At 38.8% G+C, this 72,089-nt stretch overlaps 1 protein-coding gene across 1 annotated transcript; it reads right to left on the bottom strand.

Moving 5' to 3' along the window:
* Positions 1-18,086: 18,086 nt before the first annotated feature.
* TRPC6 (transient receptor potential cation channel, subfamily C, member 6) lies at positions 18,087-58,230 on the bottom strand. The gene is made up of 11 exons (XM_010578199.1): positions 57,463-58,230; positions 49,386-49,571; positions 47,100-47,264; positions 41,772-41,985; positions 39,692-39,919; positions 36,153-36,417; positions 33,055-33,250; positions 31,220-31,423; positions 21,682-21,765; positions 19,720-19,795; positions 18,087-18,238 (listed from the first exon to the last, which is right to left on the bottom strand). The coding sequence occupies exons 1-11, from the start codon at positions 58,147-58,149 to the stop codon at positions 18,087-18,089; spliced, it is 2,457 nt and encodes an 818-aa protein (XP_010576501.1). The 5' UTR covers positions 58,150-58,230.
* Between the last annotated feature and the right edge of the window lie 13,859 nt (positions 58,231-72,089).

The raw sequence follows: 72,089 nt of genomic DNA, 5'->3' as shown, positions 1-72,089 counted from the left end.
CCATGCTGTTATATCAAGGAATAGCTTTGCCCGGACTCAGGAAGGTCCTCAGGCATCAACTCTGCAAAAAAGCAGAACATACAATTCAAGACAGTCCTTTCCCAGAGTTGGCAGGGACTGCAGAGCCACTGGAAGGCAGGCTAAATTCAAAATCATGGGGACAAATTAGAGAACTGATCTGGGGAAAAGCCCAGATGATAGAATATAATTCAATTAAAATGTGAGCAGAAATCTACATTTATCTGCAGATTCATTCTGGAAAGCAACAGACTAGGTAGAAATGCTACCAAAAAAAGGGATCCAGGGGGTATAGTAGACCAGGAATGAAATGAAAGTCACCTGTGACACGCTCTCAAGAAAAAAACAGCATAAGCTGAAGGTGAGCTTGTAAGAGAAAGTCATACTACAGTTGTTTTGTGTTGGCAGGGCCTCAGCTGGACAGCTACATTTAGTATGGGACATAAAAAATTTCAGAAGAAAAAAATCTTAAATGAGAAGAGTCTAAAACCCATGATTTTTGAGGAAAAGAATTGAAAGAATTGGTGTTTAGTCTGAAAGAAATGACTGAAATGGCAACAGTCCTGAAATGCATAGGAGGCTGTAGCAAAGAGGAAGAGAATAATCTGTTCTAATTCTCTGTGCTGGGACAGCGTGGCCTGAAAATATAGCAAGAAAAATTCAGATCACAAAAAAAAGAAAGAAAAATCCTTTAGGGACAATAAAGCATGTGTATGGGTTATGGTTGCCGTGGAGTCACCAGCATCTGAGGCTTTAAAAGCAGACTGAGACAAGATCTCTATAAAGCTGATCCCATCTCAGGATGAGGGGTGGACTTCTGAGTCTACGGGTTTTTAAAAGATGAGCCTGACTCCTGGCTGCTTTTGTTGACCCATCAACACAGATAATATTTTAAAATACTTGCAAGTCTTTTTCTGCCAGAATGCACTATTTTAAGGCAAAGCTGATTGGCAACACAATACATAATAAATGGGCGGGAGCCTGACCCCCTGGAACCAGGTTTTTTAGTAGATTTCAAAGTTTTTTACCAGTCATGTTCCCACTGAACTCTGCAGCAACTTGTGTGTGTCCTTACAGATTTCACAAACAAGGTAATGTTATTAATCTGAACTGGTAAAGATCCTAGAGGAGGTCCGGAACACTGGAAAACAATATTTCACTTTAAACACTCACATTCACATCTTCTCCTGCAAAGCCAAAAGGAAATACATGAACAGAAAACAAATTATAGACAGAGAAAACAAACCTCCCTCTTCCTGGCTTATGACTTCTTTCACCAGGTCTTGACAGAGATTGCTGGTGCAGCTGCCAGCGATTCCCTCATCCTAGCCCCAGCAAATAACTTGAAGCACCAAAATGACAAGAACGGAAGAAACATTGAAGAAGCCTTTTTGGCCAGATGGTTGACTTGTAACAGTGTTGCACTTTATTATTTATTCCTATTTTCGTGGTTGTTGCTTGCGTTTTTCCAGCCCTATGGACTTCCATTTGTGAGACATAAGAAAGCACAAAATAGAACTGTTACTGGAGAATTTATAAGAGACAAGATGGGAGTGAAAAAGAAGCTATTGTTTCTCTCATACCAACAAGAAACAGGCACAGAAACATGAAGCCTCTGCAATTTTCCATGTGAAACCCTGCTAGTGCTTTCCAGCGAGTAGGCAAACTCCTGCAGCACACGGCAAGTCCACCGCGGCAACTTCAGGTTGAGCTGACTGTGGCATCAAGGTGTTTGCAGCTGGTGTGAGATACATCAGTACCTACACCTGCAGAGGCACTAAGTTTAGTTTTACCCTCTCTAGTTTGGAGACTATGATTAACACAGCTTCAGTAGCCGGCATGGCCTGTAACGCTCACCCACGAACATGCTCAGGGCACTAGTCCATGCTGGTGTCTGGGGCAACCCGTCTGCCTTGAAATGTATGTTTATTTTAGCTGGATTAGCACAAAACCTTAAACCTGAGCTGCACCAACAACAGTGTGCAATGTAGACACAGTCTAACGTGAGGTGGGAGGTCTGTGCCAGAGCTGGAATCAAACTCAGCTTTCTTTCCTCTCCGTCTTGCTGTGTAATCACGAGAGCATCTCTGCCTTTTTTATTTTTGCCTTTGCTGTCCTATTAATTTCTGTGTACTTGAAAGGCATACTGAATACAATATATGTTTGCCAGGCAATCTGAAACACCCTCAAACAGCTTAAGAACTGAAATATCTTTCCTGCTCAATCTATTTTCATAGCAAGTATTAGTAGATCAGCCATCTCTGCTTTTTTCTGTTTTGAAAATGAAGTTTTGAAACCGTTTCCATACAAATCACCACAGGTAGTTTATTCCATAAATACATTTTTTACCCTGTGCTGGGGAGGGTTAACTCCCTGCATGTTTTTCCCTAAACACTGATAACTTTGAGGGTCACTTATAGAATTTCTTTGAGCATGGCAAAGTGATGCTATGGATGTCACTGGGAGATGACTGGGGAAAACTTTTTAAGACATTTTCAGAAATTACAGGATTTGAGCTTCAGACCAGAAGAAACCTGCTCCCACTTGATTTTTCAGTTGCAATATGTCTAGCAGTTCTTTTAGAGTAAGCTCAACGTGTAACCTATTTAGTAACCAAAATACAGAAGCTGTGGCTGGTTTTGAAAAGTTAATGACAATTTTTCTGACAGCTTCAACCACTTCATATCCTGTGGGTCTCAGTCAGTTTTAATAACAACTCCAACCAGGAAAAAAAGAGAGACTTATCTTGACTGGAGATTTATTTTGCTTTTGGAATTTGGCCCTTCATTTGTGATTTATAGTGATGGATTGGGGGGGGAGGAGTTAGAATTCTGTTTTGTAACCTATTTAACCTATATTAATAGCACATGACCATGGATGAAGTCTGTACAGCAGTGACAGCCCAGGTTTAGGAGTGCCAGAATCCTGTGAGCCAAATGTCTTGGTGACATTTTAGCTCTAGAAGACAGATATATTTTGCCAAACCCTTTACTCACAGAAGACTGAATTCATAGTTCATTTAGTTCATAGTAAAAATAGAAAATGCCTTCTTTTCCTGGGTCTGGATTAACCATGAAGCGAAAATTCTGCTAGCTTGGCATCAACAACCATTGAGGCAAATCCAGTGGGTTTTAATCAGACTGTTATGCCCTAATATTTTAAGTGTTGTGGACGTTTGATTAAATTCAAAGTGTATGTTTGTATGTGCATGTGTGCAACTATGTATATTTATAGAGAATTTTATGTATTTTATAAATTGTCTTTATATACATACAGATGCACATATACATAAATTACATTGTATAGATACATATGTACAGAGACTATATATAGGATATGTTACATATTCACAATATATTGTACATTTATTGCATATGCAAGTTTCTAAATATACAAACAATGTAAGAATATGAGAAAGTTAAGAAGGAGGTTTGGAAAAAAGTGGATTTTTCCCAGTAAGGAATTTGATCTAGTGGAGCTATAAATTTATTTATAAGAAAGTAAAGTGTCTGACCTTTCCTATACAGAAGCAATAGGAAATGGTGCTAGTCAAGAGGAGAAAAAAAAAAGTTTTCTTCTGATGAAAAAGAGAGATAAGAAACCTTCACTCTCCCATTTCAGCCTACTTTATCCATTTTCAGGGAATGGGTGCTTCTAGAGCACTGGCAGGTTGTCACGCCAGTCCCTTGCTTGTCATTTTGATAGTTTCTGAGGTCAAACTCCAGGAACTTTATGCAAAAGTGCAGTGAGTAATAATGTGAATTAAAGTAATACTATTTTTCATTAAAATAGACTATCTTTCTGCCCTGCTATCCAATAAATAGGTCCAGAGCGAGGGAGTTGGGTGTGGATCTCTAGACCTCTTGGGAGCAGCCCATGGAGGGGCAGCTGGAGCTCGGGGGGGGGCGGACAGTGCTGGGAGGGTTCCCACAGGCACAGACTTCTCTGCTGGGGATCCTCTTTGGAGGTAAGGAGACACAGACCTCTTCCCAATGCATTCCTAATCCAAAAGGTGCTCTCTGATGCTAGAAATCAGGCAGCCATATAAGCACTAATGACAGTAGAAGCTGGTGGCAGCACCATACCCAGGGCTCAATTCCAAGTAGAGTTTATGGTTTCCTTTAAAAGTAGGATACCTTTTCTGCCCCAGCAATGAAAGTCTTCTAACACCCTTTATTTTGCTGATCACAAAGCGCTAGCACCAAATACACACAAGTCAGCTCTATCTCTGGGTTAAGAGAGGCTACAGCCTTGCTGTTTATAGCTGCGGGGAGCGGGGCAGGGGGGATTTAGTGTTTTCTTACGGAGCATGGGTGTTGTGCAGAACATACAGTGATGAGACATTCATGCTGTGATCCACCTGATGTAGATTAAAGAAGGTTTTTGTGCCAAGACTCAATCAGGCAAACTGGTTTGGTCATTTTTTCAGTGGGAGGACATGTCCTTTATCACATATTTGTTCCACACAACCCCCCTTCCCTTAGGACTTGGAGAGCAGCTGTGCAGACCTTTCAGACAACATTATTGCCTACCTGTTCTCCACAAAAACCCAGTAAAAACAACATTTCCCAACCATCAATAGGGAAATGTATTTACTCTGTTCTTCCGAGTCCTCCTTAGATCCCATATAATTTCACAAACCTTCTTGTCTGCAGTTAGATACAAAACTTCTGGGGAATGACAACTCACAAAGTTTGCCAAAAGTCCACCTGCTTGGTCAAAGAATTATCACTAAAACTCTGAAAAGTCCCTGTTCCTTTCGGAGCCACAGTGTGCAAATTGCAGCACTGGCTTTAGTGAAAATTACTTATGAAAAAAAAAAGTGTCATAATGTAATACAGCAATAAATAGCTGTCATTTTTCCAGGTAACTAGCAGTTTCAGCTTACCTTGTAGCAGGCATAGAAAACTTGTGGACAATTTACCCACATTACTCCTCAGCCTGTCAAGGCACAAAAGCAAGGGAAGGAAGCAAATAGGCACAAGGCAATGTCCCCTAATCACTTTTCTGCAGAATAAACCTCAGCGACTGAGGTAATTCAACCCTCATGACCCTGCCAGGACTGGAGTCATGCCAGCCCCAAAAGGAGAAGTTAGACATCAGACCAATAAATGTAAGTCACAAGCACAGTGGACATTAAACCAAGATTTTGTATTTATAAATGAGGCAACAGGCAGTCAATTAGCAGATGTTGAAATGCATGGATGAGAAATATAAAAATACAGCCTGACAGCGCTGCAGTTTTCAGGGTCCACTATTGCAGCATGACCCAAGGAAATATATCCAGCCCAAAATCATGCAGCCTGTTCGAGGTGTGCCACCGCTGTGGCTTTCTGTGATGCTTCAAGATGGTGGGACCGGTGGCTGGAATGTTTTATTTTTTATGGGTAAAAACAAGACAGCCTTTAGACCGTTCTGAAATGAGAGCCAGTGAACAGGTCTAACATGGGAGAGCCAAAAAAATGGAGCTGAAGGTTATATTCTCACCGTCTCTGCAGGCTCAGCCACTGTAACGCCAGAGCAGCTGAGAAGGGGTGAGGAGCACCAGCCGCCGTGTATGTGCAGAGCTGGAAGGAGCGACGGCCCTGGGCTCGTGCTTTCTCCCTGGGCTGCTGGGTCAAACTCCCTGCTCTATTTTCAAAGCTTATACCTGACCAAAGAGGCCATTTATGCAGGGGCATCTATCAGAAACCACTGGCTCCATCTTTTTTGAGTGAGGAAAATACAGCACAAGCCCTGTGCAAAGCTACAATACTGGCTGGCTGTCAGATTGGGACATATTTGCATTAATGAAGAAATAATGAATGAAAATAGAGATCACAGTAAATCATCTTTTTACAAAATCTGAATAAATCTAGTACAACTGCAGGAACAAAGGAAAGAAGGAATCAAAACATATCTCATACTTAGCTGTAACCTATTAAAGTTGATCCATGGCAATTAAAATACAAAAAAATCCAGCTCATTTGACCACCTTCTATAAATCCAGAGCAGGTTTTCCACTTCTCTCTCTCTTGGCTTTTTCCACCCTGAACAAGCTCCGTCAGACTCCCACCTCCACCCAGCTATTCCAAAATCGACATCAAACATTGATGACCAAAGGTTTATTGCAAAAAAATTGGTGCAAGATAGGAAACAAGAAAAAAGAATTTGGAGTCATGTTTCTAGAAACAGGATAATATGAAAATAGGTGAAGTAGATTGAGCACAACCCATTTCATGCTTGGAGTGTTAGCCTTAGGAGTGACAGCAGATGTATTTTAAGACTTAAAAGTTTCCATGCTCAGGGATTTAAAACATTTATATCGAGTTTTATCTGAGGTGTGACTTCTTTTATAGAGCTTCATTTTGGTGATACTATAAAGAATTGATATAATATCTTTCAAAAGAACTTTTAAGACAATTTTCTAGGCAACTTTTTAACTCTGCTGCATCAGATTAGAATAATAATTTTTTCTGCTACATAAAAATGTTACATTCTGCAGTCTCCAGCCTTCCCAAGTCGGGATGGGCCCTTGTGTATTTGCCTGTATTAGTTTGTCTGCTTGGGGCTTTTTCTTGGCTGCTTGTTCCTTGCTTATTTTCTTTGGCTGGATAAATAAAATAAACAAATACTGGAAAATGGCTGTGTTTAGATGAAAGGGAAGTGATTAATCATAGATCTAGAAGCCATGCATATAAATGAATAAATTTCCCAAACTCACCAAGGGAAAAATGAAATGTTGAAATCTCAGAAGATTTCTTGCATCCCATCAATTATTGGAACACAAACCAGAGGCTTTACAAACGTGGCTGGTCCAGGATCCCAAATAGTTGCTTTGGATAAATACAGATAACACTTTCAATCACTGAGGCCTGTAAATGCATATAAAGTTATCCATAATATAATCAGAGAGTTATAGAATTATATAATAATTTAGTTTTGAAGGAAGCTCAATAGATCATCTGGACCAGCCTCCTGGTCAAAGTAGATCCAAACCCTGTTAAGGTGGCTCAAGGCTTCATCCAGTCAATATTTTAAAATCTCCAAAGATTGAGACTACACAAACTCTGTGAGCAGCCTGTGCCAGTGTTTGAGCATGTCTGGTGGGAAAATATTTTTCCTAATATCTAACCTGGATTTCCCTCTTGCAGCTTGTGTCCGTTGCCCCTTATTCTCCTCTTGTGATTGAGATGCATAATCACAAGTCTGAAATATTTTCCACAGCATTTGCTGTGGCCTTTGCGTGGTTTCACTGCAGACGTAGTTTCACCTGACAGTCTGCTTTATAGGAAACATTGTATGGAAATGCCCAAGGCACCGTAAAAATCAAATAAGAAATTCTGGTGTGCGTATGTATAATATACACATATATATAGTACATACATGCGTATATATGAGTATGTATGTAATGTGTGTAAAGGTGTATGTACATACGTGTATACGTATAAAACAAAGTCAGTGTGTTTGTGTCAGTGTGAGCGTGTTTTCCCAGCACTGCTCAGTGAGATGAGGTGACAGGGTTTGGAAGGACTGTGCACAGTCAGTGCATCACCTGCTTTTTAAGCAAAACCAGGGAATTACTGCCCCAGTGTGGTGGATTGTGCTCTTGCATGTGCTTTAAAATTTCAGGTCTTGGATTCACGGAACTTTTTCTCACTTTCGTCCTTGGAGCTTTGCCACATTGATACAGATTCACACAGAGTTTTGGTTTACTTTGTACTTCAGTTTGCCTGAATCTCAAGTAATAGGTTTGCTTTTTAATTAGGCAGCTCCAACAATGCCATACTTTGCTTTTTATTTAAGAAATCATATACAAACTAATATACTGCAAATGAATATAAACAGTTCAACACAGATTGTTTAGAACACTTGTTGGAAGTGATGTCTGTGCTTGTGATTTCCTGTGGTTTGGTCAGCCAGTCACCTTGTGCCCGAGAGACCTGATGGAGGCACTAGCTGTAGTCACGCTGCATTTTCCCTTTTTTTTTTTTTTTTTATTCCTGGGTAGAAAAGTGCTGCCATAGGCCCATATCACCCAAAGCACATGCACTGATATACTCTGTGCATCATTGCTGCCCTTAGATGGCTGTAATTCTTGCACCTGCATAGCTGGTAAGGCCTTACTGTACCTGATTTATAGGATTTTAGGCCAATTTATCTGTCCTGAGTGAGCCATATGGAGTCAAATGATGGCATTGTGGGCATGACAACAGTGACCTCAGGCCAGGCAAACATCATATTCCTATGTCAGGTCCATACACTCTTTAGCTAGGCATACTCTTGAACTTACTTTGAAGGTACATGTGGGTTGAGTCTCCATGCCTGGCTTTTTCTTAACACCTTCATCCAAATAATCTAAATGCAAGACAGGTTTTAGCTTGCATTAAGGCTTGTGTTCATGCTTGGCAGGCAGGTTACATGCACACTCCCAGGAAAATAGAGCTCACAGATGTAGGAATAGAGGGAGAGCCACCAGACTATCAGGGGCTGGTGTGTTTTATTTACACTGATGCCCAGCCAGGACATCCATTGCATTCACTGCTGCTACAGCCTGAGGGTGCAGGTAAAATAGGAACCAGGCTATAAGGTTTGGATTTTATAGGGGTGCAACCTGCTGAAGGGGATTATCTATATTACAGTTGTTTACAGCCACTTGTAGTGCTAACAGTAACTTCTCCCAGTAGAAACTGGGCTTTTAAGGGCCTGTTTGTAATACTCAAATCCTATTACACTGTAAACAAGAAGAAATAATAATGAGGACAGTGGTTCTGATTTCCAGAATTGAGTTTGCTCAGACAAGTCATTTTTTTTGTTTTTTTTCCCCATTTTTATAGCAACATTTCTGGAAAGCTGATGTACTTAATGCAATTAGCCATGACCTTGATAAATGTACTGCACAAAGATAAGTAGGTTATATTATAATCGTTACTGAATCAATACATCTATTTCCTAACTGTACTTGTTAATTCAAACCTCTGGCCAGGGTATAATTATGTTGGCAGGGCCAAGACATGGCTGTGGGAAATTATTGTTTTCAAGCTCATTGTTACTTAGGAAAAGAGTAGATGAAGGAACATGGAAATACAGTTAGGAAATAAAATTGTTAAAATATTTGCTTTATTGGAAAGAGAATGACACTTCATGTATTTACATACCCAGTTAAGACATTTACAGGGATGGACTTAGCAGAAGATAGGCTTTAGTGGAACTCATGCAGATGGTGTTAGTGCAACAAGAGGGAATGTAATTCTCGTAAACTGGAGAAAATGTGATATGCTTCTAGGCTACGTCAAATCCTCTCTTTGACGCAGACAGTAATTATATTTATTTTGGATAGCACTACAAAAAAAGTGTTGCTGTGACTCAGCTAAATTGATGACCAGTTGTCAATGGTTCTTTGCCTGTTGTCCACATGTGGACACCCATTAACTCTATGGTTTTTGGCAGAGAAGGAATTACACGTCTAACTCCCCCGAGATGTCTGGTGTTGTTAGATGTCAGAAGTTGTTAGAAGCTGTCTTTCAGACAGTCACTACTACTTCAGTTACACTGCAACTATCCTTAGTTTTTGCTTTGCAATTTTTGGGACCAGAAATTTACAATTGTTACTGAACTTTGTCATTAGAGATTCCAGAATGGTTCTTGCTGGGCCCTGGGAGCCTACCCACAGCCCTGCAGGGACTTCATTGGAACTCAACCCACCAAGTCAACTGAACTGAGAAACACCTGAGATGACTGCATTTGAAGACTAGTTTCTCCAGGTTGTTTTCACCTTTGCTATTAGACTGAATTTACTTTGGACAAACAACCACAGATTTGAATTGCACAGAACAGCATGCATGTAGATAATTTTCAGTCCCATTATAAAGTTAATTTAAATTGGGTACACAGGAAGGCATAAAGTCTCTTTGCATAATGCCACTGAAGTCACTGGGATGGATTAATTTGACTTAGGGCCTGCAAAGTCCAGAGTAGCAGCTCTGCTACAATGATGTGCCCCGTGAATCCAAACATAATTTACTTGCCACAAAGTCCAGGCTGTCTTTGCTATAGCCTGTTAAATAAGATGGATATCTACCACCTTCTGGTGGTCTTCTGGTACGCATCCTGTGGTCTGCAGGTACACAGAGGGCTTTACCTACCATTGCATGAACTGATGCTATTTATTGTCCATGGAAGAAGCTAGCTGTTGGCTAGCAGCTGCTCACTATGCTACAACAACACTGTAAAATTTATAGACATTGAAAATGATGACTTGAAATACTTTTATTTCAATCACAGTTGAATTCCTGCCTAAAGGAAGTATGTAAACCAATAAACCTAAAAATAATTGGGTAACCTTAATAATCTACTTTTCAAAAGAAGTGTTAGAATAACTGAAGGGGTAAGTTTAACAGAAACAGTTTACTGGAGAGGCATGTATATGTCAACTTTGCAGTGACCAAGACTGCTTCCAAATTTTTCAAGTCTTTTGTTTGATAAAGTAAGGGAAGAGCTGGAATTGTTTGTTCCAGAGCTACTGAAGTACACTGACTGCAGTCCCGTGGCTTGGGTACTGTTCTCTGTATTAAAAAAAAAAGAAAAACATGTATTTGAAGTAATTTCAAGCAAGCCTGACAACAGAAGCATCTGTTGAAAACAGTTCTCATTCTTTTAAATTATGTGTAACTCTATTCTCTCCTATCAAGCTCCTGAGGACTATGACATGCCTTCATCCTATGAGATACTCTTGGGGCAGGGAGGTGGGGATACCTCACCGGGATCAACACACATCCTATTCCCAACACAGTCTCCTCCATACTAAGTTTTGGCTGGTGACTAGAAAATTTACCTGCATGAAATAAAAGCACCTTGGTGCTTGCTTAATGCAACAATTGAATAATTTGAGGTTGAGTGATCAGCTTCTAGATCAATTGGAACTGCTGGATTTTATGGTGTAAAGCCAAGTGTAATGGGGATTAATTTGTAACAGACACAAATAAATTACCTAAAATCTGAGTCTTACTAAAGTACATTGTCTGAAGCTGTGAAACCATCTGAACAGAAGAGCACACAGCATATTTTTATGTGCAACTGCCAGTTAGCTTACTACTTCCATGCAGACCTCATTGTTGACCCAGTAAGGGATTCCCATGTTCTTAAGACCTTGAACTACAAATGGATTGGGCCAAGGCTGTGGGGGTGGGGTACTATAAGCCAAGATTTACCTCTGAAGCACCATTCAGGCAATAAAAGTCTGTGTTGAGTGAAGGTCCTGAAGCAGAAGGTGCTGGTGACCTGCACTTTTTTTCACACAGACATTCACAACTAGAGTTTTGCGACAGTAGATGGGACTTACCTAAGCAGTGGAGAGAAACAGGTATTTTGAAAGCATGTTTTGCTGGCATATTTTAGACATCTAAAATTGTGCCCTAGAATTTTCTATGTGTTTTCTAACTACAAGAGGAGCCTAGATGGCTTGCTGAGTTATCTGTATCGTGGGTATCTAAACCAGAAGAGACAAAATCACCAGACGTGGAATATTCATGGGTGGTTACAGGCAAACTTCAGACAGTGAAAGAACCGTAGGCTCTTTGGGAGTGATTTTCCCTTTATTTCCTCCCACTCTGATGCTAAGAAATCTTTCTTTGTCCAGCCAGGGCTTGGCTTTAACAGTCTTGATGGCACTACAGTCAATGGCCCCCTCTAGGGTCAGAGAGAAGGCTCTGCTGAAGGGATGTGGCTCTATCAGGCAGATCAGTTTTCTCAAATAAAGTGCAAAGCAAAGTGTAAGGTCTGCTTCAGCGGGAAGAAACTCACAGCATTCTTAAATGATGCTGACAAATGCGAGCACAAGGTTATTTCTAGGAGAAACATTTTCTTTTGAAAAACAGAACCGCCATCTCAGGAGAGATCATACGTGCTCTAGCACAGCTACCCAAACTAGTCTTGAATCCTTTACTACCAACATGATTTAATAGCAACCTGATACTGTACCTTCTTTTCTGTTCGCCAGAAAGACTTACTCATGATGTATGGGTTTTTTTAAACAATTTACTCTGTCAGTGATTTTTTCTCCATTCAAAAGTGATTATGTTATAAGCCAGCTGCAGAGCCTCAGTTTACCATGATGAGATGGGGACTGAGTAATTGGGCTACAGACAGGACAGGCTTAGTGAGTGTCATAACTGGAATATTTAGAACTGCAGTTCTCAAGAAAAATCCAATAGCAATGCCTTTTGCTGTGAAGACATTAAACTCATGAAGTCCTGTATTTTTTCTCTATTGAAGTGGATTACACCATTGGAGTTCTGGTATAGTCAATCAAAATCTTTTCTGGAAGCAAGGAAATACTCTCTTTGAGAAAGAATTGAGCTTTTCTCTTGTATAAATTCCTCAAACTACTTATTCGAGCAAGTTTACATCAGTTAGTATCATCCTCCCCTGGAATAAATGAAGAAGTTGAGGAACGGAGTGTTGAACTGGCTTGACAAAGGTCGTGGGAAAGTAAATTTATTTGTAGAAATCCATTCACTAGCTGTGAGTGAGTAGGTTTTGCCTACAATCAAAAGGTTTTTTGACTGGTTGTCATATTATTTATGCCCTTTTTGACACACCATGCAAACCTACCAGCATATACTCCCTGTTGTTTATAAAGCACAATGAAATATCAAAGTGATATAAAAGTGTTCATACATAAAAGTGCATTAAAAATATTGCTATTAATATTGATAATCATTTATCTGCTGAACTGTACTTTGCATACTACATGATCTGATCTTTTTCAATTACTTTGATTGGAGGTCCATCGAATAAAGGAGCAAAGAGTAAACATCAAGAGCTGAATCACAGAATATTGAAAAGGTTAAAACAAAATTAGATGCTACTAAAATACAGTTGCTTGGACACAGAAAGAAAGGACTGAAAGATTGTACCTTGTGATCCCTACTGCACTGTCACATTAAGGATGGTGACAAGAACAGAAAGAGGAACAGGAGACTTGGGTTTTGCAACAATAGAAGCAAGAGAACAAATTAACTATTTTGAGCTACTCAAGGTCATATACACCAGGGAAGAGCGGTGTATCATATGGGATTCCCTGGCCTTCTCAGTGCATGGAGTTTAAGGTACACTCCACAGCTTCACTTAACTTCTTTTTTGATGAGCTCCTAAAGTACAAGTGTTTTTCCAAACATAAAATTTTTAATTTATGACTTCTATTTTCCACAGGCCAAATTAAAATTTAAGCAGGAACATAAGCGCTTAGAAATATTATTCACACCAGGCATTTTCTAACGAATTAAAAAAAGTGTTAAATATTTACATGAAAAATGAGCAATTTTCAACATAGGGACAATTTCTGCTGTTCTGTAAATGAGTACAGTTGCACATTATGTGGTCTATAATGTATTAATTATAATGTTCAGCTACAGATTTCAAGCTTGAGGGAAATCCCTAAGAGGCAAATGCAAGATTTCATTGGACTAAACTGCATTTTGGGACACTGCAGTCATGAGAACATGTTCTTAGTAAATTACATGATATGGCTGCTATAGCTGAAGTACTGCCAAGATCTTGATACTTGTATTTGTATATTGTAAACTTTGAAGACATAATGCTGAAAATATATGCTCACCACAATGTACTAAAACATGGGATATGAACTTCTCTTTATCATAAAGCTCCTGGTTTATAAACAAGAATTTAATTGCCATGTGCATCATAAGATACAGTTTTTCTCATGTCTGGGGTAGATGCACTTAATGAGTATTTTCATTTATGCCTACCCACAGTTACACTAACGAAGAAGGAAAAAACGTAATATTGCCGCAGAATAAAGAAGAACCATATTCATCATCCCTGGGGGACAAGCTGGATTCTTCTGGAGGTAGGTTAGATCCTGCCCCTCTCAATGACTGGCCTCATCGGTTGAAACACGTCCAAGCAGATGAGCATTTGTGATGGTTCATGGCTCTGCAGTGTACTGCAGTGCTCATTTCTGCCAAGCTGGGACTTCTCACACTTCATTATAAACATTGCTAACAGCTACAGTGGCTTCTTTAGAGTAACTGGAGAGAAATGGTCGCTTCTACTATATGACTCACCTGAGATACTTGTCTACCTTAAGATGAAACAAAATCATGCCTTTGACCATTTCTATCCACTGAATATAAAGTCTAGATGAGCTCAGAGGCAGAAGTCTTCATGGCAGGCATCTAAAATCAAATGCACCTGTAGATCCCACTTCTAAAACCAGTAGGATTCATTGGCTTGGCCTGGCACTGCTCTAAAATAGGGTGAAATACAGCAGATTTTAACCTGGAATATCTGAATCTATATGTGAAACCCTGTAGCTCTTACTCAGGACCTGTTACTGTAAATCCTGAGTACCTTAAGCTTGCATTGCAGTATTACTCTCTAATATCTGCAGTCCTCCATGATGTGTAAGGCTTCTTCCCAATAGTCAGGCATGATTCGGTTTCATCCAGAATAGTGGGAGAAACCCTTGGGCAAAGCTTTGTTGATTTGGTGATTTTCTTACTGCATTTTCTTCTGCTCAGAATTTCTTAAGCCCTCCTATATTTTTTAGTGAAATATGTTTGCATGAACAGAAAGGAGAATGTCTAATTAAGAAATATTCAGGGAAAAATATTCTAAAGACAATACTTCTTCATAGTAGGTCTGGTTTAGATGTGGAAGCTGCTGCTACAGAAACTGAATTGCTGAGCTCAAAAAATTAACAAGATTTAAAGAAACAATTAAGTAGGTAGCAAGACTATCTTGTAACCCTAATAATTCACAAAAAAGATCTGGAAACTCTTCCTCATCAAAGCTATGTCAGTCTTGCCTTATTAGAAATCAGGAGAACTATGTAGGATGCAAATTATCTGTTACCTACTACAGATGTTCTGAAACATCTAGCATCAGTCACAGTTAGTCACAGCTGACAAAATACTTGACCTTGAGTCTAATCAAGTATGAAAAGACATTTGTCCCTTCTGCAAAATTTTGTTTGTACTAGGGTTGCTAGTAAATAAAAGTATTTTACCATATTTGTCTTGGTGTTATCTTCTAAGCAAGAGCAGCCAAAGGTTCCCAACGAAGGACCAATGTGTTCATACAATGCATCACAAAGGCATTTTGAGTCTGGTACATTTAATTTTTCTATCAGAATAATATATTTGGTATTGTGCTCATTTTAAATACAGCATTGCTTGTCACACTACATTTGGCAATAGACCTCTTCAAATATATTTAACAAATTGTTCCATGAGTAATAACTACATATAAAATATCTTCATTGAATTAAAAAAATCCATATGTATTTTCTTCATGAAATACAATATATACATTACGATCTTATAGTTTTAAGGTAAGTCAAAATTTGGGCTTAAACAAATTCACAGTGTCCATTTTACCTCTGTAATAAAAATCTTCACTTTAAAAGTGCCTGGATCTTGAACCATGTTTACGTATTTCCTTACTTGGGTTTATGGAGATTGAAGGTTTTACCACCATCTAGCACTAGACTGCAGATCCATATTGCACATTACAATGACCTAAAATAAAGACTTTTGATTACTGAAAGCGAACTTTGACTGTCCTTGTTACCTCAAGTTCTGACCAACGGATTTCGCGAAGAGCTTGCCAAAGGTGGAAGATCTGCTTTGAGCAATATGGCCTCTAATGCGGTCATTGGACCTGTAGTAAGTGCTCACTGCTTCAGGAAACCAGGCCCAAAAATACTCAAGCGGGAACTCAAAATCAGTGGCCAGTCCTGGCCAAGGGAGATGGGCAGGAACCATCCAGGAGCTGAAAGGCAGTGAAGTTAGCGTCACGCTGCCTTCCAGCCCGAGATCACCCCAACTGCCTTCGTTTTCCACACAACGGCTGAGACAGAAACCGGAGTGTTTCTGGCAAAGACCAGCCAGTCGGGTCATCTCAGAGTCCGCAGTACGCCCTGTTGATTACCGCAGGAAATACTGCAGGTTATGAGGTAATGCTTTTTTGTGATCAAAGGCAAGTTAGGAAATTGGCTATTCTGTAGCTCATAGTTTTTCAGGCCAGCACACTGTGGTTTTGAATACAAACTGCTCTACTATCTCTGACAGTCTCACTTTCCTTCTCCTCCCTCAAGGGAAGAAGCCTTAAAAGTTTCTAAACCCTGAGTTCATTACGCCTGAGGCCCACAGGACATGGATTGTCCCACAAGCTCCGTTTGTGGACAAACTAATGGGCCAAGCAGAAGGCTGAGCAGTTCCCCCAAACCATGACAAACACCCTTGGGACAGGCCAACCTCCACACCGGCTTCCACTGCTCTCCGGGCAGGACACAGCCCCTTGCCTTCACCTGTCTCCACATGATTTCAAAACACATTCTAATACACTCTTTTTTTTCCCTGAAAATACACAGTGATTCCACCAATAGTTTTTTAAAAAAGGACTATCAGTAGATTCAGCTAGAAACTAATCTAAACCCATTAAAAAATAACTTCCAGCCTAAAAGCGAGAGGTCGAAACATTCTGATACATTCCACAATAAGTTTCACAAAGCTAATTTAAAAGCAAATACTGACAAGCCATTTTCAGCCTTGTTTCCTAAACAGACAAGGCTTCTATAAGTGGGTTATACATCTTGATGTTCCTGTTACAATTTTTCACAGCCCTTTCACTAATTTCAACCAATCTTAAAGAGGAGCAGGGATCCCCAATGTAATATATGCTTCTAACAGTCCCAGAATTGGTGATTGTCAGAAGAGTGAAATCCAAATTACTGTATTAACTGAAGGAAAAATTAGATGGAATTTAGCCTGTATCTATCTGGAGAGACAGAAACCAGCTGACTGTCCTGCAGAGACATATTAGCTACCAGTCACACAACTATCAGCCAGACATAGCACAGGCTACCTCTTCTCCAGTTTAACAGAAGGAGACATAGAAGAATTATTGCAGTGAGCAGGGAGGAAGTGTTGGAGGCTTGTGCTGATGACATGGAGGGAAGATTCTTCACTGAAGGAGTCCTAGGGAATACAGCACAAGAGCTGAGCTTTCTCCAGTGGAAAAAAGGACAAGGGATGTAAATCCACAGAAGATGAGACTTCATGAATTTTTGGAACAACATGGTTTTGTTTGCTAAGGATAGATCTGAACAAAATTCAATGATTTAAACAAGTTTAGCTGTGGGGAAACACAGTCTCCAATGCATGATGTTCCCAGAATTCAGACAGGGTTTGCACCCAACATTTTAGTATCTTCCACCTTAAATAAACATGTTACCAGCTTTACATTCAACCCCCTACCCTGCAGTTTGCAAGTTTTAATTCAAGATATAAAAGCTGGCGAACTTGGTAATTCTGGAACAGATTAGAACTTCAAGGATTAATTATTTTGGGTTAAAGAAGTTTTCTTCAGGCCTCAGCAATAGCTTTTCAATAAACTTGGTGAAAAATATTTCTTTCTTAATGCATTAACTCCCATTGCAAACTAGGCATCTTTCAGGATAGTCCAGTGGTGACAGGGATAAGTAGGGAAAAGTATAATACAGTGCACTGAGTATTCTGATATCTACCTCTTCAAGGAAATGTTCAAATAAATTTAATATCCTGCACATTTTTAAGAAAGGCAGTTAGCTTTTTTTTTTTTTTGCTAGTTGGGAAAGCTTGAAAAATTAAATATCTTTTGATATAAATATGTAAAAGCCTGGAATTTTCCTCTTTTGCTTCACTAAAATATATGTAAGAATGTCTACAAAAGTAAATTTGCAAAAATAACCACTTTATGTAGGAAAAGTTTAGATTTATGCTTTTAATCTTTCATGACTGGGCTTATCAAGATTCCACTGGAATTCTAAAAGACACAAACTGAATATTAAAATGATCTCAAATTAACTCTTCTTCAGCAGGTAAAGAATAAATAAGTATCTTTACTCAAGTGGTATCTCCTCCCTACCGTAGACCCAGAGGATTTGCCACTGTGGTTTTTCAATAAAGAATTGGAATGATTTAATTTCTGAATATCTTGTAGAAATGTGAGCTAGACTTGAGAAAAACAGAAATATGGCTTTAAGTGAATTGTTAATGTTCTGTTGCATTTCTTAAACATTTAGGTTATCTCTTGCTTTCTTCTTCCTTAGAGTCAATTGACAGTTTTTCCCCAAGTTTCCTTATAAGTTCTGCCAGATCTTCAGAATTTTGAGATTTTTCCTCAAGGAGTTCATACCGGAGACTTGAGATGTCCTGTTTAATTTCCTTCAGTTCACCTGTAACAGACATTAGAAGATGACACTATTAAAAAACAAAGGAAAAAACCCAGCATATCCAAATATCTCACAGTTATTATGGGTGTTCTCTGGATTTCTTTGTTGAAACAGAAAAAGTGGATGTTCTGCTGCCCATTGGTGAATGGTGGCTTAGGGACAGGAATATGAAGATGCAGTTCAGGAATCAAACATATCTGAAGACAAAAGTGTGAGAGATCACATCAGTTCACAAAACTCAAATGATCCATTAGATGGAAGCTGCTGTTCTGCTGTAAGAGAGATCATAGAATCATTTAGGTTGGAAAGGACCTTTAAGATCATTGAGTCCAACCATTAACCTGACACTGCCAAGTCCACCACTAAACCATGTCCCTAAGTGCCACATCTACACATCTTTTAAATCCCTCCAGGGATGGTGACTCAACCACTTCCCTGGGCAGCCTGTTCCAATGCTTCACAACCCTTTTGGTGAAGAATTTTTTTCTAATATCCAACCTAAGCCTCCCCTGGTGCAATTTGAGGCCATTTCCTCTCGTCCTATTGCTTGTTACTTGGGAGAAGAGACCTACCCCCACCTCGCTACAACCCCCTTTCAGGTAGTTGTAGAGAGTGATAATGTCTCCCTCAGCCTCCTTTTCTCCAGGCTAAACAACCCCAGTTCCCTCAGCCGCTCCTCATAAGACTTGTGCTCTAGACCCTTCACCAGCTTCATTGCTCTTCTCTGGACACACTCCAGCACCTCAATGTCTTTCTTGTAGCGAGGGGCCCAAAACTGAACACAGTATTCGAGGTGCGGCCTCACCAGTGCCAAGTACAGGGGTATGATCACCTCCCTGCTCCTGCTGGCCACGCTATTTCTGATACAAGCCAGGATGCCGTTGGCCTTCTTGGCCACCTGGGCACACTGCCGGCTCATATTCAGCCAGATGTCGACCAGCACCCCCAGGTCCTTTTCTGTAGAACATGCAGATTGGGGATGCCTGAGTCCTGGCCAGCAACAAGGCCTCTCACTGTCCAAAAGAGAGCAGTCCTCTCCTTTTCCTGCTACACTAAGTGTCTTTCCAGCACCAGAGGGGTGCAAACAGACGAGAACATTACTGTGAAGTGCATTCACTAGTGTCCCCATATATGAATCCCCAGTAAGAATACATATCCACACAAGGAAGTATTCATAGAGGAGTGCTCCAAACCAGCTGCTGCACTAAATGCAGTCTCACCATGGGAAATGCATGGGCATGACTAGAAGTAGCAACACTTTTCACAAGAAGTCATCAGATCAGTGATAGTTTCTGATGGGAGAGCAGAAACAGAAAGCCACATCTCTTCCTTAACTTCAACTTCATGGTAATTTTACATCTTGCACTTGTAAACATGTCAAGTGTTTTGGAAACATTTTTTTCAAGTGGCATATGTAACCAGTTTAATTAGTTTGTTTTGATTCTCTGATTAGAGATAAACATACAATTCATCAACATACTCACCTTCATTGACTTCATCACTTTCCTTATCTATCTGAGCTTTCAGTACGTATCTTTTAATGAGACGCTTCATTATTTTCTGCAGAGAAGAAAGAAAAGAAGGAGTTTTCTTAGTTGGATTTTCTAGTATTGCTATGATTTTTCAAAATATGAGTTCTGTTACCTTCTGTTGCAGTCAGACATTTCAGTGTAGGACTTGCCAGGTTAAAAGAATATAATGTAAAAATCTCTGCTTTCATCTACAGTAGATATTTAAACTTTATGATTCTGCACATATATGTACATGAAAGTTAGAAAACCAAACACATCTTACAAATGTTATCATTCACGAAGCTCAACCTGCTACTGGAGTCTATGTGATTAATACAGTTGCAGCTTTGGTCTCCATGTAGGTGAAACCATGTAGCCTTTATTGCCACCAGAAGATGATAATGACCCTGATTAGCAGTACTAATTGCTAAACCCTTTTGCCATCAGTTTATCTTAATCTATTTTTATATTATTTTTGATAAGTTATCTTTTCCCAAGGAGAGGCTTAGAGAAGATGGGACCCACAATTCTAGGAGTCATTTAAGCATCTCAGCTGGGACTCATCTAACCAAATACAGGTATTTTCTAATGTAAATATACATATCTGTGGCAGTCACCTTTAATTCCCTCTATGGATAGAAAAAGCAAACCTGAGAGCACAGTTCATCTCAGACAACCAAAACTGATCAAATAAATCACACCATTAGAATGACTACCCTGTCTGCTAATAATAAGGGGAACCTAGGCCAGGAAATTTAGATGTCAATTTTACCTTTCCAGGAAAAATGAATTCCGCCCCTGATTCTCCCATTAGTTTAAATTACTTGAATAAGAACAACATATCTAATTACCTTTGAGGATCTATCTTTCTATCTCTGGGTTTAATATTTTCATATGGTGTAACCCATGACAACACAATACTTTTTGTTTTTCACTACGAGATATAAAAAATACATAGGTTTATGTGTCTGCTCTTATCTCCACAGTAATAGACCTGACCAGAGGTGGTTGTGAGGTGAATTGTCCCAGATTCGTGGTTCCGGACCATCACTACAGTCATGCTTGCAAGGTCAGCAGCTGTACTGTTTATTCAAATAATCCGAGAATGTTTCAAATACAAAGCCACATATCCTCATGTTTATGGGATGAATTTGTAATCCTAATATCTGTCACTGCATCATAATGAAATTGGCTGTGAAAAAGGGAGATTTTGGAATAGACTTGTGCAGACACTGTATAATGCAACAATGGAGCAGAGCTAGCCTGCCCAAGAGGAAAACTTTTTTCTGTTTTATGGTTAAAAAAGGTATACTTGTTTTCTCTACCATTTTGCATTCAGATGTTCTTGTTCCATTGCCCAGACAGCTCTTGCTTTTTCCTTTCCACCTGCTTTGTAGTCTTACAGGAAGAAAAGGAGCAGCCTCTGGACCAGAATAGCTGAGCTTTATGTGGACTGTGCTGGGTCTTTTTATACTTAACTGCACAAAGTCTCATTGCAGTTATTTAGGAGGCAAAGAATAAACAGATTGTATTGATAGCATAAAGGCTGAAAGATATTTGCAGTGCTTAAGGTATTAGTGTATGGAGGTGTGGCACAATAAGCTGAGCTGCTTCAGCAGATGGAACAGGAAGATTTGGGGTTTCTTTTTGGTTTTCTTAATTCACACTGTGCAGTTGAGGACTCAACCTGTCTCTAAAACTAAAAGCATTTTTCAAGCGCTTTAAAATATTGTACTATAAGGGTAGCATGAGAGAAAACCACCCTCAGATTGTACTGCAAATACCTAAATCATTGCATTTATGTCTCATATATACAAAGTCTGTGGATTTATTCTTGATTCATGCTGTTTAACATAAATTCAAAACTGTCCTCATGTTGTCAGTCTGCCTGTTCTACTACTTCTTGAGTTTGTTTAAAAATAAACTGTTTTTTACCTGGTATTGCCTTGGAGGATTGTTTAAACTGTTTAAGTGGATTTCATCTGAGCTTCTTATACTTGACTGCTTCCTTTGACCAAGCTGAAATGGAAACATTATTTACAGTATAAAATAAATAGAAGAACAATATGGTTAAACTACCTCATGCATATATCGTATGACAGAACATTAACTGTTAAGCTCAATTTGCTTTGTGGTAACTTAAAATAGTGTCGTGAAGTCCTCTTTATGTGCAGAATTTCATCACAGGAGTTGAAACAAACCTTTCCAGACTGTGACGTCAGAAGGTGAGAACTGGGAGGTTTTCTCCCTTTACTCTGCCTCTCACCTGCTCCTAACATGCCCAAGGGACCAGAGCTGAGCAGCCGCCTCCCCACAGGCTTTCTCCTCCTCCTCAGGTACACAGGAGGGGGATCTGCGTCAGGAGGAAGGCAGCACTGGTGCGGCACAGCTTGGTAGGCAAGGGATGAGCGAAAGTCAGGGCAGGGTGTGGGAGAAGCCAAGGAAGAAGGAGAGGTGGCACCATTACCCCTTTCCTTCTGTTCATAGCGCTTGCCCGTAACTAATGTGACCTCCACTACCACTAAACACATGAGCAGTTTGCTTCTCCCCTCACTTGCACTAATGGCTGAATGTAATCTGTTACGCAGTTTATGCCACGGACCACAAAATTATCAGCTGACATTTCTGAGTAGCATCTTCTTTACTACATGTGCTGAAAGGAAAGGGCATCACTCCCTGATGAAACATGGAGGATGCAATCTGCAGGATTCATTACCGATTTACATCTTTGACAAGGACTAAAGCATCACAAAATGGTGAACTGAGACTAAAGCTGAATGACTAGGCTGCAGTAAGAATGAATAGCAACTGTCAAAATTAAATGAATGATATTACTTTAGATTGATAATGGGGCCAGTTCAATGAGTAGTAGTGCAAGAAATAAAAAAAAAGTGATATATAAATCATGATTGATCTGGATGGGGAATAAGTGGGACTGTCACTAAAAAGTCAGTTCTCTCTAATTATACATGGTGCAATACAATTTTTACTGTTTTAAAGCACAGGGCTATCATTGCAGTGTCTCAGATCCTGTGGGATCACACTGTACTTCCAGCAGAGGTTCTCCATGTTGGCTATCTCTGTGTCTTAATGCATCAAGTACCTACAGATAAGCAAACTGGGACACTCTGAGGACTGGCAAGTAATATGTCAGGTACGCTGGGATACAGCGTGATGGGGAGGAAGGCAGGGGAGGGTTAGATGCTTATGCAGCTGTACAGGCATGTCACACATCAAGGGAGCCCGCAACACAATGCCTGACGTTAATGAAGGCCAAAGCCTTCATATAGCCATTTCTCCTGCAACTGAAATCACTATAACCTCTTGAGGTATAATGGGAAATTCCCATGGTTGAACTTTGATAATAAATGGAAGTAGGAATATGGAATATGTGATAAATATTCACCAGATGTCAATTAGAAACTGATAAAAACATCTCAGCAGAGAGCTTTATTGGGGCTTTGTTCTAACATACATGTACTAACACAAAGGCTAAAATAAAAAACTTGGGAATTGTATAGCTATAAAAAGGCTGAATGAGGCATCAGATTCAGTTGTTTAACCAGCAATGAGGTCATCAATTAAAATTCTCAATTCTCCCAGCTGCTGCAGAGCTTGTTCCTTAAAAGTCTTCTAGTTTTCTAGCATTCCATATAACTTTATATTCACTTTAACAGTAAAGCAAATAAGTCTTCATGAATCTGCAAACAGGAAATAATTTCAATATTTTTAGATTTTGTTTAGCATTTCATAGAATCATAGAATGGTTTGTGTTGGAAGGGACTTTAAAGATCACGTAGTCCAACATGCCCCTACCACAGGCAGGGACATCTTTCACTAGATCAGGTTTGTAATTTGATATTTTTTCCTGAAGAAAAGATTACACTTATTGGTAAAAAATATTAATTTGCAATTAGTATAAAGTTTACACTTAATTTGGAATTTCTTTTTGTTCTTTAGAAAGATTCACAATATCTATATACACATACTTGTAAAACATTATATATCTATTGACAATATGTTTATTTAACTAAGCAAAAATAATGATAGAAGATATAAAGTAATATATAAATATATATAAAAATAATTAACATTTATCTCTAACATATTAACCTTAATTTGGATGGAAATTGAATTAAAGATGTATAAAAAGGGCAAATTATTGTTGCTTTTTCTTGCTTGAATAAAACTACCTTAAATGTTTTGAATATATATTAGAAAACATAAGTTTATCTACACATTTTAACTTAAACTACGTACCTGATTTATAATAAAAAATAGTGCCTAATGAGTTTACACGAATGTGTAATCACTATGTCTTTCAGGATTTTAGAACTAATAATACTCTCTTGGGCCTTACCTTTATTACTAGATTAAAAGAGAAAAACAATCTTCCTGCTTTTTCAGCTCCTGGTTTCTTAATGCACAATTTTTGGAAATAATGTAGTAGAATAAGAGGAAGAGTATACTTCCTCTGCAGTGGCAGAGGAAAGTCGCCCTGGCCAAAGCTGCTCTAGTGGTGAGCTTGAGCTCCAGCTGTGTGGTTGGTGTCCCAGCCCTTCTGGATCTCTGACTTCTTCTGCAGCTGATACCATTCATGATCCTGTTACTTACTTACATATAATCTACAAATGCATTTAATTTTATTATGTATTTTTTCATATTTATTATGTATTTTATTATGTATTTTAAATGTAATCTGTCATGCCAATTAGCAGTTTCAAATTTATGTTACATTGGTTCACTTCAAAAGTTAATGCTTAACTAAAACTTGATTTTCACTTGAAATAGCAAAATGGGTAATACATGGTGAAATAAGTGAGATGCTGCAAACTTGTAAAACCAGACACACCGTAACATCTTTATCTTAATTGTGACCCTTCAGCACTCTGCATTTTTTGAACACTACAATGTACTTTTAATTAGTTACCGACTACACCTTGAAAGTTGGCAGGTACATCAGAAGTGTGTAACTTCATTAAATCTGCTTATGTGTGTCGTGGTTTAACCCCAGCCAGCAACTAAGCACCACGCAGCCGCTCACTCACTTCCCCCCACCCAGAAAGGGTCGGGGAGAAAATCGGGAAAAGAAGTAAAACTCATGGGTTGAGGTAAAACGGTTTAATAGAACAGAAAAGAAGAAACTAATAATGATAATGATAATACTAATAAAGTGACAGCGGTATTGATAAAAGGATTGGAATATACAAATGATGCACAATGCAATTGCTCACCACCTGCTGACTGACGCCCAGTTAGTCCCCCAGCGGCGATCCCCCCGCCCCCAGTCCCCCCAGTTTATATACTGGGCATGACGTCACACGGTATGGAATACCCCGTTGGCCAGTTTGGGTCAGGTGCCCTGGCTGTGTCCCCCCCCAACTTCTTGTGCCCCTCCAGCTTTCTCACTGGCTGGGCATGAGAAGCTGAAAAATCCTTGACTTTAGACTAAACACCACTTAGCAACAACTGAAAACATCAGTGTTATCAACACTCCTCTCATACCTAACTCAAAACACAGCACTGTACCAGCTACTAGGAAGACAATTAACTCTATCCCAGCTGAAACCAGGACAATGTGTAACGGTAACAGGGCAGAACATCTACTGTACCTTGCTGAATGACCACTTGGTGGCAGAGATTGCCAAGATTTCATTATAACTTCATTTTTACACAAAATTTTTAAACCCTCTTTAAGCTTCACACCTAGAGGTTTTTCCTCTCCCCAAAATTACTACTAAAGTCAGCCTGTCACATTAATGACTGAACTAGAATTCATATTTTTAAGCTAATATCTACTGAACATCCACATATGAGTAACTGAAGAGGAAAAAAAAAGTAATTTAAATAAAACAGTGATAAAAACCCTATCAAAAATAACTCTCCTCCAGGAGAGTTGTGCGAAAGAAAAGATGCAGCATACATGGATCATTGCTCTTAGAAAATACCTCCTTTAAACTTGCTTCTCATTTCATCGTTCTCTAGTATTACTTAAAATTCAATGCAATCAGAATAGTAATGTAACTACTGTAGTTGTTTTGTGTAGCACTTTGTTAATGTCTTAAATCCCAGTTTTCAGAAGCAGCTGACAATCTGGAGCACCAGTAAATTGTACGTGCTTGGACCAGAAAAGAGGTTCCCAGAAAATGACTCATTTTGCACTCTTATAACAAGGGGTCATTTATGAAAATTTCAGAAACACTGTTTCATAGTAAAAGTTAACATATTTTTTATTGTTTGAGTGAGGGCTTAAAACTATTTCAATAACTAGTTGTTCCTTATTTCTATTCTGAAGGGCCATGTTTTAAGAAAAAGGCTTAAATACATCATCTGTCACTATTGGGTTTTAGCTCAGGAAGATGAACAAGTTCTGTGACTCTTAAACCATAAACTTTCTCATTTACAAGGCAATTTTTCAATTTAGAATAAAACTCAAAGTAGGTTTCTTTAAAACTATCCTTTTTCTTCACTTATTTCTCCCCTTTTTTGGTTTGAGTTTCTTGTTCACTTGATGTTTAAAACAACAATTCTAGCCTGAAACAGAAGAAATCTGAAAGTTTTAATCAACAGCCTGAAAGAAAACATCTTCACAGACTTTATTGTTACATGTAGATATGTCTCAAGAAATCAGTTTCTGGTGTGCTACACTTTGAACACAGCTTTGTAAATCACTCGCCGTTTAGCACTGATGGCATCTGGCTTCGTTTTCTGCCAACCGTAATCAGGGCAGAGCTGTCTCTAGGGGCAGAATTTCCCCCTTCCCATCCTAATTCTTGTCTTTACACTCAGCCGGGTGCTGCTGCCACTTTCGCACTGAGAGGATGCAGGCTTTGCAGGAGAAAGACCCCCAGGCTGGGTCTGAATCAGTAAACTGAAGCGTGTGTCAACATTTCTGGTACTGCAATGCAGTGTCTTCCATCAGTAAACTTTTAGTGTCCTCCCAGGTAGGACTTGCACCAGAGCAACTGTCTCTCTCCCTAGGCACAGTTTGGCAACTGGAATGGTCTGGGGACAATAGCTTGCAACAACCCTACTTTGGGAGGAAAACTACTTGAATAGGGGCAAGCCATTCCTGAATTGGCCTCAGTGCCCAGATAAGCTCCCTGTCACATTTAATTTACTAGCACAGCCACAGCCACTGAGTCTTGGGTCTGGTCTTGCCAAATCTTATCTTTGCACAGCTCATTGCCTTTATAGTAGCTCCTTGCACAAGTAGCTCCTTACTCAGCTGTCACAGCAGCACCAACCTGTGCAGCACAGAATGAGTCCAAAGTCAAAACCCAAAAAGCCTGAGAATGTCATTGAGAAGATGCCATAAAACAGCCTCAACAAGAGTGAGTCATCAACCGTGGGTCGAAATGTGACACAAAAACATTTTAGTTACATTTTAGAAGTGCGAAGGATCTGACAGATTCAGATGAAGTCAGCTGCACAGTATGTGGCGGTCCAAAAGTTAAGTAAAAATGTAATCATTTGGCAGTATCAGTCACCCTGCTGGAAAAGCTGAGGAATGAATAAATGTGACTCAGCTGCTTTATGTTTTTCAATGTAAAAGCTTTTTTTTAAAATTTGTTTTGCACTTTTATAGCTGCTTTCGCTGGGGAGTAAGCACATTTCATTGAGCATTAGTTATACTACAATCTGCAGTGAGTGGAAAGCATTAATATTTCAAGACTAAAAATTAATTCAGGGTTAGGAAAAAAATCTGATGATCGATGGTTGCATCTTTACAGCTCTTTCAGAGGGACTGCTGTAAAAGCAGACACAACTGTCACTGCTCTATCTAGAATTGGTAATTATTACACTTTGCACCTTTCTAGCCATCTGAATTGCTAGATTTGAATATAATTTTGGAAAGGAATGATAAAAATCCAGCTTCTTTCCTTAGGGTGTAAGAATGGGATTTTTAAGAGTACCTGTTTTATGGGAACATAAATTTCACTTTAAAAAGTCATTAAAAATAAGCTTCTAACTTACGTGCTTTTCAGAGCCACAAATTAAGTGAATTAGAAAAAAATATCTTCTGATTTGTTGTTTCTCACCATCACTCAATTTGAAGTTTATATGCATCTCCTTAAAGTCATGTTTTTTCAGTGATGACTTTATCACTCATGGAAGTTGTGAAATCGATTTGCATCAAGCAGCTTGGTGAAAAGTTTTGCAAATGCCAGAGTCATTAAAAACTTGAGCAAATGCAGTATCACCTCTGTTGGGTCTTAAATACATTAGGATTAGATTTCCCAAATAAAATGAAGTGAGATCTGTGAAATGCTAGAAAAATTACCAGTAGCACACACGAGACATCTAAAATTAATAACAATGTTGACTTTGGTGACAGTGTTTGTAGTATCTGTGTTTGTTAGACTGGTCCATAGTAGTTAGACTACTATGAACTTAACCAGAGGCAGAGGCTTGTCAGAGGCACAGTATCTTTCCCTATAGCTCCATTTTTTCCTTCTAGGATTGTAACCAGTTTCTTTTCTCTTTTACTCTTCAACTGATAACTGTGATGGAAAAAGCGCTTCTCACATTGGTGACAGAGAGCTGACAGATGCATGTAAATACTTTACTGGCATCCAGACTAATGACTAATGACTCTTGACTACAGACTCAAGAATTCCTAACCTTGAGCAGGCCTCTGCTCGGACTACTGCCTGTTTTAACAAAGATGCTGACACATTTGTTTCTGCCACCATGACAAACCTGTAATTTCTTCTTTTGTGTGAATGTTACCATATGCTCACCTTTCTATTCACTATGTCTGACAAGTTGTCTTGCAAAGCTCTTCTTCCCTAATGTGTTACGATACTTCTAGTCTTTACACTTCCAATACCACCTAACACTATATGCTATGCTCCATGTTCTCCTAAAGCAATTAATTTGATTTACACCAAGACACTGCAGGAAAAACAGACTGACTACAAACTCCTTAAATAAGCCCATGAGATACAGGAATGAATCAACTCAAGTGCTTTTCACTGCACTTGTGTAAATAAAACAGATAACAGAATACTTTACAAAAAAAGCAGGCTGCATTCTTAGTGGAAGCAGACACAGGTGGCCTGGTTTCGTCTGGGATAGAGTTAATTGTCTTCCTTGTAGCTGGTAGGTATAGTGTTATGTTTTGGGTTCAGTATTAGAAGAATGTTGATAACACACTGATGTTTTCAGCTGTTGCTAAGTAGTGTTTAGACTAAGTCAAGGATTTTTCAGCTTCTAATGCCCAGCCGGCAAGAAGGCAGGAGGGGACAAGAAGCTGGGAGGGGACACAGGCAGGGCAGCTGACCCAAACTGGCCAAAGGGATATTCCATACCATGTGACGTCACGTCTAGTATATAAACTGAGGGGAGTGGGGCGGGGGAGTTATTTTTTCCAGAGTGCTGCTCTGGAAATAACTGGGCATCAGTCAGTGAGTGGTGAACAATTGCACTGTGCATCACTTGTATATTCCAAATCTTTTATTACTATTATTGTCATTATTATCATTATTAGTTTCTTCCCTTCTGCTTTATTAAACTGTTCTTATCTCAACCCACAAGTTTTACTTTTTTTATTCTGATTCTCTTCCCACTGGGTGGGGGTGAAGTGAGCAAGCAGCTGCATGATGTAGTTGCTGGCTGGGGTTAAACCATGACAACAGGTTACAAAGGGAGAATCTGCCCAGGCATGTGAGGGTGATGTTAGAAAAGCCAAAGCTCACCTTAAGTTGACATTTGCAAGGGCAGGAAGAACAGCTACTCCTGCTACAATAGCAGTATAAGGCTGAACAAAGAAAATGTGGGCCTGTTGCTCAGTGGGGCAGGGGATTCAATGACACCAGACTCAGGTAATGCTGAGGGACTTGATGCCTTCTTTGTCTCAGGCTTTGCCAACAATCTCTCAGGCCTCTGTGCTTAGTGAAGGGATTTGAGGAGAAGGAGAACGACCAGCTATGGAGGGTCAAGTCAGGGGTTACTTGAAAGAATTTGACCCAGGCAAGTCCTTTGGAGCCAATGGGATGCATCCATGGGTGCTGAGAGAGCAGATTAAGTCCCTGCAAATATGCTATCATCTTTGAAAGATCATGGAGATTGGGAGAGGTCCCCAAAGGTTGGAGAAAGACAAAGGTCAAACCCATCTTCAAAAACGTCAAAATGATGATCTGGGCAACCACAGGCCACTCAACTTCCCTTCAGTAACTGGCAAAATAATGGATTGAGTCCTCTTGGAGCACATTTGTGGGCACATGGAAGAGAAGACTGTGATTGGGAAAAGTAAGTGTGGATTTATGAAAAGTAAAACCTGTCTGACCATCTGGATGGTTTTCTGAGATAAAATGATTGGATTTGCAGAGGAGGGGAGAACTGGAGATGTCCTCTACCTTGACTTTAGCAAGGGTTTTAACACTGTATCCTAGAATATTCTTGTATCCACATTAGGATGTTACTGTCTGGATGGGTGGACAACTAGATGGGCAAAATCCTGGCTGGATGGTTGTGCTTAGAAGGTAGTATAGGGGTCTTGTCCTGGGACTTGCCCTTTTAAACATCTTTGATAAAGACCAGGTGTCAGAGGAGGTGTTGAGGCACAATCCTGTCAGACAAAGCCAAACCTGGTGAGGGCAGCTGATACGCTTGAGGGCAGGGATGCCATCCAGGAGGATAGGGCTGACAGGAACCCTGTGAATTTCAATACGGACAAATGGGAAGGAATAACTCTTTCGACAACACAGTCTGGGGACTGGCTGGCTGGGGAGCAGCTCTGCAGAAAATGACTTAGCAGACAATGAAAAAGACGTTAAAAATCTGCAGCAAGTTCAGCAGAGGATCACCAAGATGTTTGGGGCTGGAGCACTTGCCCTGTGAAGAGACACGGGGAATTTGGGCTTGTTCAGCCTGAAGCAGAGGTGGCTTCAGGCATACCTAACAGCAGCCCCCAGTGCATACAGGGAGGTCACTGAGGAGATGGAGCTGGGCTCTTCACAGTGCTGCAGGACAGGAGGATGAGAGACAATGGACAAATTCAAACGAGAGGCAGAAGAAGCAACTTTTTCCCCATGATGGACAGGCAAGCGGTGGCATATGCTGCCCAGAGAGGCTGTACAGTCTTCATACTTGGAGGTTTTCAAGACCTGACTGGATGAAGCCCTGAGCAACCTCGCCTGACCTCAGAGTTGACCCTGCTGTGAGCAGGAGGTTGGACCAGAGACCTCCTGAAGTCCCTCCTGGCCTGAATTATTCTCTGATTCTGTGATAAGAAGCAAGAAGAACTGTAAATTTACAATGGTATTTTTTGATTTAACTGATTACAAATGTAGACCAATATTTATATTCAAAAAATAAGTAAGAATTTCAGCGTGTACATAGTGACTGACTTCAGTATGGACTAAGTATGTTGCGAAATTCTGGAGAAAAACAGGCCAACAACAAAAATTAAGTTAAAATTGTTTTTATCTTTTAAAATTAGCAGTCAGTATACACATCATAAAATTACCTTGTTCATCTCTGCGTCTTCCTGAAAGCTTTTCTTTTGGCACAGAAATGGTTTAGAAATACATTTTTTGATTCTGAGTAGGAGATACAACAAAGATTTGGGGCTTGGCACTAAGTTGAAGGGTACTGGAAGAGTTCTCCCTTCTTCAAAGTATGAAAACCAAAGTTTAGCCCTTGCAAATTTCCATTCTACATCAGCATCATCCTGTAAAACAGAAACACGTCTGTTAATACATTGTTAATACCACCCTGACTATTAAAGATGCTCTAGCTAAACTTTATGTCTGTTTTGAATGTAAATGGCGGAAGTTAATTTCAAACACATCAAGAACTTGTTTATAATTTGTGAAAACCAAATTTCAATGAATGGAACTGTTCTTATTAATCCATTTAAAATAATGCAATTACAGAAGAACAAAGTGGATTTGATTTAAACATTGGTTACTCCAGACTGAGTGCTAATAGTCTCCAATACTGCATCACAAAGACAGTCCTCTGTTTGGTGCTCTTTGTAAACACACTGATAAGAAAAAAAGCTCTGACTTAAAAGCACACAATACAATGCCCAAGTTAAAGCTTCATGGCAACACTCAAATTCATCTGCTAGGGCTTGACTGAGTAGCTGCTTGCTTGGAACACTGTCATGCTCAGTAAATAAAGTGGAAAAATCCTATGTTAATATAAAAAAAAAGTAAATCTCTCAATGAAACTGACAGCTTTGATTTCTTATCTTATTGGCCTCTTCTGTAGCAATTAGTCTATTATCTTTTTTGTGAAGAAGACATAGTATCAGAATTTTAAATTAAAATTATTACTTTAAACATGAAGTTAAAAAAAGATGAGATGATTCTTGCCTAATTGCTTCCACTCACTGGAATATATGATTAAATCAGGTATGCTGTCATCACCATGGTTTATGTTTAGCATTTACAGTAGCCAAAACACTCACTTTATTCCTCCCTGTAAAGTTCAAGAGGGTTTTCTGCAGAGAGGACTGAATATTGCTGTAGCTGTTTTTAGAAGCTGTTTGTACCCAGTCACCATATTTTTGGATAATAGCCTGTTTTTTATTGCTCTGAACTTGATAGTTTGTTCTGTGGCCTCCTGAGTCAGAAGAATCTGAACCTCCCTAAAGAATGTGTGTTGCTCTTGCTCACACTGGACAACGCTAAAGCCCCAAACCAGAACCTGGAACCAGAGCAGTGTCAAACCTGAGTCTGCTGCTCTGTGGCAAGGGCATCACCTGGGAAAGGCTGAGATGGCCTAGCTCCTGGAGATCTGCTTCCTTTTTTCCTAAACAATGATAATGATTTAGCCCTTTGTCTTCCATGGCATGCAAAAGTTCATGCTGATTTTCAGTAGCCCTGCTGAATACTTTGTCAAGTAAAGTTTTGTTCACTGCAGAGGACTAGAGCAAAGGTTGCTTAAATAAAAGGAGAAAACAGCATGCCATAGACTTGTTTGCAAGGTCAAGGCATAGGAATGAGAACATCCTTGCAGCAAGAGGCACACTACTCAAATAATAACTACAAAAGAGGCAAATGAAAGATTCACAAAGTCACACAATGTAGCCCATCCTCTTCAGGAACACAACAGAGTTCAACACCAGTTTCTTAGTCCAGTCTAGTTCTTACTATTGCAAGCACATGCAGCTGGGTAATTTCCAGGTATTTTATAATAAAAATGTACAGTGAAATTAGTATTTTCTCCTAATATATTCCAAAAGCCTATGTGTTATTTTTCTTAAATAAGAGGTTACCAAGGAAATTTTCCAGGAGATTTAGACAATTAGCTATAACAGTAAATGTCATATTTCACCATAAATGGAATTTTTACCTCAATTTCCTGGAATGAACTGTTGATCATTGCGATAAGCATGTTCAGTAAGACAATGACCATGGTAACATTATAGACTCCATAAAGGACATAACCAATATTTTCAATAAATTTGTGTTTATAGTTGATGACAACTGATTTAACTTCTGAAAGTCCAAATATAGCCCAGAACAGTGTCTTGAAACTTTCTTCAACACTAAAAGAAGAAATTGAACACACGCATATGTTACTGAAGAAAAGCTTTAAAATCATATTGTATAAATCGCCAGTTACCATTTTTATACAGTGTACAAATTTTTCCATTATCATAATGTAGAACTCTACCATAGTGATATTATGCAGAACAAGCAGACTATCTAATTTCATAGGTACAGGCTGTTTCATAATACGAGATTCCTAATATTTAGGACTGATTCATCTGATTCAGTTTAGGAATTATATATACATCCTCAAAAGAATATTACAATGATTCACTTGTTAACTACTTTAATCTACATGCTACATGCTTGCTGGTAATGTGAATGTAAATAACAAAAAAAATTAACCTGTAAATACTTTATTTTAATTGCACCATTAGTTCATTTAGTATGAATTATTTCACCATTAATATGACTAACATTCTGAAACTGTGAAGAAGACAGGATGTCTGACTGCAAATCAGCATTTTTCAAAAAATGACTCTCACACGCCATAATCCTCCAGTTGAGTTTTCACTATTCCACAAATTCAGGGTAAAGGTAATAAGCCATGGTGTGGGGATACTGATTTTTTTTTTTTTTTTTAGGTCAGTTGATTGAAATACATGTATTTCCTCTTAATCAGTTTATATATATACGTAAACATAAGTCCAAACCTCTGAGGAATCTTTTCCTATCTATTTCCACCTGCAAAAAATTTTCTCTTACTTTGATGAAGAGATCTCAGTACCCCATGTCCAAAAATGCAGTAGTATTGCAAAGCACATTTTGGATTTTATTGAATTATTGTTATGAAAAACAAAGTTAAAAGAAACTTGTATTTTTTAGTTGTGAATTTACTTCTCTGCTTATAAATATTTTATCAGTATTCCATCTGTGAGTTGTAGTTTTAGGTACTTTACCAATTGTGTGAACTTATAATACTTAAAAAGTAGCAACAAATTTTTCCCTCTTGGCCAAGTTTGCTTCCTGGCTGAGTATACTTCGTAACAGATATAGCTTGAATATCATGACAGCGAGAAATTAAGTGGGAAGGGCTGCAGAGCATGGAAAAGAATGACTTTCCACTCAAGTGATTTATCTTAAAATCACAGCTAGAAATGAGAGGCAAGACAAATGTATACCAAATAACTCCTGACAGACAGAGTAAATTCAGAATTTCTATCCTTATGGCAGGAGAAGAAAAAAAGAACAGCCAAGGAAATAAAGAATCAAAAAAAAAAGGGGGGGGGGCAGAATATATTTTTTTCCTCTCAAGATGGAATAGGTTATTGCCATTGGAAACTATGGTGAGCCAGAGCTTAAAAGAGGGATTAGATTTTATTTTTTTTTTACTATTAAGAATATACAGAGTTGTCTGAATTAAATTACAAGTATTTTGTAATGCGTATTACACTGTAGTGACTAGCCCACTTCAATTGCAGATGACAGTGGCACCTGATGGAGGAACTGGCCTTGCTCCCACATGCTGCAGGGAGCTGCTACGCTGCGTGCTGCCTGCCCTCGCAGGCAGGATGCTGTCCTGCAGGCCTAGCGTCTGACCCAGCCTATGTCCCAAAACCCCCAAACAACCCTGGGAACAAGCCCTGTGCATGGAGTGCTATTCCAGATTGCACTGCCAGGTCATCTGACATATGTACAGGGCTGTGTAAGGGGTCTGAGGTACTTCTGGTTTTTTATAAGCCTCCCCAGCCTAATGCAGCCCAGGAGGCTGTTGGTCTGCTTTGCCACCAAGGCACATTGTTGGCTCATGGTCAACTTGGTGCCCATCAGGGCCCCCAGGTCCTTTTCTGCCAAGCTGCTTTCCAGCTGGTCAGTCCCAGTCTGTCCTGGTGCCTGAGGGTCTTCCTCCTCAGGGGCAGGACGTGACATTTCCCTGTGTCGAACTTCATGAGGTTCCTGTCAGCCCATTTCTCCAGCCTGTCAAGGTCCTTCTGAGTGGCATCACAACCAGCTGGCCTATCAGTCACTCTTGTTCATCCATATAGGCTTCCTGACACCTTTGCTTGATATCCTGCCCATTGAGTTGGACCAATCGTGGGTGATGAAAAGGCAATTCTGAAAATCCATCAGCTTCCCTGGACTGCCCTTCTCTTCAGGGCCTTATCCCATGAGATTCTTCCCTCCCTAGCCTGAAGTCTGCTCTCCTGAAGTCCGGGGTTGTGGTCTTGCTATTTGCCTTGTTCTCTCTTCTCAGGAACCTGAACTCCACCGTCTTGTGGTCAGCCAAGGCTGCTCCCAACCTTCACATACCCAACCGGTTCTTCCTTGTTTTTAAAAGTCAGGTGTCACAAAGCTTCTCTCCGCATCATCTCCTCGATCACCTGTGTCAGGAAGTTACTGTCAGTGCCCTCCGGACACCTCCTGGATTGCTTGTGCCCTGCTGTATTGTCCCTCCAGCAGATATCAGGGTGTTTAAAAATCCCCATGAGGACCAGGGCCTGCAAATGTGAGGCTTCTTCCAGTTGTCTGAAGAAAGCCTCATCTACTTCGTCTTCCCGATCAGGCATTCCAGAGCAGACATCCACTACAATATCATTAATGTTGGTCTGCCCTCTAATCCTGACCTATTAGCTCTTGCTGGCTCATCATCTATCCCTAGGCAGAGGTACAGGCATTTTGGCTGCTCTGTTGCATAAAGGACAACTATATTTCACCTTCCCAGCCTGTCTTTCCTGATTTATCATAGTATTGTTGGGATCAAGAGCTCATCCTCTGATTTAAAATATATCCTTTAAGCACCAGAACAAGAGAGAAAATTACTACTTAATCTAAGAAGAAGGAATTTCAGAGATGCAAACCTTATAAAAAAACACTAGTAAACTTAATACATATAATGCAAGCAACCAACTTTCCATAAAAATAGCCTACAATCATTACAGTTTAATCAGTTGTACTTACGTTGTGAATGCTTCATTTTGTTTTGCCCCCAGATAGTAGGAATAGAGATTAAACATGCCTATCATGAAAGCCACAAACACCATGATAAATATCACCATGAACTTGAAGATGTCTTTCACAGTTCTGCCAAGTGATATCTGCAGTGGTCCAAAGCTTTCATTAGCTGGTAAGATGTAGGCTATTCTGGAGAAACTTAATACTACCGCAATTGCATACAGGCCTTCAGATATGATCTGCGGGTCGGACGGATCCCAGTTTATTCTGGCTAGAAAGAAAAGATGAGAATTTCTGTCAGTATTTCAAGATATCTGTACAGATCTATGGGAGGTCTTTTTGGAACAGCAGCTGGAGGTGAGGGAAGAAACCCCAGGCAACTCAAACAGCACTAGTCACTTCTGTTTAGCCAACTGAATTGAGCCAGGTAGCCTAAAACCATTTCACAGCTCCACTAACTGTATTGATTAGATCTCCATTGATTACAAAGGTGAGCTGTAAGATCACTGAGGTAACTTTTTGGGAGTTGAATCCCAAACTATTAGAGAATTTAAATAAAATTCATCTTACAGTGTCAGGTGATGAAAACTGAATAAATTAAATCAGAAATGTGATTTGTTTGAGCTACCCAAAATGAACGGTTTTGATGTGGGGATCCGCAATCATTAAATGCCATCCACAACTCCAAAACTGTGGGACCAATAATGTTTCTCTACTTTTTCTATTTACTCCATCTTTTTCCTAATAGTGGAATGGTAATGGCCCTTTCCTGGCATACACCGAACACCCATTTCCATCACCTTTTCTATCATCATTTCTATCAATCTGTTCTGTTGAAGCTAATCCACTTGTGTGAATTACTTGAACGTCCTTTTGATCAACGAGTAAATGTGACACTGCTGTTTGACAGGGAACACATTCAACTGCAGAGGAGAACATTCAGGTTCAAACCTGTCCTTAAAGAAATATTTACAGAAAAGTGTCAGAATAAGAAAACCAAATCAATACCTTTCAGAATACTTCCCTGGTGGAGATTAAGGCATTCTCTGATGATGTGGGGGGCTTAAATTCAATTCACTATTGTGCTTCAGGCAAAGAGAAGAGCTTAACCTGGGATGAGTTACCTACATCCCAGGAGAGCATTGTTATCTGTATTTACACTACTGTAAAGCCAGAAAATGAAACAAATAATTTATACTGCAATGAAGGCAATCGCTGGCATTTGGAAAAATACTAATTTGAGCTATTAACTAACAAATAACCATTTAATAAAGGTCAGTTGTTTGTACACCTTTATAATACATCTGTACCCAGTGACGCTGAGCATTATTCAAAACATCCTTACATACATCAGAAAATTATATTCTTCAAGGAACTTACTGTGATGCTAGTATTCATGTACCATGACAAAGTAATGAATGACTCTGGTTTTAGGCATAACAAGGCTCAGATAGCACATATTCATTGCCTTGTTAGCTGCTGTGTGTTTCTCGCAGGTATGTGCATATTCTTCTGTTTATAGAGCTCTTCACTGTAAAGCCTACTACACACTATATTCAAATGAGAAAATGCATGGCAAAAGACTGCACGTTTTCACAAAAGCTGACATACCTATGTTAGCTCTACCTCAGATTTCATGGATAACTAAAATCAAAGATGGCAGATATTTCAGTATGGGCTAGTAGCCAGATGTCTTTTAGGTTTCCAGACAAGCTGTATTGTCACAGAAAGTTTGAGGTGGGAAGGGACGTCTCGAGGTTATCTAGTCCAACACCCCTACTCAAGCAGAGCCACATAGAGCTGGTTGCCCAGGATGATGTCCAGATGGCATGTGAATATCTTCAAGGATGGAGATTCCACCACCTCCCTGGGCTACCTGTGCCAGTGCTCGGTCATCGTCACAGTAAAAAAGTGTTTCCTGATGCTCAGAGGGAACCTCCTGTGTTTCAGTTTGTGTCCACTGCCTCTGGTCCTGTCACTGGGCACCACTGAAAACAGCCTGGCTCTGTCCTCTTTGCACCCTCCCTCCAGGTATTTAGAGACATTGATAAGATCTTCCCTGAGCCTTCTCTTCCCCAGGCTGAACAGTCCCAGCTCTTTCAGCCTTTCCTTATAGAAGAGATGCTCGAGTCCCTTCATCGTCTTTGTGGCCCTTCACAGGCCCTTCTCTCCAGTACATCCATGTCTCCGTGGTACTGAGGAGCCCAGAACTGGTCACAGCACTCCAGCTGCGGCCTCGCCAGGGCTGAGCAGAGGGGAAGGATCACCTCCCTCCACCTGCTGGCAACGCTTTGCCTAATGCAGCCCAGGACACCACTGGCCGCCTTTGCAGCAAGGGCCCATTGCTGGCTCATGTACAACTTGGTGTCCACCAAGTTATGTTTGCTAGCCTTTGATTAAACCTGTGGCATTACATATTCACTATTAATATTATCCATGTTAGCACTACCATACATAGATGTTCTCCAAGCAGACTTCTGTGTACATGCACACACTAAAAATGGCTAAACTCTGCTTAAGTGCATAACAAAGTCACAACTCATGACTGATGTCAATGGAAACTGCCTTGCTAGATGATACAGTATTATACAGCATAAATGAGTTATAAGACTTGTGCTTGTCATACCCAGAAACTGTGAACATAAACAACAGTCCCTGTTTGCAAATTCTTCAAGTGGATGTTAACTGAAAACCAAATTAATATTTAACTAGCTGCTTTTATAACTTATGTGAAATTTGTAACTTTCCAATAAAATTTATAGGAGTACAATTTAATGGGTTTCAGAATATATATACTAATAGCTCTGCTTTTTCTACAGCCTGGGTAATGAAGAAATGCAGCCTTATCAGAAATAGTATTTGAGGCATGGAATAGAGATAGAAACTGATGTAATTCAGTATCTAGAGAAAAATATCTAATAAAGGGAAAAGAGATGTGGTGGTGTTGAGAGTGAACACAAGTAAACAGAGTTTAATTTTTTCTTATTTGGGCAAAATAGCTTCTACTCACTTCTCATATATGCGAAGCAAGTTTATTAACATTTTTCTCTCTCACTGGTAAAGAGAGTGGATTGAGAAATATTAAAATAATATAACAGAGTCTCTGAGCAAAGAATATATAAAAGATATATTGATTATGTTGGCAAAGCAGGTTTAAGAAGTTCCTGCATGTCATTGCTTAGTTCTGCCCCTGCATCACGTACGTCATGTTCACAGTTGCGCCAACACAAGTGTTTGCATGATAGCATTGTTTAAGTGAACAGATGAAATGACCTGGATTAAAATAATCTTCAAAAAGGGTGGGCTGACAGTGAGGTTATTTCGATCTTCAATCATTTCAGTGCCTGATGTCTAGAACAGTCCCCCAAAAGATGCATGAGCATAGCCAAGGGAACTGTGATCAAAGAGTGGGGATGACAAAGAGAAGAAGGGGTGGGAATTTCTTAAGCAGTACATTGAGGAACTAAAGTATTGGAGACTTATTAACAGAAAACCAATTCATCTTGGCCCAAGAGGTAAATCTTAATCATGTTCAATGAACTCACCCAAGGTGTAGTATTTTATGTTGGGCTCCAATGTTGGACTTGTCAGATCTTTCATATTTGCATCAACGAAGTTCTGGGCTCTGGATGCATGCCAAAATGCCATAAACCTTGCTATGAACGATGCTGCAAAAATTGCTAACATACCAAAATCAAGCATATTCCATAACTCAAAAAGGTATTCCTTTGGACCTTGAGACCAAATTTCTTTACATTCAGACCATATCATGCCTGTATAAGACAGAACAGAGAAAACAGTGTGTTCTTTTACCTTCAAGTTTGTTTTATTTGATATTTTATTATGTATAGGATACGCTCTTGTTTGCAGTCAAACTCAAAACAATTTTGGTCAGTGGAAGTTTGAACACAAACTAAAATCCTTGAACCTGCCAATTCATATACATTCCAGTACTTCTTTCTCATGAGAGTAGTAATAATAATCTTTCATAGTGCTTTTTCCTGTGCAACTACAACAGCTTTCAAAGAAAAGAATGGGATGTGAGTATTACCATCTATTACAGACACAGGAAGAAATGGAAAGAGCAGAAATGCTCTGGCATGATCATATAGCAGTGGTAGAACTAATAGCAGAACTCATATTTTCTTATTTGCAGAGTACACTGGGTACAGCCTCTGTTACTGAAATTGCAAATATATGTAACAAATGAGCATGAAAGTAAGAATCAGACCTAATGCTTCTTCAATAGGGAAAAGGTATCTGTTTGATTCCTAATTATTCTCCCTTAATAATAAAATTTAGGAGTACATTATTAGTTATGGCACGCTTTTTATTGAGCAAATCCTTCTCCTTTTCAAGATAAAATTTATTTAATCATGAACTACATTTCTAGGATTCTAAAGAGAGTTAACAAAAAACTGTATTGGAGTAATGGCACTGTTTTTTGCACTTATCACATTGTCTGCACTTATCACATTGTCTGAAGGAACTTTCATCATTTTCAGATAAGGACAACCATAACGTTAACTACAGTAATTAAACTCAATGCTACTGAATCAATTTTTCATAAACCGTCTTATGCATGACACTAAAATAAATAAAAATAGATTAAATTAGCAAACTAGAACTTCAAATTGGGAAATTACTATTTACTCCTTTGTTATCAGATGAAAACATTGATATTTATAGACTATTTGAAAATCTAAGTGCTATATTATTCCTGTAATGCACAATATATTAATTTATAAACAGCTTTAAGATGAAATAAATAAAGATTGTCCATGTCTTTTAAAGCTATAAGAATCAGCTGGTGTACAAATGGCTCCAATTTCAATCACAAAGACCTCATAAAAGCAAAATATTTTAAATGCATAAGCTCTTGAATGGAAACAGATTTTACTTCGCTTGAATTTAACTCTCCCATACTACTCCCTTAACTAACAACCAGAACGCAAATCTTTAAAATATTTGGGCACCTAACCCCTATTGGAATAACTATTAGATTTGTAAATAAGAATCAGACAACTTGGGCTCAAGTTCTGATGCTGAATAGTATTGCATCACCAAATTGAACAGGTCAGCTCAGAGTACTATTCATAGTATTCATTTCATCCCTATGTTGGGATGGAAAAATCTACCACTGAATGTTCAGGGGTCTATATTATTCTTCTATTTTGTCAATAATACATTCAGCTATACACTATTAATTCTGCAGGCATACTTGCAAAATAAGAGAATCTTAGCAGAAAGAAACAATTGGACAGAAAAAAACCTTGGCCCATGATGTGGAAATCTTTCCCCTTGGGAGCTGACACAGCCTGACTCAAAAAACCCCAGAAAACTGGCATACACTTTCCCCTTTGATATTCATAAAACTGAATTAACTGATATTCAGATGATGTAGATTTCACCTAAGTCCTTAACCTGAATGTTTGGGATTAACTAGGCACATGTGAATCCTGCTGACATACAGTAAGAAACATGAGGCCAATGTGGGAACGCAGCCAGTTGAATAAACTCCCTTTGTTGCAATTTTTACACATAACATTAAGAGCAAAGGATTAAATTGGGTCCAGCTTCACTGAATTAATAGCAAGGCAAAGTTAAGCAAAAATTAATCTTTACCTATTACCCAAGAAATAATGAGCATCTCCATCCATGAGAAACAGGATGTTTTCATCCTAAATAGCTGTTTTACATTGCCTGTTGTTTCATTAGGTCGGAGTTTGGTGCCATCAAATCTGTCAGCTGCATTCATGACAAGCAGACCAAGAAAAATGGTGAAAGAGGCTGCATGGGCTACAAACTTCATAAATGGTCCACGCATTATCCTCCCCAGCTGCAACAGAGGTTATGAAACACAAGGATATTGCATTGCCTTCTTCCAAAACAAAAATGCATAAAAAGAACAGTAACACAGAGAAAGATATATTTCAGTAACACAGAGGAACAAATATTTGGATAAAGTTGTATACTATGACACCATGCTGACATTCACCTTTAAAAGTTTCTATTTATTTGCTATTTTCAGAGCGATACCCTATCAGTTTCACCATATTTTTAACTCAGTGTTTTGAAATGATTCTGTAATTATTTTGGGGCACCTATGTCTATTATAGGTAATCAAGAGAAAAATCTATTATAGTTGTTGAATTTCTTACATGATAGTCATCTTTATGAGGCAACAAAGAAAATGAGATTTTGACACTTACTAAAAGCATTAAATTATCACCAGAAGTGAATTATGACTAAAGAATTCTGTTTCCTGGCTGACATGATACTCAGTTTAGCACAGTTATTGTGCAGTTTTCCCAACTTATTTTCTTTTTTTAAAAAAGTGATGAGGCCTCAAGAGGTTATGTTTATAGTTCTGTAGTGTCTTAGTTTCCTTCCTGACTCCTTTAATAGAAATGTCCTCAACTTTGTCATGACTAAGAACAACTTTAAAATGGTTTAGTGCAACACTTAAAAAACCTAGAAGTTCCATACAAACTCACAGAAGGCTGAACTTTTAGCAATTATTTACTTTCTTTTTTAGAGTGCCTGTATTAATAGTAAAAAGCTTGTTCACTTAGTTGGCAGCTGCAGAAAAATACTTTTTTTTATTTTAGATGAAGACAGTATCTGTATCTGACAAAAATTCATTGGAAAGAATTGAAGCAAGTGTCACGGAGCTCAGCTGAAACATATAACTATCTGTGGTCTGGAAAAGGGAGGAGAAAACAGATAAGTTACTGGTATTCATATCTTTGCTATACTTGTTTCAATATCAGTCAGAATTTTGCTGTCCTTAGAGTCAGCTTTTACAGAAACATAGAATAAGAGGATGCAGCTGAGGATGTGATGGTAAGGTCTCAAATACAGATAACATTAAGAAAACTAGACAAATGTAAAAAGAAGATACTGTTAAAGGAACACTGTCAAGGTTAGCAGGCATGAAATTTGATCTTCTTTCTCCTTTACATTATTTTGCAAACCCATGCCATTCACTATGTTTCTCACTCAATAAAATTAATTTATCTTTTATTAAATAAAATATTCCATCAGCCTCATGAGATGAACTTCAACAACCAATTTTTTTGTGTGAACTACAAAAAGAACAGGTAATCACCATGGGGAAAGATTTTATTTCAAGCTAGGAAGGAACAGTCATAAACAACACACAATAAAGCAGAGCTGGAAAATTATAAAGTACCTTGACAGTGTCCTTTTAAATGCATTATTCTTGTGTTCACAAACGAAGATAGGTTAGGAGACAGATGCCAGAAAGTGACATAGCCAGAAAAGAAGAAAAAATACTGAAGGAGGTAATGTTAATATATCCCTTGATCAAAAACTATAAAATTTAAAAGACTGAACTCCTAGCACCACTCCCCCCCCCCCCTTCAAAAGAGACAGAAAAGTATTTTTTACATATATATATATATAGCAAAATCTCCCTGGAAGCAGGACTGACTACAGTTGAACTGATTACACAAATGCTGGAAGTTATTATTGCATTGCCATATAACAGTGATCCAATAAAATCTTGAAATGACAATTTTAAAATTCCAAATCTCTTTATGGAGAAGATATAGGTCAGAAAATACAAACCAGGGAAGGAAAGAATGACATGTAAAGACAAGGCCATAATCTTGCAAATTTGGACTTTTCTATAAGCTACAGTCCCTCCTTAATATACTTTCACTGTGCATTTTGACTTAATAAATTCCCTCCCATTGCACAGGCCAAGGACATGATCTTCTAAATGCTCTGAATCTTTCGTGATTTAAGTGGTTTTGCTTTTTGTTTGGGGTTTTCTCCTGGTTTCTGATCCTCTGTGCTATGGTCTTTAGTTTGCTAGAGTTTTGGAGAGTGTTTTGTAGGTTGGTTTGGGTTAGGACAAGATATACATGTATTTGTCCGTATATAGGGTCATCTGAAATGGCTGGGGACTGGAGTCAGTGATTCACATTATTCCTCCCTTGTGAATCTCCAGAAACAATCAGTATAGTAACATTATGGAGAATGGCATTGATAAAGAAATGATAAACTAGGACTCTGGGTATCATATCTATCACATAGGAGAAAAGGCCTGATAACAAAGAAGATATAACGCATATACATTTTTAGGAAGAACAATTCCTAGCTCCTCATATACTGGACATAATGTTCAATTTCTTTTCCTCTACCACAGTGTGCAAGAGGAATGTGTATAACCCTCAGAACATGCTTCTAGAAAACATGTAGGGACTTATCAAGTTACTCCTTTAGAAATGTCAACCTCAGGTGGCTGGGAACGGCAAACGAAGACTCAATTTCAAATTCAGATCCCCACATCTTGGCTGACTGAATTGCTTATGAATTCATAAAGCTAAAAATCTAAATTCTATTATTAATTAGAGCTGAACAGCACAGACATTAGAGATTCTTGGAGATAACTGAAAAAAGTTTTTACTCTTTCAAAATGTCATGTAATAAAATAGTATTCAAGAAGTTTGGGGTTAATTATGTCAGCAGTTACATTGAATTATCAATCAGAAATGCAGAGCAAACAGTTCACAAAACTTTAGAGTGTATCCATGTGGATTGCTGGCTGAAACTCAAATAAGAGGCAATCTTAATTCCTTTTGGCATCTGACGCTAGTGATTTCCTGCCAAATCAACAACTTTGTCCTTGTATTTCTGTGAAATTTCTTCCAGATCTGAAACTCTCAATTCAGTATCTGTGATCTAAGCTCAAATTAACTTTTTCCTAAAGAGGAAATTGGTCAGCTATATGGGTAACTGACTGAGATGTTGCAAACGTCATAAAGACATTTTTGCCTTTCTCAGAGCCTGTATTGGTTTTGCATGGCAAAGTTTTGGTAGCAGGGGAGCTACAGGGAGGGCCTCTGTGAGAAGCTGCTAGAAACTTCCCCTATGTCCAATACAGCCAATGCCAGCCAGCTCCAAGACGGACCTGATTCTGGCCAAGGCTGAGCCAATCAGCAACAGTGGTAGCACCTCTGGGATAACAGATTTGAGAAGGGGAAAAAGTTGCTGCAAAATTGGGCAACTTCAGCCGGAGAGAGGAGTGAGAACATGTGAGAGCACCAGCCCTGCAGCCCCCCAGGTCAGTGCAGAAGGAGGGGAGGAGATGCTCCAGGCGCCGGAGCAGAGATTCCCCTGCAGCCCGTGGGGAAGACCATGGTGAGGCAGGCTGTCCCCCTGCAGCCCAGGGAGGTCCACGGGGGACCAGATCTCCACCTGCAGCCCGGGGAGGACCCCACGCCGGAGCAGGGGGATGCCCAAAGAAGGCTGTGACCCATGGGAAGCCCACGCTGGAGCAGGCTCCTGGCAGGACCTGCGGCCCCGTGGAGAGAGAGAGGAGCCCACGCTGGAGCAGGTTTGCTGGCAGGACCTGTGACCCTGCGGGGGACCCACGCTGGAGCAGTCTGTGCCTGAAGGACTGCAGCCCGGGGAAGGGACCCACGCTGAAGCAGCTCATGAAGAACTGTAGCCCGTGGGAAGGACTCACGTTGGAGAAGTTCATGGAGAACTGTCTCCCATGGGAGGGACCCTACGCTGGAGCAGGAGAAGAGTGAGGAGTCCTGGCCCTGAGGAGGAAGGAGCGGCAGAGACAACATGTGATGAACTGACCCCAACCCCCACTCCCTGTCCCCCTGCAGTGCTTGGGGGGAGGAGGTAGAGAAAATCAGGAGTAAAGTAAAGCCTGGGCAGAAGGGGAGGGCAGGGGGGAGGGGGGGAAGTGTTTAAAGATTTGGGTTTATTTCTAAGTATCCTACTCTATTTGATTGGTAATAAATTGAACTAATTTCCCCAAGTCGAGTCTGTTTTGCCCATGATTGGTGAGTGATGTCTTCATGTCCTTAACTCAACCCACGAGCCTTTCATTATATTTTCTCTCCCCTGTCCAGCTGAGGAGGGGAGTGATAGAGCAGCTTTGGTGGGCACCTGGCATCTAGCCAGGGTCAACCCACCACAGAGCCATGGCATGAGAATATAAAGAAATGTGTCAGAATAACTCCACTGCAAGCTGTTATTTTCACCACATATACCATGAGTATTTTCTCTCTCTTCTGTCACTGTACCCTATAGGGCCAAACCTGGAAAAAGAATGGGTACTTTGTCTTGGTAGGAGGAGAAGAGATTTATAAAATTCCATCAATTTATACATAGAATGGACTCTGTTGATACAAAAACATTCTATATTGAAGCCATCCTATCCTGAAATTAAACAGTGAACATTTTTGTCTCCAAAAAACAGAAGAACCAAATTTTGAAGTATGAGTGAAGCACAAGGTAAGAAATGGCAACTGGTCAAAATGGTGGATTAGATTTTACATTTGCAGAATATAATGAAATAGAAAGTATCCAACATATAAATCACATGATGAGACAATTAAATAGTGACAGAGGAAGTGAAACCTTAAAGGATGTTTTCCCTTGAACCTTGACAATAATATCTACTCTGAAATAGCTTTTTTAGAATGTACAATGGTTCAAAATTACTTTAAGATCCAATAAATCATTGAAAAAAGAAAATGACAAATAGATAAATCACTGCTATAGCTGAAAACCAATTACTGAAGTATATTGAATCTCAAGGCGTGTTTTAAGACAAAAGTATTCATAAAAATCCTAGTCACTATACAGAAAAGTGAAAATTATATAACTGTTTTTTATTGTCCAGACTGAAAGAAATGAAAAATATGGCAAAACAAAAAAGGCCCACCTTTCTCCTCTCAGAGAACAATAAAAAAAACCCACAAAGAGCTCAGTCCTCTCTTTCAACCTTCCTCTTCCCCTTGAATCATTGTATGTGCACAGAATTTGACCTGCTAAAATCATGGATGTATTATCTAAGCATGTCAGTAATTTATACTCATGCTTCACCTTTGCCAGACAGGAATCTACATACAGATGATACGTGAGTTAATAAAATGCCATTACAAGATTTCACAGACTGACCTTACTGCAAGGAGCAATCCAGTAAGCCATTGAAAGGAATGGCAGTCCTACCGCAACAGCAAGAACAACCAGAAACTTCACTGCCATGGTCTGCTGCCGTAAACCTGACAAATTCTCATACCATATTGAGAGAAGTTGTTGCTGGCAGTTTGGGTGTGCTACAAACTGTAACAAAAAGAAGCACAAAAATAATACTGCTATGAGAATATCTTTTATTAAAATAACAGCTATATGAAGCGCATTAAGAACGTTGGAATAGCAACAACTCAGCTTATATTCAAAGGAGCATTAACAAGGATATAAGAAAAAGTTTTTTGATGAGCAAAGTCTCCGAGCATGCAGGCATGTTGCTATCAGCAACAATAAATCCTTTAGTTTAAAAAACTATCATTTTACTGACACTGTGTTCCATCACAAAGTATTAATTTCCACCTAAGGGTAATTAAACATAAACTTTATCTGGGCAAACTCTACTTGTTTCTGACATTTATAATTTTCAAGTTACTACTTCAGAAATTCCAAAACTTTAAGTCTTTCTGTTCTGCAAAGGATGCTAGTCTTTAGTTATGAAAGAAAGAATACGCCATATTTTTGCGTGCTAACATGGAAAATGCCATTTTTTTCAGCTGGCATAAGAAAACAGCTGTCACTTTTGCAGAAAATCAGCTAAGGACTATTTATAACTAGGTTCTGGAATCTCTTGGACAAACTCTGCAAAACCAAGAAGTTTAGCCCATAACCCTCTTTTCTGTCAAAACCTCTGGAGAGTATAAGAAGCATCTTACAAAGGTAGATAATAATTAACAGTGGATTCTTGTGCACTGTCAATTTTTAAGTCTAGACCTGGAAATACAATTAAAAATTTAACTGAATCTAGTATTTTTTTTCTAGAATAGTTCTCTATATTTAAAGCATGACTGGCTGAAGGTGCAAGAAATGTCTTTATTCAGGCAAGAGAAAGTGTTGAAGGAAGTTCACATCGAAGGAAGGATTAAGACTCAAATACTATGAAGGACAAGGTCAATGTGATATCTTCTCTTCAAAAGTTGATTCAGTTCTCTTTAGTGACTGTAGCTTGCCAAGTGTTTTGCACGTTTCTGTTTGTATGCTGGAAGGTGCTCTTCAGTCAAAACGGTTTTCTTCTCTTCCCTTCATGAACACATAAATACTCCTCACATATAAATGTTTTAGGTGTCCCCCAGAGATGTGAACTCAATTTTTTGAAAAAATCTGCAAATCTTCCCTGATAAATTAGGTATGTATATTCAATCCATACTGGATTTTTAAGAGTCCTGATTCCCTATCTTTTTTTTTTTTTGGCTAAAATAAGATATTTTTTATTTTCACAGTGTTCATCTGATCCATTTCATGATGTAGGAAAAGTTTTATCAAAGGTCTTGCTGCTCTGTCAGGAGATAGCTCTACTTTAGGCTAACCTGCCTTTGAAGTATATTCCTGAGCTGTATCTTCTTCATCTTCGGTTGTACAAACTTCATCACACAAATAATTTCTCCCTGGTTCACGCACATGTCACCTAGAACTTGGAAACCTATATTATCCGAGAGAAGTTTTCTGGGTGATTCAAAGGTCTTGGTGCAGCTACTAACTCAGCTGGTTTCAATGAGCTCTTTTCAGATGCAGACCAGAGTATTAAACTGACAGTAGAAATGAAAGTAAGCCAAAGAAGGGATGATATCTTCTGTATTCGACACTGGCTGGAGCCTGCTGTTCTTCAGAAGTGAGAACCACAGTACTATTACTCCTAGATTGTGTCTCTGATCCTCTAGACAGACAAATACATGTTTTCTGAGAGGTATGCAGTTTCACTGAGTTTTCTCAACCTTCTGAATAAGACACAACAGCTTGACAAAAATGTGTATCAATATTTGTTATCATGCAGTGCGCAGGACTGCTGTGCAATGCTCTGGTTTTTATTAAATCTTACACTTCTCCAGGCTGCAGAAGTAGTGCAAATTTCTTCCATCTTTTTTTTAAAAATAGATTAAAACTAAAACCAAGTAAATATCTACAAATTTTGCATATAGGTACACTTTTTTTTAGAGCCATTTACTCTCATACTCACTATGACCAGTATCCACCCTGAGTATCTGCTTCTTGTTTGTATGGCAAGCTATCTGGGGCAAGGATTCTTTTGTTTGTAAAATACACTGTGCAGAAGGGCCCAAATGTTCATTTAAGTGTCACAGGCTACCAAAACATAAACATTTAAAAATAGCACAATTTAATACCACTATCATGACACGTCTGATCAACATAATTGCTTACTTTTTTAACTTCATACTTAATGGCGAGTTTTAAGCGGCTAAGGCTGGGGCGACCATGTTCTCCATTGTTATGGCTCATCTCTATATCACCATTCAAAATAGCTTCCACTTCTTCTGTATTTCTGCACAAATCAAGGAGTCCAACTACAAAATCCTTGCATTGCATAGACAATTTCTTGTAATCATTCTAGAAAAGAAAAGAAGAAAGAACACAACTTGCTGTTTAGACTTAACACAGGAGAAATAGTTCTACATCCCAGCTACACATCTGTAGGCATCAATAGTGTGTTTGCATCTTGTTATGTTTTTTTCTGGTAGATTAACAGCACTTTGTTATCAGGCATCTACTTCCCCTGAATGTTCAAACAGTAGGATTCATCTCACCTTGGTTACCTTGGACATCTACATTATCAATTTTTACACCTGAGTAACTTCTCTAGACTTGCTTTAGAGCCAATTGAAAGTAAAAACCCACTTTCAGAAATACTGTATGACATATTTTAATGACTATTTCAAGTTGAGATGAATAGCACAGGGAAAATTTTTCCATTCCCTGACTGTCACAGAAGTCTAGATAACTAGCTCAGATGTAGACAGTCACACTGTAGAGATCTCAATTAGACGAGTATCCTACAGAGAACACATCTAAACAACTTCCCAACTTTCTTGAGAATTACATAAATATATTGAATTTTCTTAGGCCTTGAATTACTCTTGTAAATCTTATCTTTCTCATTTTCAAACATCTCTTTTAGCTTGAAAACACAAGATTTGATTGCTGTTTTCCAGCAACAGCGTCAGCAGTGCTACAGATGGCATGGTGATACCACAACTCTAACTTAAACTCAGTGCTCTCTAGCTCAAATATCTCAGGACAGACTTCACCATGTGAGCCAAAATGTTGATCTACAACTGCAGGTTCAGTTGCTTATTGCTTTAACTACCAAATATTCTTCTCAGTCACTGTTTTCCAAAAGGCGTAAGTCAAAACAGAAAAAGATTTTTTGATCATTGCAATTCACAGTTAGTTAAGCACTCCTTACTTGCAGCTGTGTTTGGGTCATAAAAGATGAATATAGCTACACCGATAGGGAGTTAGATGGATATAGATATAGATGTATACCTAAAGCTAAAAAATGTGTACAGATATATTGCCCCTGGCCTAGATCTTACAAGAGATTTACTCATACGTGTGTCATAAAATTCTGGTATTTTTGTGATCTCTGCTAACTTTAATGTCTTAAAAAGATGAAATGACTGTAGAACTTTCCCCAAACAAAAGAATGAAAAAAACTTCAACCACCCCACACCATACAGGACTGCTCAAGAAGTCTCTATTTCATGTTCAAAGTAACCGTCTATGAATGCTTTTATTACAGTGACACATTTCCCCCTCTTCTAGTCTGTTCTTCATAGCATTCCTCCTTCTCCCACTCTTAGTCTCTGTTTAGTCCCTTCTTTTTAATTACTTTCTTCATACTAACTGCCATCTAATGTACACCCTGGAAGAGAAACTGTTATTTTGATTATACAGAATACCCTAATTTATTTGCCAAGGGTGTACTTCATCCATGTTTGTGCTTTATTACCCACAATACCACAATACCAGTTTATTACTTGGATATATTAAGGGATTGCATCCAAATTTTACATTTCACTTTACTTAGATGGATGCAAACATTCATGGACAAATAGTTATAGACACTATTGTATGTCTACATAAAACTGCTAGTGATTTATTTTTTTAATAATGTAACATAAGCAAGATAGCTCAGATCTGTTATAAAAGAGAAAGGAACTTTAGTGTCATTTCTCTACAAAGACAACAGAAGCTAAATACCAAAACTAACCATTTCAGGACATGCTGTATAATTTATTATTGTATTATTTATTTTCCCTCTCTTCAGAAGAATAACAAGAGAGATTAACCAAAATCCTGACTTCTTGGTACTACAGAAAGACAGTTTTTGAGAGTAATACATCACCTTCTGTTTGGCTTTCATTTTTGTAGCAGCAGCTAAGACAAGATTCAGTATTCAATCATTTTAACACATAAATGTCCTCTTCAAAATGAAAAGTAGCCATTTGAGTTTCACAGACAAAGGAAAATCAGTCACCCTATGCACCCTTGTACAATTAGGTACCACGAGCTGTTCCAAACTGATATCTGATCCTTGAACATCAAATGAAAAAAGGAGTAATTTTCAACAAATTTAGGAACAAAATATTTTGGCCTTCAAAAATAACTATTACAAAATATTGTTATATATTTGTAATATATTGGTATGTGCATATTTTCTGGTAGCAGATACATATATACATGCATACTCACACACACTCTTCATCAGTATTTTCCAGCTCTGGTGACTGAGACATGACATGGGTTTTCAAAACAGTATGTGAGGAGACCATTACTCCATGGTGGAGTCCAATGCCTTTGGGTAGTCTCAAAATAAAAGTCATACATGATAATTTATTCTAATGAAGAATATGATTTTTTTCTGAGTGTAGTCCTATTTACCAGAACAAATACTGAATGAGCACTTTTTAAATAGCCAGATACCCCCATTCATGCTTTGCAGAATTATCCCTTCTGAATTTAGGTTTATACATGGTATCACAGTATATATTAGCACCCAGTAAATTAATCCATAAACTCCATCAGTTTATTTTCTCATTTGCAAATGCAATAAACCAGCTTCCCCTCCTGTGAAATACTGCCACAGCTGTGATCAGTGGTGGTTCCTGAACTGGAATGTCCTCAGCAGTCAGGTTACAGCAAATGAGCTTTGGGGAATTGAGCGGTGCCCAGCATCACCACCTCCGCCCCAGCCGCAGCACAGGATGGTAGTAACACAGCAGAGTGAGCTGAAGGCAACACACATCCCTCCTCCAGTTCAGTTTGCTGTCTTGAGATGTATTCCCTTATGAAGAATTTATCCTTTCAGGGAAGGTTATGGAAGACAGATGGGGTGATAATGTCTTAAACTCCTACGTGAAGATTTGTCAGGGTCTGAACACAGGGCAGGTAGCTCTAGTCACACAACTTTGTTTCTGAGAAATCAGGTGTGTTAACTTGCAGAGACTACTGCACGGGCTGCCTTTTGTCCCTTGTCTCCTTGGTCCACTTAAATGTGTAGTGACAGCGAAAATGATCAGTAGACTCTTCTCATGTCTCAGTGTCTCTCTGTCACACATGCACAGAAAGTTCCCCCTCCCCCAGAGTCTCACAAGTCTCTTGTCACTAATGTGAGCCAAGGGAACATGGTAATTTGTTTGACTTATTTTTGAAAATGGCCAAAGGCACACGGATAACTCCATGAGTTCTCCTTTACTGCAAATTGTAAACTTAATGAATTAAAAAAGCAGTCCTGGGAGACTTGGGAAGGTAGTTAGCAATTAAATTACAGTTGGAGGCTCTAAAAAGAATCAGCCCTTAATTCTGAAATAAAGCATGCTTGTGCTTTATTTGACACGTGACATTGGTTCAGGGCTCCTCAGCAGTTTAGGAAAAAACCAGTTTTGCTAAAATTTGCCACACCAAGGATGATGGGGCAGCACTGGCTGCTCCCACGCTGCACATGGAGGGTGATGATTTGGGGTGAGCTCTGGGGGGGGTGAGGAAGCAGGGGGACAAGATGCTGGTGGCAGAGGAATGACAGGAGGGGTAGGGGTGACAGTGGCTGCTGCTGAGAGGGGTCACCTGCCCTTTCTGGTAGGAGCAGCCACAGACTGTCTTGGCGTCCCAGGTAGGGGAGCAAGCAGGCCACGGTCACTCTGAACACCTCAGCTGACTACGATTTGCCTTACCTCTGACCGTGTAAGCAGGAGAGCATGGCCAGGAGAGCAGGACAGCATCACCACAGCCGTTTCTCCCAGAAGAAAGGGGCCTTCTCCCGGCAGGCTCCTGTGACCAGCACAGGCTCCTGCTGTCCCCCAGACTGTGCCCGGGATGAAAATGCTCTCAGGACGGAGGCTGGCGCCGAACCCCACAGACGAGAGGGAGCAGTGCTCCAGACCGCATCCCGGCCCTGCTTCGGGAACCACAGAGGCCAAGGCCAGAAACACAGGTACTGCTATACGAGGACTTCGGATTTCAAAGTGCCTTGTGAATGTAAGTGGGACCTAAATGTTCGATTTAGGCATCTTAGTAGGTAGGTAAACACATAATTCCCCTTACAAAGGTGGCTCTTACTCCTTCAGTGCCTCAGCTCTTCTTCTCTAAAAGGTGGTGTTACCTTTTCTTTAAGAGAGCTGACAATAGCCGTAATGAAGACTGGGATCTGATTTCTGTAATGGGGATTGTGTAAATGAAAACAAACAGAAAATCAGACTTTGAGGTGATAAATTGAATTTTGCTTCTCATCAGAAAAGCAAACTCAGATGACCTTATTAGGGGTATTAATTTACAGCAAACAGTAACATACCTATGTTTAATTTAAAAATACATTTTCCACTCCATCCCATTAAACAATAAACCAGTCTGTTGCCATTATAGCTGCAATGGACTTTGTACTAAATGAAAATCGGATCCATTTTGAACAGCACTGGGCCACAGCTGTCCCTCTCAAAACTCCAGGCCACATCTCTGCAGGACAACATTTGTCAGATATCATCTACATCCTTAGGGACATAGTAGAGATATTAGCTCTAAGGTTGGCAAACAATTTAGATGACAGAAAATATGAGCACAATCCCCCAAAATAAAAATATTATATATATAAAACCTTGTAAAGCTGCACACGTAGCCATGTCATAAAAAGCTAAATTAAATGGCATTCAGAAAATCCTGAAGATCTCAGAATTACTCAGGAAGTCTGAATTAGCTGTTTGCTTGGTACAGAAATATTGCTACACTGTGCTTGACACATCTGTCCAGTTAGTCTTCCTTCAGAAGTCATCTACCTTTTTCTGATTTTACTCCTAATAAAGAATGATCCTCCAAAACACTTGTAAAAACAATACCTTAACCAAATACAACAGGCATGTAATGCTAGATGATACCACTACAGAGGTTTGAAGCAAAGAAAGGAGTTTACTCCAGAGGATGGTGGTTTCTGCTGATTATGGCGTTTCCTATTGTGTGTGAATCGTGTTATCTCTAACATTAACTGATGGTGTAAGACAGGAGAGAGAAGTAATTTATAAGATAGTCATGAAACAACTAGCATCACATTTGAGGATTAACCCCTTCCATTGCCTCTGAGGAAGACCTGGGAATTATCTGTGGTGTTGGAGGCATCCACTAGGGAGCTCCCCTGCAACAATACCCTGTCAGCATTATAAAATAGGTGACTTAAAATAGTGTATTACCAGAAAGTTCAATTTTCATTTAGGTAAGGTTTGAAATACTTTAAACAGCTCAGGCAAACCCTAGGTGGAGCTAAAGCTTTGTCATGTCCAGCTAATCTATGTGCTAAAAATATACTTTTTTTGATTACACTAACATGTGTAACACATTTTTATGAAAACCACATTTTTATGCAGGGACTATACCATCCGGATAATTGTAGCAAACTCCTGAAATAAAGGGAGGGCAACAATTTTTAGATAAATTGCTGCAAGTAGGGATATGAGCTTGCAGGAGCATAAACAAGCCCAGACTCAGTAAAGATGACAGTGTCCATTTCCTGCAACTTGTACACACAACCTTTGTACTGCATGCACTGAACCTAAGCCTGGTACTTCTCAGTCAAGCCCCCAGCCGCTCTAGATATGGTAAATGTTATCATTTATCAATAGTGTAAATGTTAACTCTCGTCAATGCACGTATAAATGTACTCCATGGTCTTTAATATTTATCCAGAATGACCACATGATTTTAGTACCTACAAAAACATTCCCCAAAGACCTTATGTTGCCAACTGCCTGCTCCTGGTGTAACCTTAAATTAAGGGAGAGTTAAATTTCCGTGTTGCCTTGTGCTCCTGATCCTCATTGCTCCTATTCACCTTCACTCTAAAGATTATGTACGTCCCCAGCAAACCTTGGCTGATTAACACTCAGCAACACAGAGCTGCTCTGTCTCTTGTCTAGCCTCCTGTTTCTGCTGCGGGACAGTATCTCAAAATCTCTGTTGCAATTCTTTATACAACACTACACTAGAAGTGGAGCTCTAATTTTAGAGAAGGCACAGAGACAAAAGAGAAACGAAAAAAACGTAAGTCACTCAGAGATGAGCCAGGTCACGCCGAGAAAGGATCTCCTCACAGCACTTCAGGGGAAGCTGCAGAAGCTTGCTCTCTGAACCAGCCCACCTTTCCTCACCCGTGTGTTCCATTCCCTGCCCGGCGGCAGCAGGGGCAAATGCTGCGCTCCCAGTTCATCTCACCGGTTGCGTACTGCAGCATACATTTGAAGGACACTTCTTGCTGACTGTTCCAGATGATGATTTTATTTATCTTTATAATAATCTTAGCTTGTGTCGCTCCAACTGCGGTAAACGGAGCTATGCAGTCCCTACAAATGAGACGTGCTATTTATCTCAACATAGCCGTGAACTTAACAGGCTGCATTTATGGTGTATGAAAAATGTTTTTCTGTTCTGTTCTAAATTTACTCCCCTTTAAGTTAATCAAGTGCTTTTGTTCACATCTTCAGCAGCTGCTAAAGAGAAAGAAACAAGAGTATGTGGTTAAAATACTCTTCTCTGAACTGTACATGAAAGCAGTGGATGAAATATCAGATTTCTGCTAGGGACTTCATGGGGCAGACATTCATTCTCTGCATTAAGCTGAAATGCTCTTCCCAACATTTTGTCTTATTGATACAAAATAAAATTTCTCCTCTGCTCCTATTCCAGCTGTTTAGCTGCTGTTTTTAAGATCCCCTTACACATTCCTCCTCCTTCTTTTCCCTCTCCAAGAAATATTTCAGCTTCTTTCAACAGACTGGTGCCACAAAGATACACCTATAAGCACTAGTCAGGAGTAATTCATTCAGAATTGCAGCATGTCAGCTCAGGTTGGCTGAGCAGAAACAGGTTCATGGCCTTGCGAACTGTGTCACTGCTAAGAAGATTAACATTAAATATTGATCATGGCAACTTCAAACTCTTCCTAACACAATGTTGGAAATTATTCTATTACTGCTTTGGAAGGGGTTTGATCTCCTGCTAGTGAACTCTACATATCTTGCTCTGTCACAGTAGTTATCATATAGTAGCATCTGCTTTCAACAGGGTCCCATAAAGTAAACCCAGTCCAAAGGATTTTAGCCAATCTAAGTCATAATTAATACTGCCAATGTTTGCACAAGGCCTGACTTTGCATTTACTCAGAGCAGAAAGCTTACATTCTTACTGTCTTAAGACAAATAAACTGTGGTAAATGTTTTTGTAGGTTGTGCACCATTGTATCTACAAAAAACCCCCAAACCCAAAGAACACTCATGCTTGAAGGATCTAAGGGCCCTTGAATCTCGGGGTCTCAACTATTAAGTTTTTTTTCAAAATCATGCATTTGTGAAACATTAAAAATTCTATATAACACTGACAAACTCTTTAACTTCACAGAGTTCACATACAACTAAGTACAAATAAGTAAAAAAGAGGAACAGGTGAGTAGAAATACCAGACAAAAGCAGTACATTAAAAAAGAAAAAGAAGGACATTATTTAGAGTCCTTTTTGTGAATAAATGCAGAACATTACCAGGAGTGAGAAAGCTTTCAGTCCAACAACGAGAAAATAATGAGAATGCATGAGGGTTTAATAGAATCCTGCAATTTGTCTTGCGTAAGTGACCAAACTGTATCACTTTAGTCTCCTCTTTCCCCTGTCCTAAGCCAGCTTCACCCGTGGGTTTGAAGGGCCTTCTTTACTATCCTGTCTGATAGAAAGTGGAAAACGAGTTCACTGCCACATTCTACATAAGCAGTGTGAATTACAATCAGCACACAGCAATAAGACATTCCCAAAGATTTAAAGTTTCCATTAATTAAACAATTACATATTTTCCCATGTTATCCTGCTGATTTATGAAGAAGATGCTGATCTCTTACTGCTCAAGGAATGGGAGAAAGACCTTTGCTTGAACTTTGCAATTCTGTGTCTGTCAGAATCAGTATCCCTCTACTCACCTTAAACTCTTTTTCAATGTTGGCAAGCACAGCCAGCTCATTGCTGAGCTCTAAGGCAGTCATTACAGGGTCCTCACTGGACAAAGACAGATAAGCAGGGCTGGCCAGACCTTTGTAGGCATTGATTCTGGATCTAGAATGGCTGAAAGAGTCATGCTTTTGTTTCTGATTGCATTCACTGCACTTGCAGAAATAGTCATGTGGCCTATCGATCCGAGCTCCTTTTCTCAGCAGAGTGTGGACAATCTCATACTCATGGCAGTGAGCGGCCAGAATGATCGGTGTAACATCATGGGAAAAACGTGTGCCATCTTCATCGTATGCGTAGAAGTCATCGTGCTGGAGCTCTGACTGGCTAGGACTCAATGCAAGCCTCTTGCCTTCAGCAAATGCGGGATGGTTTAGGATGGCTTCCACTATCCGAACGTAACCTTTGCTAATAGCCAAAAGCAAGGCATCCCCAACCCGAGACAGGTTCTCCCTCTTCAGCAGAAGTTCTGTGATCTCCAGGTGCTCATTGGCAACTGCCAGCTGCAAGGCATTCTGCCCCATATAGTCCACACAGTTCACATTGAGCGAGGGACATTCTTCCAGCATTTTGCGAATCACTGGAATATTTCCATATTCTGCTGCATCCAAAAAGCGCTCCTCCTCAAGAGAAAGGCTTGTTGAGTGGTCATTAAACATATATGCTGGCCCTCGACTGGCCTGCCTCCTCCCCTTCTCCCGGAGAATGGTCTGTCGTCGTAGCGCTAGTCTATTCTCGTTGCCTCGGCTGTGTGGAAGTAGAGAAATTATTAGTTCTGTTTTATGCAAGGGCATACGCATTTTACATAATAATTAATAAAAATATTTTAATCATTTTTCTGCTGCATATTTTTAATGCACCAGGGAGACCCAAAACCCTGACGTTGATGCATTTTGTAATCACTGTACCTACACAGCCCTGGAATCAGTAGCCAGCTACACTTTATTTCAACATGAAGAAAAAGCCCTAGTCAATCATCATTTAAGACTACACTTTTTTCCCTATTTTGTCTTTCACTGCTTTTGCATAATTTTTAGTGAAGTTGGATTGTAATTCATGTTACGTTGGTAGCATAACAGTTTTAAAGGTAAGGTTCTTTCTCAGCTTTACACAGACACCCCCTCTCTGCTTTTCCAGCACTCTTCTATCCAAATTTCTCATCATCATTTGGTATCCCACACATCCCTCTGATATGTATGATCACTTCATGAAAAAAGTGCTTCTTATTTTAATCTAGAAAAGAAGAAAGCATTATAACATTTTTACATGCTAAGATTTCACTTTCTGCTTACAAGAACATGTCCAACATTCAGCTAAGTTTGAAAACTACTTCAAGAGTGAAACCACATTTCCTCTGGATGAATGTCCTCCTGACACCTTTGCTAGATCTAGCAGATATTTTGAAGGCCTTCACTGGAACAGCTGGGTATCAAAAAAAAGAACATCAGATCTCCAGTTCATTGTTTAAATATATATTTTAAATACAAAGATGACCTGGAGAATACTGATGACATGCAATGACTGCCTCAGTCCAGAGACAGCTGGTATCAACAGCACAAGGGAGTGAGAATAGCCCACAGCTGCTCAGCTGGTAGGAGGAGTCCCAGTGACACCACATGAGCCTAGGTGCCCTCAGGTGGCCCTTCTGAAAGCCACCATCCCCTCAGAATGCCATTCATCCAAAGCTCTTTACTTGGTCTATCTTGGTGCTAAGTCACAGCTCAGAGTGAAGACAAGTCATGGCGTGAAAGGAGTCAGCAGTCATGGGATGAGGGACGAGGGATTGCACAGGACAGCAGGGCACACAAACACGGGAACGGTCTAAATTCCCTTCTGCCTCAGAAAAGCAGGCAGGCTGACTTCACTTGCTCTTATTATTCTTACCCCCATCACTACTTCAGCAATTATCTAACTTACATTCTGGATCTGGTTTTCTCCTCTTCACCCTGCTGATGTTTTTCTGACATCTATAATTGAATGCTCAGTCATAAAGTGAACCTGAACAAGATAAAAGCATATCGACTACACTGTACAACATCCATTACTCCCCATCTCCACCATCCTTTTCATTACTACAGTTCATAACCTTGATATCCTATTTATTCCTCCACTCAGTGGCTTGCCAACAAAACCTGCTGATTCTTGCTTCATGATAGCGCTGAAATGTTGTCCATTCTTCTACTTCTACTACTGAAACCCTTAGCCATTCCTCACCTCTCATATTAATGAATTACCTCATTGATAATTATTAATTATTAAAATATAAATTGAACCATATCAAAGCTAAGTTAGCTGAGGGATGTTACAAAATATGCTACGTGCTCTTTAACAAGAAGAAAATCTAATTCTTTACTCTATTATTTCAGTCAACTAAGATTCCAATCCTCAATAGAAAATCAATTGCAAATAATTTTATCTCCTAGAATTACTCTGCTAAACTACATAATATTTACTACAACTTCATATTTTTTTCTTTTTGAATGGTAGCTTAATGATTCTTTACATACATATCCTCAAATACACTTCACTATTTTCAGTATTTCCCACAAAATAATAACGATGAGCAATATTTTACTCATTAAATACTAATGAATATGAATTTAAGTATTTAAATGACAGTAAAAAAATCAGTCCTTTATGACTCAAAATGTCTTCACAAAGAGTAACATTACAAGATACTAATTCTTCTAGATTGTTTACATTTAACTTTAGTGTAAATTTCCTTTTTGTCCTTTGCCTTCTCAGTTCCAGAGATACAGTCCTCTTCGGCGTTGGAAATGCTTCAAATTGCCAAAGTCTTAAATCTAGAAGGACAATTTTTTTGCAAGATAATCACAGGTATGTAATGTGGAATAATAAAAATTGACAACTGTAACATCGTTCAATATGCAGACAGTACTAATACCATGCTACAATGGCAAGTTTACAGCCTTAGTTTGGACTATGTCTATCATTTCATTATATGGAATAAAGTTAGATTCCATCCTCCTCTCCTCCTCAAGGTCTCTACAAAGGTTGTCTCAGTTACCGTGGGTTCAAACCATATGAGAGAGTGTGGATATATGCTAATGTCTTAGAGTTGAATATGCTATATGGCTGGGTGAAATTTTTCCATGCATATTTCCAGATATTTTAAAATTAAAAAAAATTACATTTGTTGAAAACCGAGCCTTTGGAGAGGTTTCAAAAAACCATGAAAACTGGAAGAATGAAAATGTTACCGGCATTAGTGACAATATTGGTGCCAAAACCTGAATTTCACTAAACAGAAGACAGTCTTTTGATGTATCTACAAATGTTTTACCGTAAATGCATGTACTAAATTGGAACAGGGATGAAATGATAGAAAGGGGATATCACAGCAGAGAAAGCAAATGCCAGACTCTCCAGTTTTGAAAGTCATACCTTAAAGGACTGTAATCTGGTTCTGAAAAGCTTCTTCAAACATGGAATATGAGATTGTATTGGTAAGGTGAAAATCAGGTGGGAGACAGGAAAGAGAAGGAAGTTAAAGACAACATGAGAGGGGGAAATGAGAAAGAAAAGAATGTAAGGGAAATTTTAAAACCTGCTGAGTTTTAAGATTTATGCCCTGAAAAACTCTTAAGAGATGACCATAGCAAGACCATAGGGAGACAAGTTCCCTAATTTCCACAACAGAGGTAGTTCTCAAAAAATAAAGGACTCAAATACCCCAATTAAGTTAATCCTACAGTCAAGGGTTTTAATCAGGCTACATTTATAGCTTCCTGGGGAAAAAAAAAAAAAAGGCTCAGTGTAATAATCATAAAATTTTGAGAAAAAATGTTTAGTTGATTCTGATCAACTGATCAGAACTGGTTTTCATTCACCATTGCCTTTGTATATCCAAATCGTGCAATGCTTGGAAAAAAATACAATTTTATAGTGAAATGAACTAGAGCTAAGGTAAAAACAAACAGTACATAGTATAGTTATCTGTCTTGTATATGTATGCTTCTAACAAATTTAATTAAACATGGTTTGCTTTTAGAGCTTAACTGATAAAAATTAAAGTTTCTCTAATGTAAAAGAACAAATGTATAAAAAATGGATACAAAAACTTTGTACTGTTTTTAAGACTTTCTACAAATGTGACGTCATGGGAGTTCAGTGAATTGTGAATTGCTACTCTTTCTTAGTAAATATTTAAAAAACAAGTATATTTGTGTTGGACAGTTGTCAGTAAGATATAGAAAAGTTGTTTTAATGATTCTTTTCTTCTCCTGAACTTTTAATGAATGATCATATTGTTTCTTTGACGCATACTGCTTTGCACTTTTTCTATTCTGTAGTTGAGTGTATAAATGCAAGAAGCTAGTAAAATCATCATAGGAGGCAGCCCTAAACAAGTAGGAAGAATAAAGCATGATTTGGTCAAAAAGAGCATTTGCAGATGAAATATAGATAAGAAGGGTGACATTTAAAAATTATTACTTTAAAAAGGAATACTTTTGAGGTGGTTTTTCAGTTTAGAAAAATATAGCAAGCTTACATGATTCAACACATCTATACAGGAAAAGTAGGATAAATATAAAATAAAAAGCATATAGCTTTTTTTTTGAGCTACACTTCCACAGTTCATAGGATTTCTATTTATTACTAATAAAAAAGTTTCTTTTCAAAATTAATTTACACATAAAACTAAAGATTGCCTTGCTGGCATTTAAATATTGTTGTTTGAAAGAAGACATGTTTTTCTACTAATGATTTGGAAAAACTATTTATTACAAAATACCAAATAATTAAATGAATTATTATATGTAATAGTTATATGTAGATATAGTTGTGTTTGCATCATTTAGATTGCTTTGATATTATATAGTTAACCTCTTATTTGACTTATATTTGACTTGCATTTCATTTTCCTACTTCTTTCACAGTATGAGTAATAATGCTGTTTGGATTCCACAGGGCTAAGCAAGTTGGCGTAGCAAAAGAGGAAAGCATCCACCTCTATCTGAGAAGCCACTGTGCAATTTAGCTCTTGACTTGAATAAACTGTTACAATCAGGTTTTTTTGGAGTTGGTCAGTTTCTCTTTAAATTTTTTTGTCTCAAATGTAACCACTATCACACTAATAAAATGCAAGTTTCATTGTTCAAATGAATGGTACTTCTTTTCAGTGTTTGCTATGGAGTCAGACAACTCCAGCTGAAATGCAATAGCAGGACATGTTCTACAGCAGGTTAACCACGTTACGTAAGTTCAAGTTCCCAGTCCAATTAATGAAATTAAACTAAAAAATTCTATTATATCCTGATCAGTTCTGAAGCTATGCAGTATTAAGCCCCGTCCATAGTTCTTTGCTCTGTTCAATAAAAGCCATCACAGGCGCTAATATTTTCTCAATGCGAGTTTTGCAGCTGACTCAACTGGCAGCAGAAGCAGGCAATGAGTAAAGGAACCAGTGTCTATCATGTACTGATCTTTAATCTACTTCTTACATTTAGCAAAGGAAAGGCTTTGAAAGATTTGAATTAACACAAGCATATGTCCGCATATCAGCTGCTACAAGTGTCCTTATCTGTACTCCTACTAACTCTCATCATGGCTACTGCAATTTCCCCCTCCAGAGTCTCTTCAGACTTTAAGATGTGATGACCATCTTCCAACAAAAGTCACTGCAGAATCTCTCACCTTAGAAATCCCCAGATCATCCATGCTGCCTCTACCTTATTTCACCACAATTCATTCTAAAGACCCAAACTACTATGTTTTAAGAAACATTTGTTCTTTTGCTCCAACTGCTATCATGGGTCTATCTCCCCCAATCCTTACTCCATTAGTTTCTTTCCTATTCCTTCCATATGTGTAGTGACTGTGTACATGAAAGCTCCTCCTGCTAATATCTACTATCCAAAAAGCCATGCTGCTGGATGCTGCCAACAGACTGGTGGACCCAGTGATGAAGGACACAGGTGAGCCTGAGGTACTCAATGCTTTCTTTGCCTCAGTTTTCACCAGTAAGGTCTGTCCCCAGACCTCAAAGGTCCCCAGCAGAGTGAAGCATTACCCACATTGAAGGAAGACTGACCTGGGCTACAATTAAGCCAACTGGACACACAATCCTGAAACCTTGCATCCAAGGGTACAGAGGGAGCTGGCGGATGTCATTGTAAGGCTGCTCTCTATCACCTTTGCAAGTGCAGAGTGACTGGGGGAATTTTTACTCATAGGAAACAGGTTTTCCAGCTTTCTTAGCTACCCATTGGCTTCTCAGTTTTGAATAAACTAATCATTGAATTGCAGTAGCACAATAATCTGAAATGCAGAAACTGTCCTACTGAGCAGCATGCTGGCAAATTCCATATCTATCTTGAACTGCTTCCTTCTTCATGATCTGTGCAGCAATCATTTACTGCTAAACATCATTTAAATAATTTATACTGAAGTTATTTGAACAGACAATAAATTCAGCCCACAAAAAATAAAATAATAATTTTTTAAAACACCTTCAAAAAAATAAAAATGCATTCAGTGTAGCTTCAGATCTTATTTAAACTGACAGTAACAATATCATTTAGAATACATATCTTTATGCGCCCTGCAAAACTAATCCAGTATAAAATTATTTTGCTACCATTTGATCCTTATACAAAGAAACAAATCCTTCAACAGGATCACAGTCATTATGTTTTCCCGAGATGTTAACAACTTCAGTTGACCAGCCAAAAACTGCAGTTCATTAAATACTTTCTCCTTCATTTTTCAAATAACAGAAACTGATTATATTTCTATTCCAGAAATACATTCAGTATGATTTATCAAAACAAAGAGTAATCATTGCTAGTGAAGAATACTTAGAATTAGCTTGTTTGTCCAGTTTCCTCTTTCCTTGCCTGTATTTAGAATTAAATAATTGCTTAAATGGGAGATCAAGTACATATGTTCCCTAGACAGCTCATATTCTGGAGTAGAACTCATTACAGAATGAAATAGAAGATTTTTGCACTGTTTGATGGACTGTAGCACGTCTGATGCAGAACTCTAGAATCTCAGTGTAATCAATTTTCCCTGCATCAACATACTTTACACGTATGAAATAAATTTCCTGTTTTGCCCATTTGCAATTACAGTTAATTAAAGTTAAGGGTCTGTAATTAAAACTGGTTCTTGCAGCACAAGAATCTAAGTAAGTTTAATAGTAACAGAGAACGCAAATTGTTCTACTTTATTATTTCTGCTTAATTAGATACACACAGTAAATATAATTCAGGAGTTTGTTAAGAAGAGTGTAAGATACTTGATTGCCTCCAAGAACAGGGAAAGGAATCTGATGATCCAGAAGAGTATGTTCAGTCCTGCTATGTTCTGATGTTCTTACATTTATTTCACCATTACTATGGTCTTTTCAGTCCATTTTTTATCAAAAAGAAGCCCATCTTAGCACCTATTGTCACAGATGCTGGCCACATAAGTTTTAAAGCCATTTGAAACCTCAACCTTCCCAGACTACTGAATAACTGTTCATTGCAACAGATTATTAATGCACTTTGTGGGAAATGCGATCTAAATGACCATACTTATTACTACTTATTAGTAAGAGCCGCCAGCATGGCCAAGCCTGGAATACCATCATCATTTTGGACACCATGTTACAGGAAAAAGTTCTACAAAATAAGAAATTAAACACAAGAGAGCAGCAGGGGTCACACAGTCTCTACCATATTCTCCAGTTTAAGCTTAATAAGGTTCACTTTGTGAATTATATAGTGTGGTATGCCACTCATCTCACTTCTACCATAGGAACAGTAGGATTCAAGTATAAAATACTCATCTTCACCTACTCTGTAGATACAGGAGAGACAATTCTCCTATCTACATTTAATATTTATTTTAGGATAGCATAAATTTTCATGTGGAGCACCTGCATTTTTCCATTGTTTAAAAAAGAATCCTAGCTGATAAAGTGAGATTAAGGCCTCCTTAAATGTGTATAATTTAGTAAGAACATAGACCACCAAGGGATGATGGAGTCAAGTCCCTTACAAGTACAGATACCGTCTCAAACAATTCCCATTAAAATATCAGACTCTGCCTTAAAGGAAATTGCTGTCTTGCTGGAATTTTATTTTCTCTCACTAATTCCACTGAAAGACTAATCCAGAATTTGATTGTTCTAGCAGTTAGAAACATTAATCTAATTTTCAGCCTAAATTTAATAATGGCCAATTTATATATTTTTTGTTGTTGTTCAGGAACCAGAATTGTATTTCAAATTAAGTAGCACTTTCCCCTGACAATGGTTACCTGCACACACAAACACATAGCAATCATATCCCCTCTTAACCTTCATTTTGCTGAGCTAAATCAAACTCATCTCATTTCCCGCTATGTCCATGCAGTTAAATCTCCCACAGAACAAAAACCTGCTCAAGTGCACCTTCCTAAAATCTACAGTAATCCCATGTGTCAGTGGTTGCAGTAAAATGATTAGCAACTATTTTGTGCTGAAATGTACATCTTTGGCTATCTCTCTGGTGCATTTACATCCAATAAATTGTTTAGGCATTACATATTCCTCTGTGAGCCAGAGCTAAGTCTTCTGCCTTCGCTGACTTTCCTTAATCAGGTGTCACTCAGTGAGTCTCTGATTTGTGAACTGAAAGAACTGTGCTGAAAGATCTGACTTTAACCCTCAACTCCCTTTGAGGACACAGACTTTCATTACGAAGAGTTGTGGAGCTGGGAAAGTTTGGGCATGGGAAACAACTGTGAGCATCCACAGCATTATAACGCAAAGTAAAAAGCTTTTTAGGAGAGTCTGCAATAGCTGCTAGAGGCCAAATGACCTTGCATAGTGACAGGATAGCCTCCTCCTCTTTTTTCCTTTACTCAGGTAAAAGGATTTATTATACTCTAAACTTACTGTGTAAGAGTACTCTGTTATCTCATTTAAACTTGAGGTTTGGCTTACCTTCAAGAATTTGTTACCTCTGGAAGAAGACTATACAACTTCTTAGGAAATGAGAACATATAAACTCACCAAATCCAATTATGCTTCTGTCTTCATGACCATGCTTTAGCAAGAGACGCCACACTGAAGTCCCTTACTTGTGTATATTAATTGCAAAATCAGACATAATGTAGTTCTCATGAAAAGAAAATAAATGTGTACTCATGTATACTGCCAGCAATGCAAATCTACATGGAAGCATGGCAAGGAAAAAAGGGGGCTGAGACTGCTGGCAGCATCCTAAAGAAAAATGTTAAAGTCATAAAGATAAACATTCTCAAAGTAAAGGGAGAACGTAGAGTTAGGTTGCCACACTGCCTTAATCACAAGCTCCTCAATATCCTGAAGTTAAAGAATTTTGAAAATTGGCCAATTACTAAACGTGACAATAGTATCCACTGCTTGTTGAACCCCAAGTAACTAGTTGAAACAATGTTGAAACCATTAGTAATCACCTCTGAATCACCTCTGTGGGTGATCTTCCGGAAAACTCGAAAGGCCACAGATTTTTTTTTTTTTTTTTTTAGGGAAAAAAAAAAAAAGCCAACATAAACTAAATCAAATAATTTTCAAATTCTCATATGCTGTTGGTAAACTGTCAATAATTAGTAATTAACTAGAAGATCAGATAAGAAGTAATACCAAAGAAGACCATCAACACCAAACACCCAAGAATAAATTTTCTTGAAACAATCTAATTCCCTTTTATGAGAGAATAAGAAGCTGTGTGAACCAGGAGGGACCCAAATATATGTTACAGGTATTTAGTAAGACTTTTTATGCTGTCACACATGATATTCTAACAAGCAAACTAGAGAAAGAGGCTGAATGAAATTATGAAGAGGGACCACAGTTGGTTGGAAAACTGTAGTTATCAATCCAAGGTTATAAAGACAATTTGCTCAGAAAATCTGACTTAGATCTGGTATTATTTAATATGTGCATTAAATATGATGGATGATGGAATAGAAACTTCATGTTTTACATTTACATAGGAACTTAGTCTGAGAGGAATTGAAAACAGGATGAAAGCAAGGCTAGCATTTTGATTGGGCCTGACAAGAACTGATCTGAAATAAATGCTATGAGATTTGAAAACAAGAAATAAAAGATTTTGCACCTAAGTAAGAAAAAGCAAGCACCCATTAAAAGATGGGAATGGCCTAGGTTAGTTTGGAAGGGGTAACTTGTGGTCACAGGCCCTGCACTTTGAGAACAATACAGACCAACTGCAATTAGTCTTAGAGTTTGGCTATAGAGTTGATCAAAGGTCTGGAAGACATGAAATGAAGTACAAGTAGGTTTCGTTTAATCTAGACAAGACTGAAAGAAGATAGTGTTCAAAGCAATGGTGTAAAAAGAAAGGAATAATTTATCTCTATTCAGGTCTGGGATTGGTAGGCAACCTGTAGCTCCGAAGTTCCTAAAACCTGATGGTGAGAAAATATTTCAGGGGAAAGAGAATTATTTGGATGTTCTATTCTTCTACTTTTCTTCATCATATACCTATATAAAAAATATAACAATATATGTAGTATATAACGTAATAATATATGTAATTTGCAAGCCATGTATTTTATAAAATTACATACTGATATATATAAAATATATAGTAATATGTATAAAATTAAATAATATATATTTAGTCCAATCAGAAATAGGATGTGAGCTTAGACAGACACATGGTCTGAACCTCTATGCGATGCCATGCTACAGGACAGAAAGCGATAGGCTGCAGAAATGAAGATTAGATTAAAATTCTAAAGGTAAAGACAGTGAACATCTGGAAACAAATATCTGAGTAAAACTTGGGTTGTCCATTACCAGAGATCTGGAAGAACAGCTGAGATAAACAAGTGGTAGGAATGGCTAGGGGACAGCTAACTTTGCTTGGTAGAGAGGATTTGGCTAAGATGTCCATGTCTCTCCTAGCCCTACTGTCTAAAATTTGATGCTGAAAATTATTAACAGGGACATATCTGTCTCATGAGAGAAGACAAACCCCTCAGAACCTGTTATTCAGCACTCATGCTTCTTCTGCAGTTCTCTGTTATCAGTCAGTCGCTAAAGCCAGTAACAGTCCCACATCCTTTACTACTACTACAAAGCACAGGCATGCAGCTCTCACAAGATACATCTCTCTCAGGAACCTAGTATCAAACTACAGACCATGACAACTCCCTGGCTTGAATCTGATCATCGAAGTTAGAGCCTGTACAAACTGAAGGTATGCAAAGCTTTGAGTGTTGATAAAGTCCCATTTCACACCGAGTCAGGGCGCTGGTTATTACGGTCCCCAGGTCTGAGCTCAGCACAGTGCAGACGGGAGCTTGTGGGGCCACCACCCATACAGCATCAGAGAGAGGTTTGTCTTTTACAGGTAGCAAGATGGCTTCTTTTTCTGGTGTTTTTCTAACTGGAATGATTTTTATCATTAGATAGATCAAGGAATGATCAATGGGAAAGGCTTCTTAATAACACCCACTTTGGTATAAGGATCCACAGCTCCCCCATAACCCTTAGAAGCCAGTGCTAAATCATAAGCAGGCTAGAGCTGAAGTGGTCTGTAAATAACAAGCCAAAACCAGTTGTGGACATTTACAATAAAATTTCCAAATAATCAGTGACAATGACTGCATTAGAAGTGAGAAAAGTCCACAATGAACATCCCTTAAGTATTTCATTTTGCAGCACTTCAAAGGTACAGATAAGAGTATTTCTACTCGTGTGGGGTTTTTTATCAGAAGATGCACATCTAGCACCAAGTATGAAATATGTCGTCTTTAAGACTGTTATGTGAAATTATGGTTGAAACTGATGTGTCTTCTGGGACTGCCCTGGAGGCACTTCTGAGACCTGGACTGTCACACCTTTTTGTTTACATACTGCTGAGAAGTGTTTTCTCCAAGCTGATAAATTATGTTGTGCAAATGCTTTTGTACAGAAGCAGTTGAAACCAATTTAATTTTAGAGACTACTTCCTTGTCCACAGCTTGGTGAAAAGTTCACATTTGTTGATGTGAACCTGGAAGGGTAATGGTCTGAGAAACATTTTCTTCAGGAAATAGCAAAAGATTTTTCCCTCTCCCGTGGAAAGTAGTTCAATGGCTATTAAATGGTTGATGGAGAGAAAGCACACAACATAGGGCAGCCAACCATTTCCCAGGCTCCTCGTTTCATTTGTCATGCCCCCAAATTTCTGCCCTGTTCTTTCACTCCGGCAATAAAACCAGTGGCTCATTATTGATGAAGCAGTTGCCCACCACTGAAACAGGAATGACAAGTAAATAGAAGAGTTTAGGGAACTGATTAGGAAAACAGTGTCTGGAGAAAAATGGCCCAAAGAGGAAAGGCAACCTGGAAAACTGTAACTGAGTCTGTTTAAAAGAGATTTATCAGAAACAACAAATAAAAGGTTAGAGCACTCTGATTGCTTGAAGCTTTTAAACACGGGAATGGGATTTAAATTCTTTCCTAAGAATAAAAAAGGAGAGAAGAGAGTGCTTTACCAGCCCAGAAGCTTTTATATATCATACTTGCAAGGCAAAGAAAACAGAGCAGATTAAGCGGCATAGGATGGTAAGGCAGGACAGATGACACAGAAACAGGCTGAGACTGCTTAGTATGGAGTGTCAAAAGATAGCTTTTTATTTTTATCATCCTTTTCTTTGAGGATTAGTGTAATTTTAAGCTTTAGAAGACTATTATGGAACTGGGTTTTGTAGGTCTTAAGATCCTGAGCACATGCATAATTTCATGCTGGCTGCTGAAAACTTTTGACAATAAGCCTTAAATATAAGCTTTGACATCTAATTTTAGGGTCATTACTAAAAAACTGAATTGTTATTTTCCAGTACTTGATCTTTCTCAGAATGGTGTCTGTCTATGCAAAACTAGTTCCTTTGTATCTAATACATACTTGCTCAAACATTTTTCCTCAACTATAAAAAAAATGCTGAATGCATTCACCGTTTAAAACACACTTTAACTTAAGTGTAATTGCCTAGTTTCACAGATTATTTGATCAATGTGCTACTCTGAGGTTGTTTAAAGCCAGGAAGCGTTTTTTTCCCAGACTTTCTTGCAGAAGGTGGCAAATACCGGTGTGCGCCCACCAGAGGGAACTCCTCACTAAGTTTGGCACTTGATAACACCAGTATTCCCCTCTACAGCCAACTTCTCAATAAAAAATTTATATCTCCACGTTCCTTACATGTTTTCCAGGAAGTACCTTTTGGTGCCTACTGCATAATTTTGTTACGTCCTTTACCCTTCTGGAAACAGATCTTCCAAAGTTTGTCAGTTTCAGCAACAGTCAAACAAAGATCAAAAAGTCTTAATAATTCAAATTAAGGCTAGCATTTTAGCGACGAGACTGGAAAAAAAAAGTTAGAAGCAAATGAAATAAAAAATATGACTTTAGCATAAATTTAACAGCTGGCTACTTTGCTAATTGGTGTTTCTTATATGGAATACCCAAAGTACATCACAGCCTTCACTCCCATGTGTTTATAGAGACATTACACCTCCAGCATATTCCAAGGGATATGCTAAATTCTGTACCTATTCCTACAGTCTTATGCATAGCCATTTTGAGATGAATTAAATCATTCTGCAATTCCAGAGGTATCTATATGCCTTTGGAGTTGAGGCTTAAACAATTTGTATAGGTCTATCTGAGCTTTCATGTTTTGCCAGATTCAATGTCCCACACCTTGTTCACTCCTCAGTCACCAGGCAGTGTCTGACTTTGTCACTGCAGCTGATGGTTCTTTTTGAGGTTCCTTCTGTTAGTGCCGGAAACTATTTCCCTTTTCGAAAATACAGTCTTCTGGTCAAGTGCTTGCTGTCCAGTTCAAGCCACATCTTTTAAAGACCTACTAAAACTGTACAGTGTATGTGCTATGCAAGCAGTCTGCTGTGCTCACAATCTCCAGTGAGTTCCCAGCTTTCATTAGTCACCTCACTATGAGATGACTATTAGTAGATGTTGCTATCACAAAGACTACTGTAGGTAACAATTGCTAGGTGACTGGCTGCCTCAAGCAAGCTTCTCCTCTCCATTAATTATCACTGGGGTTTCTGTGTTAATAAGCTACTGCAGTTAGCAATCTAAAAATTCAAGGTCTGACTTTATGTGAGATGGCAATTTAGGATCCATTTATTTACCTAGGTATGAGCCCACTGAAAAGGTCTATCTAGGTCATATTAGATCCACCACTGAAATTTCCCTAACTCTCCTAATGTCACTTCTTTCTATTACTATTCTCTCATTATTACTATCATGAGACTATTGTTGATGAATTGTAGACTAAATCACTAAAGCTAACACGTCATGTTTTTTAAAATGAAGCTAAAGAATTGTCCAGTTAGAACGATCACAATCAATATAATGGTTGTAACACAAACACAGCTGGCTATGACAAACATGCCTCTATAAACAGAACATTATTATATTAGTAATGAAGTAGCAGACGTCAACAAGATAGCCCTTGTTATTTTCTCAGCGTTCCTTAGGAACAAAGTGACAAGAAGTTCAAATAAAAGCAAACCCCACTTCTCATATAGATCTCTGGAATGTTATGCAACCATGTAGTATGTGCTTTAGTGCTGTGTCCCACT

Source organism: Haliaeetus leucocephalus, unplaced genomic scaffold, assembly GCF_000737465.1.
Source record: "Haliaeetus leucocephalus isolate CR32 unplaced genomic scaffold, Haliaeetus_leucocephalus-4.0 Scaffold616, whole genome shotgun sequence".
NCBI classification, from domain to species: Eukaryota; Metazoa; Chordata; class Aves; order Accipitriformes; family Accipitridae; genus Haliaeetus; species Haliaeetus leucocephalus.
The sequence above is the reverse complement of the archived record's forward strand: the minus strand, read 5'-3'. Positions and strand labels throughout refer to the sequence as shown.

Excerpts from the sequence above, each read along its gene's own strand:
- TRPC6 (XM_010578199.1), bottom strand. The coding sequence starts at position 58,149 with ATGTTTAATGACCACTCAACAAGCCTTTCTCTTGAGGAGGAGCGCTTT. Across the intron at positions 39,920-41,771 it reads CATTATTTCTTGGGTAATAG|GCATGATATGGTCTGAATGT; the intron begins GTAAAGATTAAT and ends TGTCTTATACAG. Across the intron at positions 21,766-31,219 it reads AAGACGCAGAGATGAACAAG|CTTGGTCAAAGGAAGCAGTC; the intron begins GTAATTTTATGA and ends TTTCCATTTCAG.